At 42.6% G+C, this 69,712-nt stretch overlaps 6 protein-coding genes across 7 annotated transcripts; all 6 read right to left on the bottom strand.

The window, feature by feature from the left end:
• Nucleotides 1-16,070: 16,070 nt before the first annotated feature.
• Nucleotides 16,071-22,618, bottom strand: Krt39 (keratin 39). Its single transcript, XM_021177123.1, has 7 exons — nucleotides 22,166-22,618; nucleotides 21,236-21,318; nucleotides 20,453-20,609; nucleotides 19,667-19,828; nucleotides 19,437-19,562; nucleotides 17,936-18,156; nucleotides 16,071-16,317 (listed from the first exon to the last, which is right to left on the bottom strand). Exons 1-7 carry the CDS (start codon nucleotides 22,616-22,618, stop codon nucleotides 16,071-16,073), a joined length of 1,449 nt encoding a protein of 482 aa, XP_021032782.1.
• Nucleotides 22,619-39,140: 16,522 nt separating this feature from the next.
• Nucleotides 39,141-44,827, bottom strand: Krt40 (keratin 40). 2 transcript variants are annotated; one of them, XM_021177124.1, is made up of 7 exons: nucleotides 44,381-44,827; nucleotides 43,248-43,330; nucleotides 42,785-42,941; nucleotides 41,689-41,850; nucleotides 41,488-41,613; nucleotides 40,199-40,419; nucleotides 39,141-39,264 (listed from the first exon to the last, which is right to left on the bottom strand). In XM_021177124.1, exons 1-7 carry the CDS (start codon nucleotides 44,825-44,827, stop codon nucleotides 39,141-39,143), a joined length of 1,320 nt encoding a protein of 439 aa, XP_021032783.1. The 2 variants fall into 2 exon arrangements, with proteins under 2 accessions (XP_021032783.1, XP_021032784.1); XM_021177125.1 differs by lacking the exons at nucleotides 42,785-42,941; nucleotides 43,248-43,330.
• Nucleotides 44,828-52,061: 7,234 nt separating this feature from the next.
• LOC110306111 (keratin-associated protein 3-2) lies at nucleotides 52,062-52,361 on the bottom strand. The gene has a single exon (XM_021178303.2). It carries the CDS (start codon nucleotides 52,359-52,361, stop codon nucleotides 52,062-52,064), a length of 300 nt encoding a protein of 99 aa, XP_021033962.1.
• Nucleotides 52,362-57,114: 4,753 nt separating this feature from the next.
• On the bottom strand, nucleotides 57,115-57,414 carry LOC110306141 (keratin-associated protein 3-2). The gene has a single exon (XM_085829229.1). The coding sequence runs from the start codon at nucleotides 57,412-57,414 to the stop codon at nucleotides 57,115-57,117; it is 300 nt and encodes a 99-aa protein (XP_085685355.1).
• Nucleotides 57,415-59,747: 2,333 nt separating this feature from the next.
• On the bottom strand, nucleotides 59,748-60,047 carry LOC147001397 (keratin-associated protein 3-1-like). The gene has a single exon (XM_085829228.1). It carries the CDS (start codon nucleotides 60,045-60,047, stop codon nucleotides 59,748-59,750), a length of 300 nt encoding a protein of 99 aa, XP_085685354.1.
• A 5,687-nt stretch (nucleotides 60,048-65,734) lies between these two features.
• Nucleotides 65,735-66,031, bottom strand: LOC110306214 (keratin-associated protein 3-1). The gene has a single exon (XM_021178410.2). The coding sequence runs from the start codon at nucleotides 66,029-66,031 to the stop codon at nucleotides 65,735-65,737; it is 297 nt and encodes a 98-aa protein (XP_021034069.1).
• Nucleotides 66,032-69,712: the final 3,681 nt, after the last annotated feature.

The raw sequence follows: 69,712 nt of genomic DNA, 5'->3' as shown, positions 1-69,712 counted from the left end.
GATTGGTCTAGTCTACCTAGACAGTTGGCCTTAGAGATCTCTTGTCTTTGCCTCCCCGGTGCTGGGATAACAGACAGGCTTGTCATACACTTTTGTCATTTACATGGGTGCTGGGCATTGAACTTAGGTCTCCATGTAAGGACTTTATCCACTGAACCCTCTCTCCAACCCCTTTACTGCATCTTCAAAATCAAGAAATAGTTTGATATTTATTTATAGGACATTGATATTCATAGATTACAGAGGTGGACAGGGCCTTACAAATAAGCACCAGCAAATAGCATTTTGAATTTTATGAGAATAAATAAGAAATGGGAAGAGGCAGAGATACCAGAATTGAGGAAGAGAACATAAATCATTACACAGTGGGATCATATACATGGATTCCAGATCAGCAAGCATTAAGGCCCACATATGTGTTCTAGGCAATGTAGACTCATGAATACATGACTGAAAGGCATGTTTGCTGCACATGCCACATGGCAAACCGTGGCCTAGTTATCTCACCACTTAACTGTTGAAGTGCTTAAGGGCCAAGGCACTGCCTGACTCAGCTTTAATTCCCCAGCATTTCAACATGTGACAGGAATGATTGCTGAAGCTGGGATGGAGAAGGCTCCCAAGCAGAAGTTGGAATAAGTGGAGAAGCCTTTGCAAGACAAAATGAGCAGGAAAGGAAGCTGGTTATAGGCAAGGGAGGTTAAAAGTGTACACACTCTCTGATGGCCTAGTGAGAGACTGAGACCCAGCTGGGAAGGGGTAGGAAGTTCTGTCCAGAAAGAAGAGCTGGAAACACAATCCTGCCTAACCTCCCCAAATTTTGAATTAGAGGAGGTTTTAAACACGCGATCATCTGACCAATGTAGTTCTCGTAAGCTGGCGAATAGATGGTTTTAGCAGGTTTAGGTTTCACGTCTCTGGTGAGAATACCTCACAGAGAGTGCTGGGCACTTCCTGCTGTCTGCAGGGGGACAACACACCTATGCCACTTTCATGTGATCACTAACTACTTCAGTTCCTGTTCATTTATTTGGGGGATAAAAAAAATCCCAAGAGAAAAAAATTAATTTAGCTCTTTAGTGTTAAGCTGAGATTTAAAAAAAAAAAAACAACTCAGAGTTCAGCAGATTGATTATAAAAAGCTAGTAAAAATCTTGAAAAGTGTATGTAATTTTTTTCCCATTTTCTTCGCACCACCCTTTCCCATGGAGATTGAGTGTTCACTGACTTTTTTTCCCCTCTTTATTTATTTGAAACAAGGTCTCACTGTGTAACCCAGGCTGTCCTTGATCTCAGAAGTCCTCTTTCCTCAGACTCCCAGGGTCTGGGATCCCATCATGGGCAGGAAAAGATGCAGTGGAGAGTTTAGTGTCCACTGATGTAAAGCTTTTAGAGTTTTCTCCCGAAGCTCTTTAGTTGCCAACTCAATACCGAGGCTGTTAGGAACTCCATGTTTTATAGGAATACACTACTGGATGACTCGTCCACAGTTCATGCCCTCATTTTACAGCCAAATGAACCCTAACAAAAGGAGAGGAAGGACCTCTGGCGAGACAAGTTCACGGACGGGTGAGGGTGCTAGCTTTTAAATCACAACTAGATTCCTCCTTCCCACACATTTTTTCCTTCTCGTTTTGTGTTCTCCAGCGATCTGGCCTGCCACATAAAGGTCTCGGGTCCTGGGTGCTCAGCACTTTATCATTTATGATTCCAGTTTTCATGAAGACACAGCAATTTAGTGTCATCACCCCCACAAAAAGCCATCCTTTCTTGGTTGTCGAAGCCTTGTCACCTCATGAAGGCTCTGTCACCATCATCTGGGCCACATGTCTGTCATTCCATACATGGGTCCATGCCAAGGAGGAGTGGTCTGGCCTATCAGATGATACTAAGAATCACATGTTGTTCCTTTGTCCTTTTGGTCCACAAAAGAAGGCTTAGGCCACCCTTCTTCTCGGATGACACCAAACCTTTCTGAGACGCTAGGCAAAGGTCTCAGCTGTGTGAGTTCTTTGAGAGGAGTGCTGAGATGCTGTGATGTAAGCCTGGCTTTAGAGATATCAAGTCCTTTTGCGCTACTTTGACTTAGTGCCAGGCCTATTGAGGTGATTTTGTTCAGTGCAGGTGACGTAAAAACAATGGAAGTCCACCAGTGGGTGGGGTGTGCTCTCGCAAGACCGAAGTGATTTCACTCTTCTCTTTTCTCTTCATTAGCACCTTAATCCAGCAAGTACGGCAGCTAATCACCCAAATCTCTTCTAGAAAGGCGGCTGCCATTAATAATCCTTGAGCTTCAACACGTATTGGGTGTTACTTTCTTTTTCTATTGCCACATAAGGAGGCATTCTGAGCATCCACCGTGTTGGTTGGCTGAGGCATTACCTCATGCGATAGGCCTAAAATCTTGCTTTCATAGGTTTTTACCTTTAGCCCAGAAGTTCTTGTTGTGACAAGGCCAGTGGGAGCTGGGGAGAGTTTCTGCTTGTCTCCACATACCAGAATCCATCCCTAGTTGATAGTCTGGGGACTTGAAATGCAGTCATTTATTTGATTGACTCCACAAAACTTCACCACTTCTTCTCCGTCTCCTTCTCCTCCTTCTCCTCCATCTTCTTCTTCCTTTTCTGCTCCCTCTTCCTCCCATTCTGCTTCTTTCTTAAAATTTATTTATGTGTATGGGTATTTTGCCTGCATGCCGCTTCTTCCTCTTCCTCTTCTTCTCCTCTTCCTTCCATCCTTACATTTTTATTTATTATTTTTCATATGTATGGGTATTTTTCCTACATCTATGTCTGTGTATTTTGCGAATGCAGTGTCTCCAGAAGCCAGAAACAGGAGTTGGATTCCCTGGGACTGGAGTTACAGCTGGCTTGCTAGCCACCCAAGCTTCTTATCTTAAAAAAAAAGGATTCATTTACTCATTCATTCATTCATCCATTCATTCATCACCTATTCACTCATTCCACAAATGTTAACTGAATATCTGTGCTGAGTTACTAGAGCAGAGAGAACAGAGTGAGATGAAGCCAGGACTGCCTCCAGAAACTGCCTGTTGAGACCTTTGTGTTCACTGGAATTGGCAGAAAGTCGAAAAACACCCACAGTGGATGATCCCAGGTCTTCTAGTTCTGTGATGTGTTTTGCTCTTCAGCATCAGAGTCATGGAAATTCCTGGGCCTTGTGGGACGTAAACGAGAGCAGGGGTAAGCACACGGGGACATTAAGAAGGGTGTTTGGTGATCAGCTTGTGACCTTTGGTAGCAGAATGGTTTGGTGAAACCCACAGAGATGGTAGGGTGGCATCATAATGTCAACTTCTCTGCTATGAGAAAGAAGACATTAAAGTAAAATTCAGTATATGGTTTTTACAGTGCTTAGACCGCGCATGCTGAATTGTCTAGCGGGCATTATGCAATAAATATACTCATTATTCTAGCTGGACCATTCATTTTGATACATGAGCTAATCAGTATGCCTTTAATGGGAGTACCCATACAATTCCACTAAAGTATTCTTTTGTTTGAGGTTCTGGCCTTGTTTTATAGTAGACGAAAGAATTAAAATAGCGATAAGATAAAGCATTGCTTCAGATTGCCTTTTGAGGCAGTGGTGAAGGGACCAGAGCCTGCCTGACCACATGACCAAAGGCTTTGTACTTCATCCCTGTTTGTGGAGGACACACACATACACAGGAGCGCCCATGAGTGTACACACACACACACACACACACACACACACACACACACACACACGAACATGGAGCATGCATAAATCACACACACAGAAAAGAGAAAGTGGATGGAAATAGAGGCTTTTTTTTCTTAATCAACACCTAATACAGTGTATGTTGTGGGATACTGTGCAACATTTCCACACCTATGTGCCACGAGTGATGCCCAAAGAGAGCTACCAGAATTCCCAACTTCTTTGCTCATCCTTTCTTTTTGGAAACACCAAGCTGTTGTCTTTCCGTTTTCCTCGGATATACATTATTTTATCTGATCTGGGTCTTACTATGCAGATTCATTTCATTTCCAGGTGTCACACAGAGCCTTGTCATCTAAGTAGCTGTGGTCCCTCTGCTTTGCTGATGATAAACTGCCAACCACAGCTCGGCCTTTGGGCTCACTCTTTCCCTCCTTGTTCTTTTCTTTAGCTTTGGAAAGTTTGCTTTTATGCTCCCTTAGTTTCATTCCCACCTCCCCACTTCCCCTTAAAAAAATCACCTGTTGTGATACTGACAAGTAAATGAGATTGTGCCTGGGATTCACAGTTCCTATGCTGTTATTAAGCAACCTGGCAAAGTTGACCTCCCTGGTCTTAATGGGACCACCAATGACAGTCATGGTTGTTCACAAGGTTGTTGGGGTAGTGGATGAATTAATGCTTTGTAATATGTATGCTCTCTCTCTCTCTCTCTCTCTCTCTCTGTGTGTGTGTGTGTGTGTATACACATGACTTCATCACTGTGTACATCAATATCCAGGAATTTGCATCTTGGTGTTTTAGAGGTAATAATATGGGGCTTCTTCTTCTCCTTCCACACTTTCCTCAGTGTGTGTGTGTGTGTGTGTGTGTCTGTGAGTGTGTAGGAAACAAGTACACACATGAGCTTTTTAGTTTGCTGTGCACAAATTCAAGCAGATGGTGAGGGTGTTGTTGTTGCCATTGATGGTGATTTTAAATGCTCAGTCTTAGCCTGTAGTCATGACCCCACACAGCTGAACAGCAAGGAAACCAGTAGGTTGTAAGAAAGCCATGAAGGCTGGATTAAAAGTTCTAGTGTATTAAAAGTTCTAGTGATTAAAAGTTCTAGTGACTAGCTTGTAACTTATCCAATCCATTCCAACTATTCTATGTCTTCTGCATGGTTAGTTACCTCTCCTCAGCTTCATGCGTTCAGGTCTGAGTGAATCCTCTTTATTCTATCCTGAATTTAGCTACCTGCTGGTTTATGTCTGTCTTCTCAGTGTTCCCTGGCAAATCTCTTGAGTCTCTTCACTATTTCCCAGAATCCTCTCTCTTCCTGCCAGTGTCTCACCTCCTATTTCCTGCTTTAGTTCATTGGCCATAGGCTTTTTTATTGACAGGTGATGCTTATAAAAGCTCCCCTCTACAGGCCAGAGGCTCATGTCTTTCTCTGTAACACGTTATCTGAGTTTTCTGAGGCAAGGTCTCCCACTGAATCTGGAGCTCACGCTCCAGCAAGGTAGCTTCAGGGATCTGCCTGCCTGTTTCCTCACTGACCACACCACTGGGACTACAGATGTGTGTTTGACTTTTACATGGGTGCTAGTGATCCGAATTCATGTCCTCATGTTCATGGGACAAGCGTTTCATTGACTGGGTGATCTCTCCAGCTCCTGTGTTCTGCTTTGAATATAATTTGCAGGGAAGAAATATTTTCATAGTATGTTTTAAATATAGAGAATTCACTTCAATGACTTTGGTGCCTTTTGAGTTCTCTCTCTCTCTCTCTCTCTCTCTCTCTCTCTCTCTCTCTCTCTCTCTCCCCCTGATGTAGATATCTTACATACAGATCCCAAAGCTCCCAAGTTCTTTATTTTGATATATTTTATTCTCACCTTTATTGTGTTACCTGTTCAAAACTATAATTATATTTTGGGATAAGCACAATTTGCCTCTTTGAAAAAGCTACCAGAACATCCTATATGTTATGCTGTGTTACAACAGGTAGGGTGGTGCACAATAAACCAGTTTTACTGCTCTTCCTTGGGGACTTGGATTTTCCATGCTTTCTGAGCAAGTGACAGCCATTCCCACATTCCTCTCTTAGATCTATAGTTTCCTTCTAATCTCCGGTCTCTGTCATTCTTAAATGGTTATGACCTTTTCTTTTCTTTCTCTCCAAGAATTGTAAGAGAGGTCAGGGGATAACAGCCAAGACTGACCTTGGGATAAACTTCATTTAGCTAATTGTACCTTTTGTTTTGCTCCAAGATTACTTAGCAGTCAGTTATTTTGAAGTAGATATTGTGACCTAAAAGGAAGAGGCAGATTTTGCCCAATGCTTGGAAATGCACAGTTGGGAGACCCACAGTCCTGGGACTGAATTTGAGCTCAGCCACTATCTGAATGACCCGGATGAGTTAGGAGCCACTACTGCCTCGTGCTCTTTGTAAAATGAGACGCTGTTAGAAAAAAACACATGGAGAACACTTAGCCTTTTGGCACATTGTAAATGCTCAATAAAGGTTAATTGTTGTTGTTGTTGCTATAAAAAGATGATCTCTAAAGGCTGTGGAATATGTTTACACCTGCAAACTATTAGTTATGATGTGGCCTTAAGCATGCTTTATCCTTGTATTAGCTGTGGTCCCTGGGGCTTGAAGGATTGCATGGAAACATGATTGGTCAGAGGGTTCACGCACACATGTCTTCATTACTATACATAACAGTATTCAGTTTGAGGGCTGGTGTTTTAGAGAGGTAACAATGGGGTCTTGACTTCTTCCTTCCCTTCCCTTCCCTTCCCTTCCCTTCCCTTCCCTTCCCTTCCCTTCCCTTCCCTTCCCTTCCCTTCCCTTCCCTTCCCTTCCCTTCCCTTCCCTTCCCTTCCCTTCCCTTCCCTTCCCTTCCCTTCCCTTCCCTTCCCTTCCCTTCCCTTCCCTTCCCTTCCCTTCCCTTCCCTTCCCTCCCCTCCCCTCCCCTCCCCTCCCCTCCCCTCCCCTCCCCTCCCCTCCCCTCCCCTCCCCTCCCCTCCCCTCCCCTCCCCTCCCCTCCCCTCCCCTCCCCTCCCCTCCCCTCCCCTCCCCTCCCCTCCCCTCCCCTCCCCTCCCCTCCCCTCCCCTCCCCTCCCCTCCCCTCCCCTCCCCTCCCCTCCCCTCCCCTCCCCTCCTCTCTTTTTCTCTCCCCTTCTTTCCCTTCACCCCTCTCCTCTTCTCTCCATTCGTCTACTCTCATCCTCTTTCCCTTCCCCTCATTTGGTTTATTATAAGCAAGTGTAAGTGCTGGAGGCAGACTCCTACCCACTCCCAGCTGTCCACATTATAATACCCAGAGCCTGTAACTGGGATGTATTAGGTGGCAAAGGGGGATTAGAGTTTTAGATAGAATTAAGGTTCATAATCAACTGGCCTTAGAATTAGATTATCCTCGGTCATTCAGATGGGCCAGCATCATCTCTAATGTTGAAGGGGGGAAGGAAGAGTCACTCAGTGTTGGAGATGGAGATGAGAGGACCGCAGTGTTTAGAGCCCTGCGTCCCCTCGCTTTGACTGTGGAAGGACATCACAAGTCAAGAATGGCACGCAGCAACTGGAAGGTGGAAAAGATAAAGGACTGTAGGGTCCTTCAGGAAGGAACATAGCAGTGCTGGTACCTTGGTATTAGTGCCTGGAGGCCCATGCTGGGCTTAAAACAGACAACTGGAAGGTGATATGTGTTCGAGTTTGAACCATTTAAGCCTATGGTAACTTGTTACAGTCTCAGCAGAGACTACAGTGTGTGAATGTATGTGCATATATGTGTGTTTGTGTGTGTGTGTGCGTGCACATGTGCACATATAAAAGGAACTCTAGTGATTATTTTTTTCTGAGGAGTCAGAAACATTAGAAACATTTCACTAGATGTGTTGAGTAGGACTTTGTTGGCATAACAGCACAGACAACTGTAGCTGCTTTATGTCCCAAATCTGAACTTACCCAGTTTATAGGTGTTTTTAAAACAATGAGAACATATATTTCTGCAAGACTTCACACAGCTGTGGACTTTCAAGTCACATTTAATTCATTCTTACAGGAAAGGTTAAAATGACACAGAATCACAGCTGTTTCTGAACATCTAGTCCCCTCAGGCCCCACAATTAGGACTTAAAGTGAATATGTTATCTTTTCATTATGACTCAAGCTAGTCTCCTCCCAGAGTCATCCTTTGTCCACAGCTCTCAACATCCTTTATGGACCTTCTTCTCAGGCAGGGCCACCCGGGCACAGGGTTTCTTCACCACTAATTGCTGTTTACCACACAGGCTTAACATTGCTATGAAGAGATGGGATTGTAATTGAGACAATGGATGTGGTCTTGGTGACCTAGAGCCACTGGACATTCTGTCCTGCTTGGGTGAGCTCCAGATGACTCCTTGGCTCTCCTCACTTTCTGATCACAGCGCAAACAATTTTGTCTTTCCTCATTGTCATACCCCTCCTGTCCCTGACAGCCAATTTGTCCCTTTCTTGAAGAGATCCTGGGAATAGACCCTGAAGATCACATCTGATTACCCCGTATCCTGTTAATTGTAAGATAGGTCTGAACCAACAAGTCCTCTGCAGCTCTTACAACCCACAATTGCTGATGAAACCACAAGTGGAGTGTTGGAAACATGGATGTCTGGAAGCTATTGTTTTAACACTATACTCATCATGAACGAGATTGAAAATGAGGCTTCCCTCATTCCTGCTTGTTCCTCCAGTTAAGACCTCTTAGTTTTGCAGCTGGTAGGGAAGAACCAGTATTTGATAAATAAACTCACGTGAACCCAACAACTGGACTTGTGCATTGAGAATGTGGTGGGATGAATGCTGTGTAGCACAGTCTTCTGGTCTCCAGGTCTCCACAGCACAGCCTGTACTTATTTACAATAACCTGTATCTGTTCTCAGACTGGTGAATTCAGAGTACTATTTATCTCAGTGCCCAAGAACCAAAGAGATTCTCAAGAGCCAACTCACAGTTGCACCTTTTAAATGCCGTGTGAACTAGAATTCAAGCTCACCAACACCCAGAGGCAAAGCATCTGCAGCCTAGTTTCCGTCGGAAACTGGGAGCACCTTGTTCATCACAGTTCAGAGTAGATACATTAATTAATTGGCAGCGATGGAGCCATAGGAGAGACCAGCTGCCTTGTCTGACCTCAGTATGAGAGGATGTGTCTAGTCTCCCAGAGACTTGATGTGCCAGGGTGGAGGAATACGGTAGAGGGGTTGGGGTGGGGGAACTCAGAGTAGAAGGGGAGGGGCTGGGATGAAGGATTATGGGAGGGGCTGACAGGGAGGGGATTAGTGAGTGGGATGTAAAGTGAATAAGTAGAGAGAGACAGACAGACAGACACACACACACAGACAGAGAGAGAGACACAGAGAGAGACACATAGAGAGAGAGAAAAAAATGCTGATTTTATATAACTGGAACCTCCATGCCTTTGATTAATCTACAACTATTATAGTAGCAAGCTTTAATAATCATGGAAATCATTTGATGCTATGACCTACACAGGCATGGAACTGACCTGACTAGGGTTATAGGGAAATGAAGAAATGTCACACATACAAAAGAGCTGAGATCAGGTGGGTCGTGTGCTCTGATGAAGGCACACACTGAACATATTTATTACGTAGGGCTGAACAAAGAGGAGGCTCAGCTAATCTCGGAAGAGAAGGAATTCTTTGTAGAGAAGCAGCCTCAGGCTTCAGTCATTCAGGAGGAGGAAGCTTTCTGCCCAAACTGTCAAGATTCTTCCCTGGACCAAGGCCTTGTCATTCCCATGGGTCTGAGACACTGGGGTTTCTAATGTGGTTGTGCTCTTGTCAGCAATACCCATTCACTCAGCATTTCATCCACTCCTTTACACAAGGTCATTTGGAGTATAGAATTTGTTTAAATTTTGGTCTTGCCTTGTACTAATCGCAAGGCATTGAGAAGGTTAGTTGACTTCTCAAAGCCTTGGTTCAGTTGGTAGCTGTGTAAATAATGACAGCATTACAGGGGAATCTTGAGAGGTAAGTGAGATCATCCGTGGGACGTTCCGCAGGATCCCTCCTATTGATTTCTCTATAACCTGGTTTCAATGAACACCGAGACCAGGAAGAACAAAGACACCAGATACTGTGCTGGGGGGAAGGGCAGCCTCACAGACCCATCTGAGCTGCCCTGCTCTTTCTCATTTCCACAATACTGATTGTGTATGTGCAGGACTGACTTCAAGCTTGTCCCTCTCTTTTGAGAGGGCATCTTCTTCCTGTTGATTGCAGGAAATCCAAAGGTTAGTTATTTGGAGCAAGACCTTTCCAAAAGAATTCCATGACGTTCTGAAAGAGAGAGAGAGAGAGAGAGAGAGAGAGAGAGAGAGAGAGAGAGAGAGAGAGAGAGAGAGAGACACCCGTGCTCCATTTTCCTTTGGGCCATTCCATGGTTCCACTTTCTAGTGGAATGAAGTCGTTAGGATGACTTTGGCTGACTGTTGTGTTGTCAATTAGCTTAAGTGAAATAACTTGTAAGGGTTAGTGTGTTTGCTTTACCAATGGAATGTAAGTTCCTCAAAACATCAAAAGGACACCTTCCTAATAATGTTATGGGGTGTCTGACATGCTCTAAGTGCTTTGTATACATTAATTAATGTCGTCACCCCAACACTATGAAGTATGTGCTATTAATAGCCCCATTATACAGGAAGTAGAGTGGAGAAGTTAAGTAACTCCCATAGGATCTCACAGCTGGGGAAACAAACCCAGCTTGTCTAAATTCAAATATTTGTTCTCTGTCGTTTGGTTCTTGAGACAGGGTCTCACTCTGTAGACCAGGCTGGTCTTGAACTCACAGAGATCCTTCTGCCTCTGCCTCCTGAGCACAGGGATCAAAGGCATGGACCACCATATCTGATGAGTATTTGTTCTTAATCAGTGCATGATTCAGCTTCTTGACCAGATATGGGCATGTTCTCTTCTAGCTATTGCTAATGTCTCACTTCTAGGGTTTTCTAGAGTGCTTCTTCTGGAACTTAGTCTCCTTAGTCTTAGTCTCCTTCTCCTATTCAGGTTTCAGATTCCTCCTGAGTAGGCTGTAGCTTTATTTGCCTTCCACCTTGTGACTTCTCTCTTCAATCAAGGTCACACTGCAGTGCAGGGCAGGTGTTTCTCAGGCAGTGACAGTGAAGTAGGACAGTGAAGTTCTTTTTTTCTGGTTGGTCAGTGGAAACACAAACCCATCAACAATCCCCACTCATGTTCAGACAAGACCCTTGTACTGTTATCTACAGTTGGAGATAGATAGTTGTCTATGACCAAACACAGCTTCAGAGAAATGCCGTCTCTTCCTGACTCTTCTGGGTCAGTAGGTTAAGTGGCTTAACCTCCAAGTTAAGAGTATCATCAGTGGTACTCTCCAAGTACCTCTGATACCAAATGAAGTAAAGCCATCTCCAGCATGACTCTGAAGCACCTGATGGTCCCATTGGGTCACCATCAGGAGCTATGATAGCAGACTTTTGCTTTAGAAGGAAGGTCGACTTGATTATTTTTTCCTTATGACAAGGACACAGGGAAAGGAGCTTAGTTTCTTCAGGAAATACCAGTATGTCTTCTCCGCTGTTGCATCATGCAAGACAGAGAAGGGGGAGAAGGTTAGGGAGTGGATCGGATGGAGAGAGAAAAGGCAAGGGAACAGATTCTGAGAAAGGACGACACAGAGAACTTTTCCAGGAACTTTGCTTCTGTGATGCCTTTATTGAGATGTCTTAGAAAACTGGCATTTTTCTATGTTGTTTTTCTGTGCCTGGAAATGGTGACCTATAGCTTGAAGGCATGGCCTAAGAAAAACTCTCCGAGCATGATGCTCAACCTGAAAGGATCATTCCAACTAAAACAAACCTTCCTGCTGTTGCCAAACACAGTTGCTCCCCTCTGCCTGCATGCGTGGGTAGTTCCCATGAAGCTGTGAATCCTGCATGAACACATTGACCAGGTATTTCCAGCCAGTCAAATAGGGGAAGGATTCATTTCCTATAAAAGACATTTGATTACAGTGTTGAAGCAATGAGCACATTCCAGACTTGTCTGTGCTGATGCTAACCCAGGGCTCTGTAGTTTGGATGCTCATTCTTTTTGCCCATGACTTCTTCCTAAAATGAGCATTTTTCTTTTGTGTGTGTGACACACTTCACTTTGTTTCTGAACCTTATTCTCCTTTTCACTTCCTCTTATCTGAAGAGGACATTTGCCTTTAAAATGCTTTTTCATTAGAGAATACTTTCCTTTTAAATAAAATGGGAAGATTAGGATAAACTTAGCCAAGAAATAGGCTCATTTCTTCCTAGCGTAAGATACATTTCCCATTGCTAGCTACATGGGAATCAGGGAGTTATAGTAAGACACTATCATATCTAGTTGCTAAAAATCATATAGAGATCACCGACAGCATTTATAGCCTTTAAAAGAAGAGGAGTTTGAGGTTGTTATTTCTGGCATCACCTCCTGTTTATAGATATAGATGACTAGACACAACAGGGTGAGTCAAATCACATCTGTGTTTATAAGAGAAGCCAAGGACATTTGATTTGAAGAGTTTATGATGAACACTCTAGAACATACGGAGAGAAGGCAAGTGATGCCTCTGGGACTGAACCAGAGACCAGTGTCTTGTAGTTGGCTCCGGGTTGACTCCATTAGACCCTCCTGTTTGGTTTTTACTGTTGTCTAGTGTGGATGTGTTGGGATGTGAAGTAAAAGAAAGACTTGGATTTTCTCATTGTCTAGTAGCCTTTTTCTCTGGGTCCTCAATTCTCTGTGACACGAAGAAGCCAACTAGCTGCTATCAAAACCCCTTTCTAATGTTAAAGCTCACCCAGCCCATGAACTTGGAAAGAGGACTGTGGGTGCTAATGACACAAGGTTCACTTTTGGTTTCTCATTAGCAACATTGAGTGGGAATGGAACTTTGAAGAGCTGAAAAACAAAACAAAAACAAAACAAAAAACAAACAAAAAAGCCACCCACCAAAGCTAATGCAGATTTCTGCTAGAGGAGACTGCATACTATATCATACAAGAAGGGAATTTAAAGCACCTAGACTTCATCACTCATTATCGTGCAACCCTGAGTGCTAACATCTGTAACCAGTGGTTTCTCCAACGGTTCAATGAGATTATTGGTAGTAGCTACATTATGATGGCTGTGTGATCATCAAATGAGTTAAAAAACTTTGCTAATGTATTATTATTGACTTACCCCATTTTAGAGTCATGTAGATAGACATGGAGAAGAGGAGCTGTCTGGGGGGGGCATCGATAAGGCTAATGTCAGAGTTTACAAGAAAGGGCTAAAAGGCAGGGGGGCATGTATGGAGATGATCAGTGATGCTACCTGCATATGTAGACAGATCACAGTGGATCCTCATTAATGCACAGTTACTGTGTTAACTTAAAAAGATGGACAAGAAGTCATAGAGATTGTGTGTGTGTGTGTGTGTGTGTGCTCTCAGGCCTGAGAGGAGCAGTGGTTGATGTCAGCTGTCTTCTTTTACCACTCTTTATTTTATTTCTTAAAGACTGGCTCTCACTGAACCTATAGTGATTTGGAGTCTGGTTAGCCAGAAGCTCCATCAATCCTCCTCGCTGCCTCTCCAGCATCTACGTCTAGCTTTGTTATGTTGGTTCTGTGGATCCAAACTCAGGTTCTCATATTGCTGACCTGTTACTGAAGCAGGTAGAACCAAACAATGGGCAAACAAACAAGCCCCTTACTCCCCACCCCCACCCTCCCGCGACCCCCGTGGCTGTATAGGATGCTTATTCAGTTTTCTAGAAAAATCTAGACTTGATACTGCTTTGATTTATTTTATGTTTTTGGCCAGAGGCAAAGAAAATCCTGAAGATATAGTTTTACATGCTCATATACAAAGGAAATAGGAATAGGTCTGAGAGGTGCCTGGTTCTGTTTTTATTATGCAGATCATAATATTTTATTTTTTTGCACGGGGTGGCATGGGGGATATTTTGATCAGAGTAGGAGAAAGGTGTCTTCTTTTGGGGCATAAATGGAGAATGTCATTGTTGCATCTGCCCAAGGTTAGAGGTTCCTAAATCATCCTAGGTTCAGATGGAATCAAGAGAGCAAGGTGAGTACCTCTCACCTCTTAGCAAACAACTTCTTAGTTAGTGTTGATGGTGTATAGCAGGCAGGATCTACCTGGCCTAGCACTGAATCAAACCGAAAGGAAACAACTATGGATTAAGATGACACCTGTCTAGTGCCTAATTTAAGGACCAAGAACTTATTTCTGCCTAGCACTCGGCATCATTTACAAAGTCTTCATTAGCCCATTGAACCCTTCCATTATATGCCAGGCAAGGCCAATGCTGTTAAATCATTTTTACTCAAGGTCACACACACACACTGGGTGGAAGCTGTTCATGGTTTCTGAGCACCGTGTCTTTACTCTGTCCATAGTGCCATCTTGCAGACTGAGCCAATACATAGTGAGGGGCTGACAGGAGCGGCTCTGCTTATGTCATTGAGAAACTGACAACAGAAGAGACTCTTCCTGGAGGCTTGCATCCCATCTGCTTTGTGTAAGCCACTGTTCTTCTGGAGGAAGCATTCGGCTGAGCTGTGAGTCCAGCACGGCAAATGTCTTTGATGTGAGCATCAACTGGTATCTGACACACACTCTAAGAATTCAGAGATGCTTTATTTAGTGTAATTATGAGTATAATCACAGAAGATGTTCTATTTTTGCACCTCCCCCCGCCATTGCAGAACATTGTTAAAAACTTTTGAATCATGACTAAATAACTAAATTCGCAGAGAAAGAATTTTAAAATGAAGTAATGATAAAAGAAAATTAAGTCTAGCTAATTAGCTAATGACAAAACATACACAAGGATCAGGTACAGAATGGGTTTCAAGTGCTCTCAACGACAGCCCTTTGAAGCAGGTGTGACCCTCAGTGAGTAAATAAGGATATCAGTGTGAGGAAGGCTGGACGTTTTATGCAGTCATGATAGGAGATTGGCAAGTTTAAGAATCAGGTCTTGGAACTCTACAATTTGTGTTTGAGTTAGACTTTTTTTTTAAAGCTGACACCTCTGAAAAGGTCCAATATATATTTTTTTAAAGAATGACTCCCCTGCTCTGTGGACCTGCTCTAAAAGTTGTGATACAGGCTGGAACCGAATGGTGGCTGCTGGCATTTGCAGCAGCCTCTTACTGCCAAGCAGAAATTACTCACTAATGCTCTTTTGGAAAGTTTGGGGCTCTTAATTCCATCCCTCTCTGATGGAAGGATTGATGCAGGCATCTAAGCTATTTTGTTCTTGTTACCCATCAGGTCTTATGTCTTGAGAAATCCAGCTCTATGCCCATTGTCAAACAAGCAGATCAAACTCCCATACCCTAAGGGATAGGAAGAGAAACAGCCAACCTTTAATGAGTGGATCCAGGCTATTGCTTCAACATGATCCTAAAGAGAGACCCTTGGATTCATACTACACAACTAATCTTCATTCTTAAAGAAAATATTTGGAGAAGAGCCTTGTGGTTCCTCAAGTTTCAGAGACTGTGGACATCTGCCTTATGTAATGGCCCCAGTAGGCCTCCGATCCCACATACTTAGGAGGATGAGGCAGGGGACCACAGGTTTATGTCCCAGCTGGGATACAGAGTGAGTTCAAGGTCAGCCTTGGCTATTTAATAAGACCCAGCCTGAAAATAAAAGATGAAAATCAGAATGGGGGAAGAATCTAGAGCATGCAGAAAGCTCCCCCCCAAGTTCTGTTTTGGTGACAGGAAAATATACTAGTACAGAGAGTCAATTGGTTGAGGTGGCGAAGGTCAGCAGGATCCAGGCATGTCATTGTTTCATTCCTGGGGACTAGTCATCTGGGTCTTCCTTATTTATTCTGTTCCTGTGTCGGCTTCATTCTACATCCAAAGAAGGAATTCAGAAGGCAAGGCTGTGGCTTTTTACGTTTCACGTGCCAACTGCCAAAACCAACCCCAGAACTTGTCTGACTGGCTCTACAGAGGTACAGAGATAAACAAGGCTTGAATAAACAAAAGGAAAACCTGCCTGTCTGACACCTGACTAGGCAAGCCATATAGGCACTAGCTAACCAGTTCCCATCCCTGCGACAATACAAAATGTCCTTCCAGAGAAATGTGACTTATTATCATGTTGGTAGCAGTGACTTAGGGAAGGAGAAGAACAACACATGGGAGCCCACTGTAGTAGTAAGAAACTAGGTACCTTAAGGGACTGGGGGTTTCTTAAGCCTTTCTGGCAGGAGCATGCACTGGCCTCTCTTTCATGAATGAAGGTCATTCTTATCACCTTGAGATGCTAGACTTTGGTAGCTCTGGTGATGTAGCAAGGCTGCACATGCTCGTAAGAAGAAATGACCTTCCCATCCTTGATCTCCTTGGTGATGGTGCATATCTTAACCAGTATCCGGGATGGGGGTCCAGAGGCACGGCAGGGCTTGTGAATCCCAGGGAGTGATGAAGATGTATAAACTGGGGTAAAACACTCCATAGCTCTGGCCTGGCAGGATGGCTCCCACTTAGTGGCACATGGGTTACAGGGAAGCCTAAGTAGAAACAATGAGAACAGCAACAACAATAGCAGCAGCAATAACAACAAGAGCAGCAATAGAATTTTAGTGATCGAGGAAGGGCAATGATCGCTATGGAGAAGATGGGAGTGGCTAAGTCTTCAATACTTGTCACTCAAACACAATCACCACTCAATGCTCATTCATTCATTTTGTGCTGTGGTTAGCACAAAAGAATGGAGAATTAGAGCAGATCCATTGGAAGATAGCTTCCTGGCTTGAGAAGTATTACCTGGGTTAAACTGCTATTCTAGCTCCATGGGAAACAAACTGCACCAGCAATCAAAGACAGGGGCAGGGCCCAGCTCTCTTGTTTGCTAGTGGGTGACCTTGGCTGAAGCAGTCAAGCCCTCCTGAACTTTAGTTTTGTGTGGTCAGAATGGACACAATGGGGACTTAACTCCCATAAAGGGTATGCAGAGAGTGGAGGGGCTTTCTCTCTGGGGAATGGAGATGAGTTAGGTGATTTTCTGCTGTGGGGGGAGTTTGTCATACAATTAGAGGTGGTCTGAACCCTACTTACAGAGGAATCTTTAGCATATCACCAGGAAGTGTCAAAGTGCCCCTTGTGAATGTCTGTATGTTTTATATATATATATATATATATATATATATATATATATATATATATATATATATATATATAGTTGGAGTAGCCAATAGTTTGCACTAAACATTCCTTTTACAATACATGATTTTTATTGGGTAACTGGTGGTCTTTGCTATGCTATAGTTCTTTAAAGGAATAGTGCCCCTTAATACTTGTGCTGTGCACACAAGAGAATGCAGTGAACCAAGGTGACTGATTACTGTGGCACAGTTGGTGTCCTTTGCAGTTTCAATGAGGTTTTTGTGGGGTTAGTTTGGCCTGAGTTGCTTCAACAAACTCATGATTAGTTGAATTCTGGATGGGTTGGCTGGCTTATTATCACTAAAAACGTACAGAGTTTTAATTTGTAAATGAAAGGATGTGGAAGCCCTTATCAGCATGCTGCTGTTGGGGTGAAGGGCCACATCTGGACAGGGTTGGGGGTTTCAGCCTGAGCACGCATTGTGTGCTTCTACTGGACCAGGGTTGTCCTTTCTTACATCAGCAAAGTCCCATGTTCAACGTAGGTCACGTTTCCCAACCTTCCTAGTGCTCTGACCCTTTAATACAGTTCCTCATGTTGTGGTGACCCCAACCATAAAGTTATTTTTGTTGCTACTTCATAATTCTGCTACTGTTATGGATCATACTGTAAACATTTAATATTTCCTATGGTCTTAGGTGTCCGCTGTTGAAAGGGTTGTTTGACCTCAAAGGGGACGTGGCCCACAGGTTGAGAACGCATGTCTTAGTGAGATGCAACCTAGGAGGGACTGATTTGGTATGCATCTCTTCAAACCGATTTAGTTCCACACACATCTCAAGTTAGGACTATGTTACAATTGAAGGTCTTTAGAGAATATTTGATAATCTCCATCCAGATGTCCCCCTTATTGTCAAGAAAGTCGAAGCATAGTTCTCGAATGGATGCCCTATTTCCCATGTGTGTGTGTGTGTTTGTGACACACACATTTCTTTCCTTTATGTTGCTTTAATTTTACATACCTGCTATCTAAGCTCTCAAGAAGGCTTCGGTATGTGGCTATCTCACACTCCAGCCGGGACTTGACGTCTAGCAGAACTTCATATTCCTGGTTCTGTCTTTGCAGGGCACTGCGGATATCTGCCACCTGAGCCTCCAGGTTGTGGATCAGACTCTGGATTTGGGCCAGCAGGGCTGTGTAGCGGGCCTCCGTCTCCGTCAGGATGCATTCCTGGGACTCTCTCTATGGAAGAGGAGGCATACAGACTCTAATGACTCCTGTAAACGTCCCAGAAGGTCATGGTTAAAGCCATTCTAAACAATAGCTTCTCTGTGACAGTACTAAGCGTTCTCTAAGTCCTTTATTACTTCCTAACCAAATAAATCCAAACAAAAATGTTGCTTTCCTTTATTCCTTCTCTTTCTTATTTCTCTGGTTTATTTCTCTTTGTCTTTTTTTTTTTAAACCACTTAGTCTCCTTTCCTCTGGCTCATGAGAGAGAAAAAAAAAACCCACCTCACTTCACTGAAGGCTCAGGCATTAAAATCATACCAGGACACCTCATTCAGCCCGCGTTTGAGCCTTTGAAAGGAAGTGAGCAATGTTTAACTAGAAGCATTCACCTCAGTGTGTCAATTCCTTTATAAGTAAAATATGAGTGTTGAAACTGGAATGGGTCAAGTTCTTTCTTGTTCTATCATTTTGTAAGTCTACAGATAATGGTGGGGTTTTAGGTTTTAATAACCTCGGTTATTCACGTGGTTATCTCAACTTTTACAGATGAGAAAAATGAGGTTCAGTGAATTGCCCAACATCTCGTGAGAAGCAGCTGATGTAACCTGGAGAAGGCTTTGCTAATGCCTGCCACTCCTAGCAGGACATTTGAGTACTGTCCTATTTCTGAGTCGCAGTCTCAAGAAGCAGAGATGCTGGCAGTGGAATCTGATCCTGACTCATTTCTTTGGTGACTTTGGGAAGGTCACTCATAGCTTTGGGACCTCAGTGTCTCCATCTGTGAGCAGGGTGTGATGGCTCGTATTGTGGTTCTGGCTTGGGAAAACCACCCTGGTTCTTAGAATGTCGTCAGTAAAGTTGGTGAATGGTTTTACGTCACCTCTTTCAGAATGTTGTGTCATAATCCCAATGTGAGAGTTTACGATAATGCTTTGCATAAGAGAAATCTAATGCTTTCCTGGTGATTCCAAAAGTGTTTTCCATGGGTCATGGGCACTGTGACATACTCTGGGGAGGGGAGGGAAAGCATCCATAATCAAATAAGTTTTGGAATGCTGAGTCCTGCACACCTCCTTGGAGATCCATGGCACATGCCACTTTGTAGGCTAGCTTGGAGAAAGGCTAGCCTTTGTGAAATCCAACATTTCCAAGACTTACTTGACCATGAAGTTCTTTTCTAGTCACAGACTCTTTAACTAATAGACACGGTTTGGGAAACAGCGTAACACTCAGTCATCAGGGACTGTTGCCACCAGTGTAAGGTTAGGCTTGGTCAGCCTGTTGGGTACCATTCTGTGCTGGGCCTGCAGCTCAACCTCGAGGGCACTTATGGTCCGTCTCAGCTCTATGATGTCCTTCTGGCAGCACTGCTGCTGCTGAGAGCTGCTCACTACTTGTTGATTCAGTTCCTCCATCTGAAACACAGAGATTCCAGGTATTTTGCAAGGAAGCATAACATATCTAAGGACTCGTAGACATATGGAGCTTATGGATTTTTTGACTTGTTGGCTCTCCCAACCTGTGTATTGAACCATTCTTCTACGTCTTTACGGTTTGTCTCCATGATGGACTCGTACCGGCATCTCATTTCTTGTAGGATTCGATTTAGGTCAACAGAAGGGACAGCTGTTACTTCAATGTTGATTCTGTCCCCTAGTTGGCACTGTAAGGAATTAACTTCCTGTGGAAAAGGAAAGAATGTGAAGTTGTTTAGTGAACAGATGACCATTTCCTACTGTGTTCTTGTTTCAATCTAACAGAAATAATTTAGTTTAATTGTGTCTGGGATACAGTACACAACAGAGGGGCACATGACTTGTAGGTGTGATTGGGATGCCCTATGGTGACTGAAGGGGATTTCAGGTATGGGTGTGCTCGAACATGTGGAAAAAGAAGAGGGAATGACTAACAATATTGACTGATAGTATCAGAATTCCAGAAATTTTAAGACCATTTATAGAATGAAAAAATGGAGGCAGTATCACAGAAGTGGGATTTTATGGAACGACTACCTACCATCTCTAGGCTGCTCATATCAGAATTGGCTTTTTTTCCCATTAGGATGTGGCAGAATCTGTTCAAGGATGTCTATACCAATGAATATGACAAAATTGGGACCATGGAGAATATTGTACCTAATATGGCATTAGGTGTTACATAGTAAATAACATAGTATGGGCGGTTGCAGTATGACCAGAGCTATGGCGAAGTGTCTAGTGGGAATATACTTTGCTATGTACAACTCAAAGGAACCAATGCTAATGTTCGGGGTTCAGCCTGTACTGACTCTTGGTCTCTTTCTTACTTCCTCATGATTCGTTTTGAGGCACAGAAGTTCCTCCGTCAGAGACTGGACTCGGGCCTCCAGGTCAGCCTTGCTCAGAGTGAGTGAATCTAGGATCTGCTTCAGGCCGTTGGCATCGGCTTCCACAAGCTGGCGCAGGGACAACTCAGCTTCATAGCTTTAAATGCCAGAAAGGGGAAAGAACAAGGCATTAGAATGTAGATGCACATGGTGGGCTCTGTAGAACTTCCTGCTTCTTTCTCCTCTGGGTCTCTCTCTGTGTTTCTATGGAAGACGTTATTCTTTGTAGCAGTGAAGCTGTATCATGGCTTGGTTGTTAGTCTACCTGCACGATGCCACCTTGGTGTCTTTTGAGAGGAAGGAATTCATTTTTCCATCTTTGCTCCTAAAGGCAACACGTGTAAGAAAACCATTGGGTTTGGGCTCAGGAAGTGTGGGTCTGCATTTTGGCTCTCACTTGTATCACACACACACACTTTAGTGTAAGTTTTTTTTTTTCTTCTCATTTTACCAAGGTTTTCTGGCCTGGAGCAAGGTTACAAGATATTGACCCTTCTTATCTCACTAGGGGGCAATCATATGAGTCCTTTTGTCATCCCGGAGGTGCTGTGTGCAGGTTAGGGCTATTAATCTTAATCACATTGAATCTGAATGTCTTTTCTGGGTTACTTTTGATAGGCTATGGAGTGGGAGGCTTAGTGCATGTGGGGACAGTCTCCCTGGGAATATTTAAATCAGACTCAGACGAAGTCTATCACCAGTGACAGTGCTGGGCAGGCTTACTTGGCTCTCAAGTCATCTGCAGCCAGTTTGGTGTTGTCAATTTGTGAGACCAGTCTGGAATTTTCAGCCTTGGTACACAAGATCTAGAATTAAGAGATTGCACACACAAATGAGACAAACACCAGGATCCTGTACTTTAAGAACCAAAGGACCGTGTGTTCTAGTTAGCAGAAGACTGGTTAGGATTTTCCTGACTCTTCAGAGCCATGCTTAAGAAACATGGGGGAACATTGGACAATCAGAGTTCTTGTTAGTTTTCTAAGAGATTATAAAAAACCATGCAAATAAAAACCATTTCTGTATGTTTTCCTATTAAAATATAGCATGTCTTATCTACATTTTCCCAAATTTACCTTGGCATTCTAAAATGCAATTTTGAGGCCAGACATATTTTTTTCTCATAGCCTAGAATGGTGGCTGGAACATTTTCGTTGTTGCTTAGTAAATATTTGTGGAAAAAATAAAAATTAAGTAAGCCCAGGAAGGCATCAGAGAATGATTAGACCGGAAACAGGTTTGGAATAGAGACATACTATTTAAATACTGTCACAATGACAGCATGGGTATGAAAGGCACTAGTTGTTGTAACATGGATAAACACTAAAACTATTTAGAGACTTTTTAAAAATCAAAATAGCTTCTCAGAACCTTGTTCTCTCTCTCTCTCTCTCTCTCTCTCTAATCTGTGGCAGCGACTCATTAGGTGTCAGTCCCGAATTATTTGGTTATAAAATGGCAGAACATACTCTTGATAAGCCAAAGGAGCTATAGAACTTTGTGTACCATCTCAAGTTTTCTTTTCTTTCTTCTTCTTTTTTTTTTTTAAACATAGCAGCACAGAAGGTTCTAGAATGAATAAAATTAAACAGATAACCACTGTGTGGAGAGCATCCATCCACAGTTTAATTCAGCATCTTGCTGAGCTCTTACCTTCTGCTGCAGCTCCTCGATGGTGGTGTAGTAGGACAGGTAGTCAGGACACAGGATGGGGAGTGCCTTGCTGCATGCCTCCTGGATTTTATCCTCTAGGTCCGCGTTCTCTCCTTCCAGCATCCGCACCTTTTCCAGATAGTTTGCAAGGCGTTCGTTCAAAATCTGCATGGTCTCCTTCTCATGAGTGTTAATGCCTTCAGTGCACCTGCTGCCGTCATCCAGACAAGGATGGAAGCTGTAGGTTCTTATCAAGTAATGAGGGCAGCGATAAAGGCAAGGGCTGGATCCACAGCCCTGACCCTGGGGAGTTTGTAGAGCGCAGCCAGTTGACTGGCCATCATGACAACAGCTCTTGTTAGAAGAAGAGTTCGTCCTAAAATTTGTATTCCCAGAGCAGTTTTGGGGTGGGGTTGAAGAAGAAATCGTCACTGTAGAGCCCTTGGTATCCATGGTGTGTGTCCAGCTTCACGTTGTCTGCGAGTCTGAGGTCACCACCCGAAGCACCCTTAACCAAGCCTAAATGCGGAGCCTGTGGCTTTTCTCCTTTGAAGTGCTTATATAGCCTTCCTTCCAGCTGGTGACACAGAGGTGGGATGTTTTCCTTTCTCATGTTTATATCGAATCCCACAGGAACTCCTCATTAATCTGCCCGAGAAGAGTTACTTGTCTCATAAAAATGTGCATTTAGGCGGTTACTAAGTTATTACCCGTCGCAACTGCTACTTGTCATCCGGTCCAGAGCTTCACACTGGGTCTTCAAAAGGAACTCCCGCCACACTCTTAACAGCACCCATCATTAAGCAGGTGTGAGGGTGTTTCGACCTTTAAATCCTTGCCGACCTTTCCGGCTGACATTTAACTTGACCTGGAATGAGTCCAACCTTCTTTTTCCTTTCTTCTCTAGAAAAGGGAAACTCTTAATATCTGGTAATTACTGGAGAACTTAGAAATCAGCATTTTATTTTGACTTTGATCTGACCAGCTCATTTCTCCATTTCCACCACTTGGAGATGGTGAATATGGATGAAAATATTTAAACAGAGTTTGACCAATCCAATTGCTGGGATCATGTTTGAGCTTTTCTGATAGGATTTGACTGCTAATAGAACATTCCCTGGGAAAGACGCTGATTACTTTCTGATGGCCCACAGTCTGTATTTGATAGCATTCATATTGCCCAGTGTTTGTGTGGTACATGAACCTGTTGGGCTTGATTTGATGTTGAAAGGCAGGCATGTTATTTCTGAGGGAAACAGCTTTTCACCTTCTTCTTCTTCTTCTTCTTCTTCTTCTTCTTCTTCTTCTTCTTCTTCTTCTTCTTCTTCTTCTTCTTCTTCTTCTTCTTCTTCTTCCTCTTCTTTTAATAAGTTACTTGGTTTTGATTCTTCATACAGCCTCCAAGAGAGAATGACTTTTCTCACTTTTCTCAGCTTCTAGAGGTGACCCACATGTATGCTTGGATAGATGTCACTTAAAGGCCCATGTGTCATTGGTTTGGTCAATCAGTGTGGTTGCCATGGTGAGATGGTAGGATCTTTAGGAGGCAGGGAGAATTTTAGATCAGTGGGGGTATGTCCATGAGGGAGATATTGGGACCCCAGTGCCTTTCCATCTATCCTAGTTTGTTTCCTGTAGCTGTGGTAAACACCACGACCAAAAGCAAGTTGAGGGAGAAAGGGTCCATCTTACATCTTATAGTCTGTCATGAAAGGAAGTCGGGACAAAGAACTCAAGCACAAACTGAAACGGAGGCCATGGAGGAGATGAGATGTGCTTATTGGCTTGTTCTTCATGCTCACACTCAGCTACTTTTCTTACATCTCCCAGATCCACCTGTCAACAGAAGGATGACACTTCCATCTCAACCATTTATCTGCAAAGTGCCCCACAGACACACCTACAGGCCGACCCGACAGAGGTGCCTTCTCTGTTGAGGTTCTCTCTTTCTGGATGCTAATAGTGGTTAGGCTAACACACACCAGCACACTCTCTCTGCCTCCTGGATGCCAAGGAGAAAGCAGCTTTCCCAACCACTCAGGTCTATTGTGATGTGCTGCTCTCTCTTCAGAGGCCATGGAAACAACTCACCATAGACCTCTGCGAGGATGAGCCAGAATAAACCTCCCCTCCTTCAAGGTGGTTCATATGAGTATCCCACCCCACTGAGATGGAAACCTATGCGATCTTCTTACATCTTCCAAACCCAAAGGGTGCCCTTGAGTTTCGCTAATATTCTAGCCACTCTTACACAGCTTCTGCCTCTTTAAGGACTGCTGTGATTACATTGGATCTACACAAATAACCCAGCATAACCAGGTAATTAGCATCTTTATGTCCCCTTGGCAGTGTAGCATGACATATCAACAGGCATGACCATATTTGCAAGGAATCACACAATTCATAATAGTGGCAACAAACATAAAGTTATAGGAATAAATTTTGTTTAAAAAGATACATTTGCATGAAAAAAATTTTAGTTACACTCAAAGACAGAAAACCAGGATAAACAGAAGGGCGTGCCGTGCTCTTGTATGGAAACACAGTTTACATTATTAAATAAAATCTCAATTGTATCTATGTTAATTTAATTTATATCCCAATGATGTGTTGAGATCCTCTCAAAAATATATTTTCCTCCAGCTAGATATGATACTTTAATGTTTTATGAGAGAAATTAGTCAGGAAAGCAGAAGTAGCCCTTTCAAGATTATTATAACAAAATGCAAGACTTTAGTAATTAAAATAGTTATTATTGTGTTATTGATGCGTGAGTGGTCAGACTAATAGAATAGATTGAATAGCCTTTGGAGAGAGTCCTAAACAGATTTGGATCTAGTGTATGATAAACAGGATGTTTAAAACCAAATGCGGGAAGTGTAGGCTGTCAGCTGCACCATGGGGACAATTCTGCATCACCACGTGGAGATGGTGAATACAGTCTTCTCCAGAGTAGATGAGAATCACATGGATGAGGGGAGATGGTGGAAACTCTTAAAAATAAAAGTGCAGTGGATGCCAGGCAGTGGTGGCACACATCTTTAATCCTAGCACTCGAGAGGAGAGACAGGCAGCTATGTAAGGTCAAGACCAGCCTGGTCTACAGAGAGAGTTCCAGGAAAGCTGGGGCCACATAGAGAAAGCCTGTCCCAAACAAAACAACAAAACAAAACCCCAAACCAACCAACCAGCCAACCAACCAACCAACCAGCCAGCCAACCAACCAACCAACCAACCAACCAACCAACCAACCAGCCAACCAACCAGGCAACCAACCAACCAAAAAGTCCAGTGGAAGGACTAGGCAGGGAGAGTATAGGAGACAGCTGAGGATACAACTTGGGTAGGATGAGGGGGAGTTACAGGACAGGTTGTCTAGGGTCAGGCTGTACAGACAATCATTGCTAGGCAACTAAGAACCTGAGCTTGTTTCATAGGAAGCATTAAGAAGTTTTGTACAGGGGCTGGTGAGATGGCTCAGTGGATAAGAGCACCCCACTGCTCTTCCGAAGGTCCAGAGTTCAAATCCCAGCAACCACATGGTGGCTCACAACCATCCGTAACGAGATCTGGTGCGCCCTCTTCTGGAGTGTCTGAAGACAGCTACAGTGTACTTACATATAATAAATAAATAAATCTTTTTTAAAAAAAAGAAGTTTTGTACACTAAACTAATATGCTTGTTGATTAAGATTCCTATAACTTTTATGTTTGTTGACTAGCTCAAGAAGGCCAAAGAAGCACGTCAAGGTGGATTATGTAGAACAGCCATGGCATAGCCAGAATGCTGAAAGTGAACAGAGGCTCTAGCTGGTGATGGAAAATGGTGATGACAAATCCCCACTGCTCTATAACAACAAAAAGAGGGAGGACAATGCCTTCATGGAAGAAGAGCCTCTCGACTACAGGGAAGAGAGATTTTATGGATGGGAAACAAACATGCTTACAGGGAAAGGAAAATTGACCACATAGTAAAGGAGACACAGAAGAGGCCAGAAGAAGAAGTTAATGGATGGATTGTGGTTTTGCAGGAATCAAAGGCGAATCAGTTCAATAGTACAACACGAGGAAGTGACTCATGGGAAAAATGACTTAAAGGACGGAAGCAGAGAGAAACACAAATCCCAGGCTTGACTTTCTTGGCCCTGAATTTATATAAAAGTGCGCCAAAAAAAAAAGATAGTTATCAAGGACCCTGATATAGCTGTCTCGTGTGAGGCTATGCCAGTGCCTGGCAAATACAGAAGTGGATGCTTACAGTCATCTATTGGATGGAACACAGGGCTCCCAGTGGAGGAGCTAAAGAAAGTACTTAATGAGCTGAAGGGGTCTGCAACCCTATAGGTGGAACAACAATATGAACTAACCAGTACTTCCAGAGCTCTGTCTCTAGCTGCATATGTAGCAGAAGATGGCCTAGTTGGCCATCATTGAGAAGAGAGGCCTCCTGGTCTTGCAAACTTTATATGCCCCAGTATAGGGGAGCACCAGGGCCAAGAAATGGGAGTGGGTGGGTAGGGGAGCAGGGCAGGGGGAGGGTATAGGGAACTTTCAGGATAGCATTTGAAATGTAAATGAAAAAAATATCTAATTAAAAATGGGAAAAAGATAGTTATAGCGAAGAGTTACAAATTGCAAAAGAATGTGACCCTCAGTACTGTTAAATGTCTCCTTCTAGCTTTCTTTATACAGCTATGAGATTAGAAATTGTCTCAAGCATTGTAGTGACCCCTATCAGTATTTTACAGATTCGTAATTTTGAGTTGCTGTCACAAAGTTCTTCCACGTTTCTGAAGTTGTAAAATAGATTCTACATGTCCTTTTTAGCATGTTTGCGATTTACATTTTATTTTTGAGAGCTTGATCTATTTGGAATTTCTTTGGAATTTGATCTATTTGGAAGGTTCTTGTGTACAGTTGTAGCACATCTTAATTTCTAATTTTAACTGTGTTCTCTTAGAGCTCAATTTATAATGAAATACATCCATTGAAAATATGCAGCCTCTGGAGGTTTGAAAACACACACACACACACACACACGCACACACACACGCACACACACACTCATCACCCAGATTTAGATATATAAAGAATATCAGAACCAGCCCTGTAACTGCCCTCATGTTCTTTCCAGCAGAATCACCCTCCTTGTAGTGTCCACCACTTCTATATGTATGTATGTATGTATGTATGTATGTATGTATGTATGTATGTATGTGACTACACTGTTGCTGTTTTCAGAAACACCAGAAGAAAGCACCAGATCCCTTTGCAGATGGTTGTCAGCTACCATGTGGTTGCTGGGATTTGAACTCAGGACCTCTGGAATTGCAGCCAGTGCTCTTAACTGAACCATCTCTCCAGCCCCAGAAGCATATATAAATATAATCATATTGTTTATATTTCCTTGTCCCTGACCCCTTCATCTCATCAGGTATCTGAGATTCACCCACACTCTGATAACTAGTAGCTCATTATTGCTGCTGGGTACTATACCATTACGTATTATGCCTCAGTTTATTGAAACACACACACACACACACACACACACAGAGGCACACGCGTGTGTGTGTGTGTGTGTGTGTGTGTGTATCATGTATGTGCCTAGTACCCACAGAGTGCAGCAGAGGGCATCAGATCCCCCTGGAACGGAGTTACAAATGATTGGAAGCCACTATGTAGGTCCTGGGAATCAAGACCCCCGCCTTGGCAAGAGTTACAAGTGCTCTTAACCACTGAGTCATCTCTCTGGATCTGAAGCCCTTGATTTCTGACTCAAGATTCTGGGACAGGGAATGCTGAAGTGGTGTATGTTATGAGTACAGGACTTATATGTGTTTTCTCTTCGTTTGGTCATGCCATTTTGGGATTTCTGAGTAGTAAAAGTGTATGTTCAACTTCTCTCCTGTAAGATTAAATCTGAGAGAAACGACAGGCATTATCCCCACAGATTTTTTCTAGGTAGAACCTTCTGGGCAGAGGAGAGGGGAAGGTGACTTAGCAGCCAGTCTGTGGTGAATAGCTGAGGGCTATTCAGGGTCTAGCTCCTTCTGTAGAGCCAGTAAAGGTTCCTTGAATTGTAAACACAATCATGTCTTATATAAAAATATTATCAATCAACAACAGACACTTTAGATCACGGTGGGATCATAGTAAATTGGAACTGAAAAATTTATCACTCAGTGACACCGTGGCCACGGTGATGTCCTATGAAGTGCTTGTTCTGATGCTACTAGCTGCATACACTCTATAGCATGCTCAATGATATGTCAGGTATGATAATAAACTATCCACTGGTTAAGGGATTTACTATGATATACCTTTAATGATCATTTTAGAGTACATTCTTTCTATTTATAAAACAGCTTACTATTATGCTCACAAGGAATGACAGTGCATGTTTGTAATTCCATCACTTGGGTGGCTAAGGTAGGAGGATTCTGAGTGTGAGGAGAGCCTAGGCTACATGCCTATACCCTGTCTCAAGGACAAAACAAAGGCAAACCCCCAATAAAGCAGTATTGGAAGCCACTATGTAGGTCCTGGGAATCAAGACCCCCGCCTTGGCAAGAGTTACAAGTGCTCTTAACCACTGAGTCATCTCTCTGGATCTGAAGCCCTTGATTTCTGACTCAAGATTCTGGGACAGGGAATGCTGAAGTGGTGTATGTTATGAGTACAGGTATGAGTACTGCTGTGCTTCCACCACAGCAGCCTCACATACCTTATATTTTTCATATTTTTTAATTGCATCAAGAAGTCTGACCAACTACTATACTTGCTTCATAACTACACTCTGACATTCACAAAATGAAAAATATTGCCTAGTAACATATAATTCAAACATAATCCTGTTGTGAAGAAAGACCTGACTGTCCTAAATGCATACTGTGAGGAGTAGGAGCCCCACAAGTTATGAACACTGAGTCCTTCTGGAATGCTGTCTTCAGACCCTAGAATTCAAGTCTCTCTCTCTCTCTCTCTCTCTCTCTCTCTCTCTCTCTCTCTCTCTCTCTCTCTCTCTCTCTCTCTCTGCACTTATAGATGAGAGGTCATCATAATTTTTCTCTAACATCAAGTGTTAAAATTAAAGGCATCCTATCAAGGGAATTACTAATCCCATGAAAACATCATATTCTTAACCAAAAATTAGGAACCTTCTACATTTTACTGGGTGAATTTCTATTATTTAGTTCAGAAGCAAATTGCGATTTAAATGCTTGACAAGCCAGAAGAATACACACTGTGTGTGTGCATGTGTCCAGTACTTCAACGAATGCGGAGAAAGGCCTGTCAGCACTGTTTTGCGATGTCAAGCTTCCCATAACTGACAGCCCTGCCCTTTGTATATAATTTGCTCTTGGTTTATCATCATCATTATCACTGTCATCAGCATCAGCATCGTCATCAGCATCAGCATCATTGGCATCAATTAATTTGTTGTAGGGTGTTGGGTGAACTGTAGAGTACGTAGTGATCTAGATTCATATCAGTCATAATATTGGCTTATAATCTTCCAGTCTTAAGAAAACATATTTGAGTTGCTATGCAAATGTACTATACCTCAGTGAAGTAAGGGAAAAAAAATCTGTGCAATGGTCTTGCAGTTTTAGAGGTTTTAAAGTCATTATTGGAAGACAGAAAGGTATGGCCATTTGGCTGGTACAAGTGGACTGTAGTCAAAAGTCTTGTTTTTCCAACAACCCTAATACCACTGAGAATAAGATGGGTAATCGAAGAGCAGGTTAGACTTGGAATTAACCTGTACCATTAGAATAATATCAGTTCAACACTATGCAAAGGACTGTGAAGGGTTCAAGGTAACTGGGGGTCCCCCAAGTGGCCACCCATGATAAAGATTTTTCTACTTTGATTGTCCTGTGCTTTGCAGGAGCCCAGGCTATAAACAGCCCCTATTTTTCCAAAGACAAATAGATTTACTGAGCAGACAAATTGTCCGACTTGGTGGGAGGCAGCTATGACTATCTTTTCTGATAGGAAACATGGATATAGTTCACTGAGAAGTGTTTACGGGTACTGAAAAATTGTTGAAAAAGAATAGATGCATACATACATATGTGTGTATATTTATACATATTTATAATATATAAATAAAATGTAAATATAATACATTGTAAATAATTACATATAAATGATATAATAATATTTTATAATCTTTTTTATCTTTCATGTGTTTTATTAAGACCAAACAGGAGGGAGACACAGAGACAGAAATGTCCATTTACAAGAATAAGGCTAGTAGACAGTATAGACTTCTTGGTAATTAGATATTTCCACTAGCTTCTCTGCTTGCACATAGGTTGACAGGTTTGTGTCAAAACCAGAGGCTACAATCCAGTGTGCTAGATAAATGAAAAGTGTGCACCTGACCACACACACGCCTCAGGTTTTGATTTATGTCTGTGCTGTGCTTTTGGAGTTGGAAATGGGACTGGAGTTTTCAGAATACCGCTAGCAAGGTTATTTCAGATCTGGAAGTCGGTCCTGGTCTTTTATGCTCATTCTGGGCTGTTATCCTAATTAGTCAAATGTTGTGTGGAAGGGGTCCATTTAATGAACATGGTGCTTGAGTTCATCTTCTACAGCTGTAACAAAAAAACCTGGGCTGTGTACTCTATAAAGGAAAAAAAAAAAACCCTTTTATTTGACTCACAGTCAAGATTTAAGAGATGGTAACATCACCTGCTTAGCTTTAATAAAGTTTTTTTTTTTTCAGATGGCATCAAAAGGATGAGATTGTGTGTGAGGGAACTTCATGGGGAGGACAGAAAAAGACACAGAGGAGGTGCCCAGCCTGCTTATAACTGTGGCAGTGCCGCAGACGAACCTTACTTGGGTCCTTGATCCACGGGCGAAACTCGGGGTTCTGCTTACAGGTGGGCAAGGTGTAGGCGAGAAGGGAGTGACAAACAGATACGACACAAGGGAGTGTGGATCTGAATGTATTTTGTCTCAAAGTGAGCACATGTCTTATAAGTGACTTTTACACAAAACAGAAGAAAGCCTACAAAGGACTGGCAGAAAGCAACTGGGATAAAAATCAATGTTAACAACTGGGATCAAAAGCAGCCCCACCTAAGGTCAGCTTAATCTTAGAAGTCAGGGGCAAGGGCTTTTTGCCCTTGCCATAGTTCCTATTCTAGTCTATTGTATAGTCCACCTCCCCACTAGGCCATAGGAAATTCCTGTGTATGGGTGTAACTCAGCTATCTATAGTTCTAAGTATCTACTCTGGTTCCTCCTTAGATCACAAACTTCCTTCTTCCTAGAAAATGGTAAATTACTGCATTTGGGAGTAGCATGCCCTGAGATTTCTTTTTTTTCTGTTTTTTTTTTTTTTTTTTAATTTGAGAAAATTGGATTTATTTTCTCTTTTCCAAGATTCCTTTTTTTAAATTTTTTTAAAATTAGGTATTTATTTCATTTACATTTCGAATGCTATCCCAAAAGCCCCCCACCCACTCCCCCACCCACTCTCCCACCCACCCACTCCCACTTCTTGGCCCTTGCATTCCCAAGGCCATCAGTGGAAAGAGAGGCCCATTGGTCATGCAAACTTTATCTGCCCTGAGATTTCTAACTCTATGTAGTAGATAGTAATGCCCGATTTCTTTCACTATCTCTCTTACAATACTAGAGGCAAATCTGAATGTCACTGAATAGGCAACATTCTTATTGAATTCAAAGCCCATGGTCAGCTCAAGGACTGCCTAGGACTGGTGAGTAATCTAACTTAGCTATATGTTAAAAATCAATCCTTAGACGCACTTATAATAAAGCAATATTATGGGAAAGCACACAGATCTGTTTACCAACCAAAGCAAGGACATTGGAGCATTCATTACACAGAATGCCATGGTTCCAGGAGACTAAGTTTCCATGAACTTTTCGCCTCAGGACCACGTCCAGGCTTTTTGGCTTGTCAGGCAGGTCACTACTGGAGTGGATGTAGCATGGCAGGATCTAATTTCATATCACTTCATACATTTTTTCCGGACAGTGTCACTTTGTTCACAAAGCTAGATTTAGGTCGGACTCCATCCCAGCAGGTCCCGCCCCTTAATGTCCCCACCACCTCAGGCAAGGTGTGATGGTAGATGCCTATAATACCAGCTACTTGGGAAGCTTTTGTCAGAAGATGGAGATTTCAAAGCTATTGTGTGAAAATCAGTGGAGCGCCAGTGGCACAATTGATTAGCACACTGTGTGTGTGTGTGTGTGTGTGTGTTACTCTAATAGTTAGAAGACTAACATGAAGTACAAGCTGCACGTCTGCTACATATGCATAAAGCACCCAGGTCCAGCCCATGCATGCTCTTTGGTTGGTGGCTCAGTCTCTGTGAGCTCCCATAGACCCAGGTTAGTTTACTCTGTAGGCCTTTTTGTTGGGTGCCCTTGATCACTCTGGCTCCCTCATTCCTTCTCCCTACTCTTCCACAAGACTCCTCAAGCTCCACCTTTTGTTTGGCTGTGGATCTTTGCATCTGTTTCCATCAGCTGCTGGATGATGCGCCTTGGATGATAGTTAGGCTTGGGCTCCTATCTGCAAGCATAGCAGAGTATCATTAACAATCTCAGGGTTGGCCCCCCTCCCATGGGATGGGTCTCACTTTGGAAATCAATCTGGCAGTTTCTCAAAATATTGGGAATGATTTTACCTCAAGACCCAGCTATGCCACTTCTGGGCATATACCCAAAAGATGCCCCACAATCCCACAAGGATACTTATTTCACTAGATGCATAGCAGCACTATTCATAATAGCCAGGAACTGGAAACAACCTAGACATCCCTCAACCAAAGAATGAACAAAGAAAATGTGGCATGTTTATAACACAATGGAATACTACTCAGCTATTAAAAATAAGGACATCAAGAAATTTGCAGGCAAATGGATGAATATATGTATAAATATAATATATATAATATATAATATATATGAATATATATATAAGTATATATACTTTTTTCTTGCATGGTATTCTTGTGTTTCTCGAAATTTTAGCATCAGAGCAATACTGGAGCTGCGATGATACCCCATGTGTTAATTCATCTGGAAGACTTTTCACTTTAAATATTTTCAAAACCTTTTTAATTGTTAGAGGAAGAGCCATGTTGTGTAAACACATTTTATATAAATGGTATAAAGTTTTAGGTCTGAAATTTGATGTATCCTTAAACCCTCATGAACTACAATTGGCATAATTTTTTATGAACATTCAAAGGAGAAATAGAAATCAATGGGGAACTATCCTCTAGTTGTCTGTTGAGTTTCTCTGAAAGTTTTAGATTTTGAAATAATTACATACACACAGCAAGTTATAAGCAAGGCATACCAGGGACCTGAGACTCCTGCCTCCCCTGGTTTTTACATCTGATTTAATTAGACTACAGATGCAAAATCAGGAAATTTCCATCCAAACATTGGGTCATTTTTGTTCTGAGTGATCTTCTAAATGTTGTCATTTGCAGGAAACTAGGTGGAGTTAGAGATCATCATGTTAAGCAAAATAAGCCAGACTCAGGTGTGTGTGTGTGTGTGCCACACTTCTCTCATATGTAGATGAAACCCAAAATAATTATACATGGAAATAGAAGGAGAGCTGTCAGGGAAGAGGAGAGGGGTCTGGGGGGAGGGGAGTAAGGGGGAGTAAGGATATCAAATGTGATCAAAGTACATGTGTGAAAATGTTCCAATGAGATCCACTAATTTGTACGCTTAAAGTAAATTAACAAGCTAGGTTTTGTTGCTGTTGTTTTTGAGATAGGAGTGGATATATCGTAGGCTGACCTCATTCTTGCCATGTAGTTATGGTTGATGTGAGCTCCTGATCCCTCTTTTGTTCACCTCCAGAGTGCCAGGATTATAGGCTTGCACCACCACGCCCAGCGCTGTCATCAAATCCAGAGGTTTGAGTATGCAAGGCAAATGCTCTGTCAACTGTGCTACATGTGCAGTCTCCAAAGTGGTCATCTTGGGAGTGGACAGAGAAGCACATACACATAAGAAATGCCTATGTGTCGATGATGATTTCTTTTAGCATTTGAAAGTTGCCACTTCCTACTGGTGTCATGGTTGTAGTGGTTTGAATATGCAGTGTCCCCCAGTCTGACCTTTGTAAGATGTTAAAGGCTTGGACCCCATGTGGTCTCGAGATTTTTGAGAAGTGGGGCAAGTTTGAAGAGGCAGGTAAGGTCTGGTTACAGGAAGTCTCTGGCAATGCTGTGCTTTTGAAAGGTATCTTGTCCTTGGCATCTTCCTGTTTGTCTGTCTCTCCACTTCCTGGTCTCTATGAGTTGACCATCCTCTACTGCATACTCATCCCATGGTATCCTGCCTTACTGGCCCAAAGCAACGGAATCAACTGACCATGGCCTGAAAACTCTGCACCTGGGATCAGAAACTAATCTTTCCTACTTTAAACTGTACCTCTCAGGCATTTGCCTCCATGACAAGTCCAGTGGCTTATGGTGTCAAACCGGTCGTTGTTTAAACAGTTTTTCTTCAATAGGTAAAGTTTTATTCTCTCTAGGTTCTTTCATTTTAATGTTTGCTCTTTGGTTTTCAGAGGTCTCTCATCTATCTATCTATCTATCTATCTATCTATCTATCTATCTATCTATCTATCTATCTATCTATCTATCCATCCATCCATCCATCCATCCATCCATCCATCCATCTATCTATCTATCTATCTATCTATCTATCTATCTATCTATCTATCTATCTATCTATCATCTATTACCTGTACACACACACACACACACACACACACACACACACACACACACACACACACATCCTGTGTGGATTCTGATTTTTAAATTTATCCTTTTGGATGTCAGCTTGTCTTCTTGAATCTATCAGTTTGACCTTTGTAAGATGTGGAAATTTTTAACTTTTATTTCTTTAAATACAGTTGGCCAAGCACTTTCCACTCCTTCCATGATATGAAGCTTAAATCTTCTGATATGGTCCCTGTTAGCATTTCTTCTAGGCTCTGCCCCACAGTTACCTGGCAACAGCCAGGTATGCCTGAATCACTATAAAAGGGGCTGCTTGCCCCATCCTCATTCTCTCTCTTGCTCTCTTCCCCTATTCCCCCACTATCCCTTCTCTCTCATTCTCCTCCTGCCTCCATATGTTCATGGCTGGCCTCTATTCCTTCTCTCTCTCTCTCTCTCTTTCTCTCTCTGATTTTCTCTGTCTCTATTACCCCCCTCAACTCCCCTTCCCATGCCCTAAATAAACTTTACTCTATACCATACTCTTATGTGGCCCTTGTACTATACTTTTGTGTGGCCCTCATGTGGCTCATATCTCAGGGGAAGGGATGCCTCAGCATGGGTCCCCAGAGGCACCCCCTTCCCCTGCACCATCCTATGTCTCCACCAAACACATCTGTGGCTTGGCTTCTTTATCTTTTTTATAAAACAAAGTGGTTCTAAAGTTCTCCAGAATGCTCCAGGGCTTCTGGATTATTTTCTGTTTGTTGTTCAGGCTGGGTGACATTTTTTTTCTGCCCTGTGATCAGATTTTCTGCTCTTTCTTCAGCACATCAAGGTCTTTGACTCTATCCACTGAGATTCACATTTTGGGTTAATGCTTTTTTGTTTTTTCAGTTCTGGAAATTTCCCTGGGCTCATCCTGCTGTCTTCTTTACTGAGACATCCCTGTGCTTTTTGTTAGCTGAAAGAGCCAATCAGATCACGGTCACAGGAGCTTTTCTGTGACAACTTCTTTTGGATCCCTCACCAGGTTATTGTAGCACCCTCATGGGCGCCTTGGAATCTGTTGTTTGTTCTTTTTCATTAGACTTGATGTTTTTCTGGTTTCTGAAAGGACACGTGAATTCTGATAGACAGTGGAACATTGGTATATTATATTCGGAGACTCTGGCTGTCATTTCAATCTGGTTCAAACATGTTTCCCTGACATTATTTGGGAAGGGAAGGGAAGGGAGATGCTACCTCATGCTGCCAAAGAGGAGTGGAGACCCAGGCTCCCCACTTCCTGTTTTAACAGCTAAAGGGAGGTCTCTTCCTTAGTGCCAGAAGGCTGAGATTTGGCTCCTTCCCTGGGTACTACTTGGCTATGTGGGTAGCGTCTTGTTACTACTGTCTTCTATGTGCCTTTGTTATTGTTTTCCTCTAGGCTTCCTTGGAGACCAACCCTTAAGAGGATTTCTCACAGCTAGAATGAGGTATTAAGTGCAAACTCACTTCATAGTCTTCACTGCAGTAGGGGAGGTCTCAGTATTACCCAGGGAAAATGAAAGTCCTGAGACCCCCTCCTCAGCCTTCTCTGTCTTGACTCCCAGGGGGAAGTTTATGGCCTGGAAAGATGGGAAGGTCTGTCCTGGTAGGCGTGGTAACAAACATAATGATCTTTTACCCCTGTAGCATTTGCTTGGGTTGAGTGGCTAGTGTCCAAAGGTTTTCTGTCTTTCTAGGTGGTCCCCTTTCTGGTTCTTTATCTAGAGAGACCAAGTTTTTTCCCTGAGACATCTTTTTCTGGTTTGTGCTTGTTGATGCTACAGGGATATTGATCTCTTCAGCTCCTGCTTTGGGATATGAGAGGAGAAAAGGAAACCCAAGGGTCCCACCACAATGCCATTCATTGAGACTCCAATCTCCAGCTGGTCCTGGCTTCCTCTGCCTTTCAGGGTATTATATTTGTTTCATGTCAACTTCCAGGATTTCCCTAGAACTTGATGATATGAGTCTGTCACCAGACTACAGAGATGGCTCAGAGGTTAAGATCACTGGTTGTTTTTCCAGAGGCCCTGAGTTCAATTCCTATCATCCATAGGGTGGTGCACAACCATCTATAATGGGATTTGATGCTTTCTTCTGAAATGCAGGCATTCAGATAGAGCATTCACACATTAAAAAAACACATAAGTAAATAAAAAAAAAAAAAAGAAGCCGGGTGTGGTGGCGCACACCTTTAATCCCAGTACTTGGGAGACAGAGGAAGGTGGATTTCTGAGTTCGAGGCCAGCCTGGTCTACAGAGTGAGTTTCAGGACAGCCAGGGCTATACAGAGAAACCCTGTCTCAAAAATCCAAGAAAAAAAAAGATTCTATTGCCAAAGACACTAGACATTGCTCTCGGGTCATAGACAAATCATGTTGGTACTGACCAGAAGCTCCACCCTTGCTGGCTAGTTTGAATAGCTACCGCTGTCATTTTGCTAAGTGGATATAGTATTAAGCCAGCCTCTTGATTCGTGTTTGTATACCCACTGACAAGTGCCACTACCAGAGCTCATAGAGAAGTTTCTTTGTGCAGTGTATGTAGAGGTTAACTCAGAAACATGCACCTTGTCAAAGTGCAGAGGATACATCTCAGAGGGATGTTCAGCTGCAAATGAGATGTCTACAACATGCATTTGTCCCCAAGACTCAGGGACTATTGTGAAAGAGAGGCCAAAAAGATTGCAAGAACCAGAGGTCCAGGGCAGATGGTGTTTTCTGAGCACAAAAGGACTGCTGTACTTGAGAACTGGAATCAACTGCAGATGCCACACAAGATCACGCTAGTCAACAGTTCGTCATGGAGTGAGGAGGGACTCACAGGCCACCACCCACAGCCGAAAAGCTATGGACTTATTCAGGAGGGAGAGTCAGTTTCCTTTAAGAGCCACCACCCACAGCCGAAAAGCTTTGGACTTATTCAGGAGGGAGAGTCAGTTTCCTTTAAGGGTATAGTTGTTGGTAGATAGACTATGCTCCAGTAGATGGCCCCATGCTGGAGAATATATGGATAATATGAATTGGATTAAGTGGGTTAAAAAAAAGAGAGAGAAAACATCAAGGTGGGAAGGGTCTGCATGGAGTTAGGGGGACACATATCAAAACACATGTATGAAATTCTCAAAATTAATATATTATATTAACTTAATTGATATATTAACAATATTATATTAATTATATATTAATATAATCTACGTGTATTTAGTCTTTTTATGAGTTCCCTTCTCTTTATTAAACCACAGTCTCTAACCTTGAAGCTCCCTGTATAGCCTGAAAGCCCACGGTGGACATAAGATTCAGGTTTTCACTATGCAAACCTGGTCTTGAACTTGTTTTTCTCTTTTGAGGGCTAAAATTACAGCTGCTAATGATGGCATCTACGTGAGAGTAATTATTTTTATAACCTAGGTGTACTTTATGATATATTAAATAATGCAACCACTAAAATGTTGAACACAGAAAATGTTTTCTTTTAAGTTGGGATTAAAGTGCTTTGGTAACATAAGTGAAAAGAATATGAAACTGTATAAATTGTTTAGTATAATTATCCCTACGTAGAAAACCAATTATAAGAATGAAAACTAGAAGTACCTTCTAAATATTGGCCATTTGTGGGCCTGAACTGTATATTTCCCTTTAATATGCAAAAGTTAAAAATAGGAGAACCTTATTCATCGAGAATTAAACATAAAATACATGTTAATTTATTTCTGAGAAAGATACAGTCATCCATCATTTTATATATGCAACATTTCTCATGGATTATTTAATCTGTTTGAGGAGTAAAGATATTTTCAGACTGGGTTTAGGCAAATTGAAACTACAGTCCTGGGTTTAGACAACTTCTCTTCTGTTAAATGCCTATTATAGCCAAGGCCATTGACCACTAAACTGCATTTACCACCCTAAAGAAGTGAAACAAGTTTTATTTGGAGATTAGCAAGAAGGCTTCATGGGCTTCCAGAATACCAAAAGCAAGCTTAAGGCAGAAGCTATGATCAACAGACCCGGGATGCTTAGTGCAGATTTTCAGGATCTGAAATCCCAGTAGATCTCTGTTTCTGCACTGGGTGGAGCATGTTTGAGGTCCTGACTCCGGGACAGATCTGTGTCTCAAGGTTGGGTGTAGCCAGGATCAGGTCTCGACTTCTTTCTTGAGCAGTTTTGATTTTCATCCACCGTGCTGGAGATTTAATTGTCATGCACAGCAGTTTTCAACTGTGCAAATCACATAGGCTGAACACGGCTCACACGTGCTGTTTGAACAAGGCTCACACGTGCTGTTCGGCATGGGTGCTCTGGAGCCTGGATTGCAGGGGAGTCTGGGGGAAACCAATTCAAACCAAGTTTAGTAAGAGAATGCTGGTTAGCAAGTCATCTCAGAAACATCAGAGACTGCCTTCCCAATTGTCCTCAGCGGAGGCTTTGCATTTGACTCTAGCCCATTCCATCTTTGGCCCCAGAACAGCCCCGCCCATGGCTGCTTCAGTTCACTGCAGCAGACATTGCTGCACAACTCCTTCTTTTTAGCTTGTGAATTGTTATCTCACGTGTGCTCCTGATTTCCCTCTTGCGGAAAGGTGATCTATGAAAACCATTCTGTTTCAGAATTTGAGGATATTTTAGAACATTTTTCATAACTTAGCCTCAGCTATTCACTTAATTTTCTTTTTATACTGTGTGTGTGTGTGTCAGAGGAGACCCTCTAGAGTCTTTTCTTCCACCAAGTAGGTTCCAGGGATTGATTTCCATCATAAGGCTCTGCAAGAAATACCTTTACCCACAGTGGTAGTTTGAATGAGAAATCTCCTCCCCCCCACCCCCCATAGGCTCAGCTATTTGAGCATTTAGTTCTTGGTTGGCAGAACTGTTTGGGGCAGCAGTGCAGCCTTGCTGGAGGAAGTACGTGACTGGGGGTGGGTTTTCAGTTCACTCTTCTTGCATCCGTGTTGCAGTTGGAGATGTGATGGCTAAACTTCCTGTTATCTCTAAACTTCCTGCTGTCAGGCCTGATGCTGGCTGCCATGCTGCGCAGGCATGACATACTCTTGCCCATCTGCAAGCCTCTCTCTTCCTCAAGTTGTCTTTGGCCATGTTCACAGAAACAAAGACGTAACTGACATACCCACTGAGCTACCTAGCCACGCCTTTCTTTCACTGTTTGAAAAGGAACACCCCGAAACATGGAATTGGCCTTGGTCAGGCCTTGAGGAAACAGGGTTCTCCTGGGGGACTCTGGGGGTCTGTGTAACTTGCCTGCTGTCCTCCTTCTCCAGCAGGCCCCTGTACGTGTTGATCTCACACTCCAGCCGGGCCTTGGTGTCCAGCAGCACCTGATACTCCTGGTTCTGACGCTCCAGGTCACAGCGGATCTCAGCCAGCTGGTGCTCCACACTGTCAATTAGGCACTGCATTTGGGCCAGTTGCGTGCTGTACTGGGCCTCGGTTTCTGCCACAGTGCACTCCAGAGACTCCGTCTGCAAGAGGAGAACCTTCTCAGAAGGATCCTATGACAGACCCTTGATGTACCTCTTTCCAGCTCTGAGACCTCAGGGCCAGTTACTTAGCTTCTCTGAGCCTGTTTTATTCTAGAGTCAATGGAGAATGCAAAGTACCTATGTCATGGGGAGGCTGGGGAGGTGAAATGAGCTGACACTTGGGGAGGATTTGGAACAGTGCCTAGAAGCAACTCAAGGCCTTTAAATGTGTCGCTTCTATCATTAGAACAATTGTCACCCAGAACTTTTTTGGGTAGCTCAAGGAGGGTTGTCATCATTTGGGAAGAAACCCTTGAGTCTGAGCATTTGCGCAGTGTTGGTACAAAGATCAGGGTTCAACCACCAGGAGGATTCTGTTTCTACTGAGAACTGTAGCACATTCTGGCACTTACTTCCTTTGACCCTAGCTTTCCCCCACCTGTTCACTTGGGCTAGTGAAGGTGTCTGCCATAGATTACACCATGCCTCTCCTAGATGGATGCTCAGGTGACGTTCATATAGGTAAACTCCTTGGAGGAAGCTCAACTGGTACCACAGTGCCTAATGGGACCTGGTATACATGACTTTTACTGCATGGTGTTCTTGTGTGGGTGGGGAGGGCTATGGTGATATACAGGTCTTAGCTGTTATATGACCACTTGAAACTTGATGTGTTTTTTGTTTTAGACACTATGGTGAACCTGGAAAACTGTTCATCGATTAGAGGAAAGGAAAATCTGTTGCTAAGCTTAAGGGCCTTTGGCTCAGCTCTCCCTGTCCCACTGTGTTCTGAGACTTTTCTTGTCTCTAGCTGATGGTATTGGGGACATGCTTAGGCTTAGGAGGGCCAGGGAGGCACCCTGGTGAGACGACAAAGCCTGTTGATCTGTCATTCTGTTTCTACTGTGGACAAGTAACATATGTGAAGAAAGGGAGGGAAATGCCAGCTAGGCTAATTGAATACCCAGACCTGCTGCTGGACTGTGAGCATCTCCCTGGACTTCTGTCAAAGAGCATAGCATCTCTGGGATGCTGCTGACAAAGGCTGGCACTGTTCATCCCACGCACCAGGGTTTGCTGCGCCTGGAGCTCAATTTCCAGAGTGTTGGCCTTGCGCTTCAACTCCAACATCTCAGTCTGGCAGCCCTCCAACTGCTCCACGCTGGACTTTTGCTGCTGGTTCAGCTCTTCTGTCTGAAACAAAGGCCCCATTAGCGAGCTCAGGCAGGGCACCCTCCCGGAAGCCAGTCCTTTACCGAGATCACTGACCTGAGCAGCAAACCACTCCTCTGCATCCCTGCGGTTGTCGGCCAGCACCCTCTCATATTGACATCGCATCTCATCCAGGACCTTGTTGAGGTCCACAGTGGGGGCAGTGTCCAGCTCCACGCTGAGCCGATCGCCAAGCTGCTCACGAAGCAGGTTGACCTCCTGTGGGTGGAAATGGAGTGAAGAATGTCAGAGTGCTGTGTGTGTGTGTGATGTTAATGTGATGAAAAAAGCATTGCATTTTGATTTTTGGCACATTGGGTAAAAGTTCAGGTTCTCTTGGTTAGATCTCTTCTCATTACTTCTGTTTAAGAAAGATTTTAAAAATTTACATTTAAGTGTGTCTGTATGCCACATGGAGCTACAGTTAGGGACAGTTGTGAGCTCCTTGAGATGGGTACGAGAAACTGAACTTGGGTCCTTTGGAAGAACAATCGGCACTCTTAATTGCTGAGTCATTTTCCCATCCCCTCTTTCCATTAGGTTTAAATGTCTCAGCTTCTTCATCTGCAAAATGGGTGTAATATTGTGTACCCTTTCCTAGAGGGTTATTGTGAGACAGGGAAGAGTTACTACACACACAATGAATCTATAAAATTGATGACCCACGCTAAGGTATCCATAATTGCCAGCTATTGTTACCATCAAAATATTCAGAGTAAAGTTTGTTTTACTTTGTTACATCATTCTGTATTTCATAGTTTATGATACAAACACGATTATAAATGCCCAATACCTGAAAACATGATCCCAAATATTGCATGATTATTTACCCCTCTTTTGGAATAGGATACACAGCCTGTTTAATCAGCTCAATTTTCTTCTTATACAATAGAGCTTATGGAGAAAACCACGAGTCGAATTACTTCTTCACCCAAGCAATGGCAGGAGAAAGAGTGGCCTCACCTCCCTGGCACTGCTGGGGGTTATCTTACATAATGATACATGCTGTGCACCACATCTACCTTGAAAGACGCTGGGGCAATGAGCCCGTCTTTAGGTCTGTTCCAGCTTAGGCAGTATTTGTCCCTGTTCAGTTTATACACATGAGATCTCTCAGCAGAGCTCTTCCTATAGTCTTTGGCCCAGCGCTCACCTCTTCATGGCCTTTTTTAAGGCAAATCAGATCATCTTTCATAGACTCCACGTGGGCCTCTAGATCTGACTTGCACAGGGTCAGCTCACCCAGGATTCCACGAAGGCCAGTGATGTCGTTCTCCACCAGCTGGCGCAGGGACAGTTCACTCTCATATCTTTCAGACAGGAGAAAGGGAAGGGAGGGGCTTAGTTGGCTAAAAGTGTTGGGGTGCAGGGGAAGATGACACGTGGACTCCAGGGAGCCATGTGCCTCAATTTCCCTTGCATTCCAAATGCTGGTGAGCTCAAGGTTCAATCATTCTCAGTTAAAAAATATATTATGCAGAGAATATTTTCTCTCTCACTGGAAGCCATTAATTATTATTAATTATAATTTTATAAATTATTTTCTAATTAAATTTAAAATTTAGCATGTAGATTGTATACAATGTGGCTTAAAAAATAAGCATAATTTGACTTACTTTGACCTGAAATCATCGGCAGCCAGTTTGCAGTTGTCCACCTGAACGGCAAGTCTAGAATTCTCTGCCTTTGTGCACAATATCTACGAGGTAAGTCACCATTTAATGAACAACTCTTTAGGAGAAACCCACATATCTGTTTTAATAGCCACACCATTCACTAGTTTATGGAAGTCTTTCCAAGTTAACATAACATCTCTTTCAACCCAGGTTTTCTATTAACTACACCACTACATGAAGAAAAGAAAAACATTCAGTGCCAACCTAGAAACAAAATACAGAAATAAAAGAGGTTCTCTTCGTAAAAGGAAAGATTTTATTTTGTTTTTCTTATTATGTGCAGATGTGTGTGTGTGTGTGTGTGAGAGAGAGAGAGAGAGAGAGAGAGAGAGAGAGAGAGGGTCTGTGTGTGTATTTGAGACTGTATGTGCATGTGAGCATGTGTGTATGTGAGTGTGTGTAAGTGTATGTGAGTGTGTGTGAGTGTGTGAGAGAGAGAGAGAGAGTTTGTATGTGTATTTGAGACTGTATGTGCATGTGAGCATGTGTGTATGTGAGTGTGTGAGAGTGTATGTGTATGAGCATGTGAGCGTATGTGTGTGAGTGTGTGTTGGTAAGAGTGTAGGCTTGTGCAGTAAGAAGAGGGCATTGGCTCCTCTAGAGATGATGTTTTAAGTGGTTGCAAGCTGCCATACCTGAGTGTTAGGATCTGAACTCAGGTGCTCATGTGTGGTGTAATGCTGTTAACCCCTGCAGAGCCATCTGTGTGGCTCTACGTTTCCTTTGTAAGTGCTGTAGGGCATTTTGCCATCAACAAACAGAGAACGATTACTAGGTGAACTCAAATGGATGGTATTCAATACCTGTCTGGTAAAGAATATAAATATGCAATGATACATGCAGAACAGATTTTAGAAGATATCATAATTCAATTTCCCTCACACTGTAGACAAAGTCTATAGCAAGGTGACATTTCTATAGTCACCCAGTAATTCTCAGAGAATGAGACTGATTATTTGACCTAGCTCTGGGAATCCCTCTTTCCTTTGTTTTACATCCACAAAGCAACCTGCCCCCATATAGCTATGAGAGAAATCAGAAATGGGAAACATTAAGGCAGTGAGACACCCGACCTTTTGTTGGAGCTCTTCAATAGTGTCGAAGTACCGCTGATAATCGGGGCAGACCAGAGGGGCATTGGGCTCGCATTGCTCTCGGATCCTGCACTCCAGCTCTGCGTTGTTCTCTTCCAGGCTTCTCACCCTCTCCAGATAGCTGGCCAGGCGGTCATTCAGGAACTGCATGGTCTCCTTCTCATTACTGTTGAACGATCCTTCCTCACACCATGCACAGCTCCCCACCAGGCAAGGACTGTTACAGCCACCAGCCAAGTAGCATGGTGAGAGGCAACAGGCTGGGAGGGAAGCCCTGCAGAGGAAGCTCGGGGTTTGACATCTGGATGTGGAACAGGTGTTGGGGAGGCAAGTTGTGTTAGTGGGGCAGAATGAGGCAGTTGCGCAGCCGGAAGTCCCTGCACAGGGCTCAGAAGAGCAGCAGCTAGGGGAGCCATCGGAAGCCATCTTCTGAGAAGGAACAGACTGGATGTAGTATTGCTTAGGTCTCGCCTAGTCTCCAAAGGTCTAGGACTTTTGGCCTCCTGAGACTTTTATATCTCCCTTCAAATGGGTATTTACAGGACACACCGATGTTTTCTCTAGCGCTACAGGTGCCAGTTTTCCTACAAACATCTCATTAGTGTTGATTATTTATGGAGGAAGTTTTATGCCTCGTAAAAGGAGGATAACTTCAGGTTACTAAATCAGGACTAACGCCATTTCCACATGCTGCTTGGATAAAAATTCTTATTTCAGCAAATGGCCATAGTAAGCATTATCCTTTTGAATGAATAAGGAACCAAAGAGAAGAATCGAACCATCAGTAATTATAGGTAGAGGTCATTAGAGATATTAATATTCCCATAGGGTTTTATTTTGAAAATTGATTGCTCTGGTCTACCTTACAAATGGACATCACAGCTTATTAAATTGCATGTATTTGTTTGTGCTACCAACTACTGTGAAAATGGTCATTGTGGTTAACAATCTTGAAGTGGTTTTTTAAATTTAATTTAATTTAATTTAATTTTGTGAGCTTGAAGCATATGCTTGCATGGCATAGGGAAAGGTATATGCTGAATGTAAAGTGTGTGCATTCATTTTTAGACTGATGAGAATAATTGAGCCAAAATATGAACTGGTTATCAAGATCTGAATTGTGATCTTTGGTCATCCAGAATTTGCGGTCTGTAGCCAAGCACTAACCATGCCTCACCCTGCTTAGTTGGTGAGATTGGATATGTATGCTCTGAGTGGATAGTCAGATACATAAGCTTTGCTTTCTCATTTACACTTTAGATGCATTTTAAAAAGCTGTCCTTCCTTCCTTCCTTCCTTCCTTCCTTCCTTCCTTCCTTCCTTCCTTCCTGCCTGCCTGCCTGCCTGCCTGCCTGCCTGCCTTCCTGCCTTCCTGCCTTCCTGCCTTCCTGCCTTCCTGCCTTCCTGCCTTCCTGCCTTCCTGCCTTCCTGCCTTCCTGCAAAGTTGGAGATCAATTATAAGATATTGTTCATGGTACATAAATGATGTACCCCAACCTACAACCCCAGTCCTTACCTATATTAAGGAGAGCAGAGAGAGAAATGAGGGTGTGGCTGTAATGTTTCAGTCCCCTGGGAAACCTCACCCATTATACTTCGGAGTAGAGCCAAGGAAAGTGCAAAAATCTTACTTTCGGTTATATGGATTCTGTATCCTCTTGTTAATTTAGGAAAGTCTCAATTTCATGAAAATTAAAAGTTTTGGCACCTGGGGAATATGATTCTGTGATGTCTGTTTCAACCACAGTCCCTCTGAGTAAAAACCTCTGGTACAGAACTAGATAGATGAGCATTTGAGACAGAACTTCTTTAAATTGGCTCTAGGGATTTCATCTCTACTGTAAACTGGAATTTCATGTTGTCTGACTTTTCATAGTTTCTATTTCACTTTCAAAATTACACTGAGAAAATTGCTTTCAGCATCAATAAGAGCTCAACCTGTGTGTATGTATGTGTGTGTGTGCATGTGACAAATATGTGTATGTGGAAGCTACACGTAATTTTGAGTGTCTTAAATTGCCCTTTACCACCTTCTTCTTCTTCTTCTTCTTCTTCTTCTTCTTCTTCTTCTTCTTCTTCTTCTTCTTCTTCTTCTTCTTCTTCTTCTTCTTCTTCTTCTTCTTCTTCTCTTAATTTGGAGATAGTGTTTACAGGACACAGCAGGGCAGAGCACAGAGGAACTCACAGTGGCTGTGACAGCAAGCTCAGCTCATGCAAGCTCAGCTCATGCAAGTTCAACTCATGCAAGCTCAACTCATGCAAGTTCAACTCTTGCAAGCTCAACTAATGCAAGTGCAAACCAGACCATATAGAGAGGTGAGCACAAGGTTCCACCTATAGTTGAGGAACTATTGGCAATTGGTAGCTTCTGGGAGAGTTGATCTTTAAGAGTATCATCCATGGGCATCATCCTGAGTGAGGAAACCCAATCACAAAAGAACTCACATGATATGTACTCACTGATAAGTGGATATTAGCCCAGAAACTTAGAATACCCAAGATATAACATACAATTTGCAAAACACATGAAACTTAAGAAGAACAAAGACCAAAGTGTGGACACGTTGCCCCTTCTTAGAATTGGGAACAAAACACCCATGGAAGAAGTTACAGAGACAAAGGTTGGAGCTGAGACAAAAGGATGGACCATCTAGAGACTGCCATACCTGGGGATCCATCCCATAATCAGCCTCCAAACGCTGACACCATTGCATATACTAGCAAGATTTTGCTGAAAGGACCCAGATATAGTTGTCTCTTGTGAGGCTATGCTGGGGCCTAGCAAACACAGAAGTGGAGGCTCACAGTCAGCTATTGGATGGATCACAGGGCCCCCAATGGAGGAGCTAGAGAAAGTACCCAAGGAGCTAAAGGGATCTGCAACCCTATAGGTGGAACAACAATATGAACTAACCAGTACCCCCCGGAGCTCGAGTCTCTAGCTGCATATGTATCAGAAGATGGCCTGATCGGCCATCAGTGGAAAGAGAGGCCCATTGGTTGTACAAACTTTATATGCCTCAGTACAGGGGAATGCCAGGGCCAAGAAGTGGGAGTGGGTGGGTAGGGGAGTGTGGGGGGGGAGGGTATGGGGGACTTTTGGGATAGCATTGGAAATGTAAATGAAGAAAATACCTAATTAAAAAAAAGAGTATCATCCATGATAGGTTGAATACATTCCAATGGAAGACCACATATGCAAGGATATATGGGCAGCACAATCTGGACTTGCTTTTAAAAGCAAACAATAAAAAGAGAGGACACAAAGTTGGGTGAGCTGGAAAGTAGGGATAGATCTGGGTGGAGTTGGGAGAGGGCATGAATAGGATCATAAGACCTTGTGTGAAATCCTCAAAGAAAAAAATCACAAAGGACAGTGGTGGTGCATGTCTTTAATTCCAGCACGTGGGAGGCAGAGGCAGGCAGATTTTTGAATCTACAGAGTGAGCTCCAGGTCAGCCAGGGCTATACAGAGAAACCCTGTCAAAAAAAAAAAAAAAAAAAAAAAAAAAAAAAAAAAAAAAAAAAGAAAGAAAGAAAAGAGAAACCACACACACAAGTTCATATATGATTTTCTTTTGTAGCTTTATTAGTCTTTTTTGGACAGAGTCTCTTAAGACATAGTATGTGTTATGTGTAGTTTTGTGCTACCTGCCTTTAGCCCACAGAGGAGACAGAGCTATCAGCCCCCGCCCAGCTTCCCTTGAATCTGTGGGTAAAACACACACACACACACACACACACACACACACACACACACACACACACACCCATACACACACACACACACACACACACACACACACACACACACACACACACAGAGTTGTTCCTTTTTTTAACTTGCCTTTTTGGCACAATTGCTGGGTGCTACTATCTCCCGCCTGGAAAAGCCTGCCCTTATCAGTTTCTTATCTCTGTCTCTCCCACCTGCCCTAACCTTCAGTTGCTAAACTCCCCTGACCACCTGCCTGTAGGAGTGGCTTGTGACTTATGTGGCTGTTCTGTTTTGAGATCTCACATGGCTGCCCAGTTCTCATCTCTCCAAAGCATGGTGAACCTCATTCTTCTTCCTTGCATCTCCCTGCCTCCCCCTCCAGGGTCCTGGAAGTCCCGATTGTCCCTTCCACCCAGAAATTGGCCCATGGCTTTCTTCTCTGACAGATCAAGAACCAATTGGGGAACAGGACCTTAGCATCAGAGCCTCTCCCTACAAGTATGTCTTATCTGTGGTCTTTAGCATGTAGGAGGTCATTAGTAAATGTTTGCTAAAGATAAATCCACTTATCTTAATAGGGACTTCTCTTTTGATACATAATTCTTTACAAAAATTAATATTGAAGACAAGGAGAATTGGTGGAGGATGACGAATCCTCGCCTTGTGGTCCCATTTCCATGTAACTTGCTTAGATGTACATTTGGGCGTAACATTCTTATTCACTAGCCGTATTTTTTTTTCTAGGAATGGAATCCCTTTGGGTCTTACTTGTGTTTTCTACTGTATGGCCGACAAACAATAAACAAGAAAATATAGAATACTTTATAAAAGCTAGTAGTGCTAAATGGGGCATTTTGGCCCCCAGTGACTGCATAGTTATTAACATGTTCACTTTCTTTCTTCAATTATTAATTTATTAAGAAAATGTTATATATGGCTAGCCATCATATTGACCAAGACATCACATTGGGATGTTATTTTGTGCCCCTTTTTTCTTGGCTCCAAAGGTAGATATTATAGTGATTCCAATGACCATGGATTACTATTCAGGATTATTGAATTTTATGAAGTCACATAGTGTACTTAATTTTACTTCTGATTTCTTCCAGTTACTGTTATAGCTTTTAGCTTTCTGGTGTTACATCAGTATTTTGTCATTCTGGGGAATTTTTAAAAATCTCTTCTATGGATGAATGTTATAAATAAAACTTTTATCACATTTATGTGCAAATATTTTTGTATATGTACTTTTTCTCTTCTCTCAGGTCAATATTAAGGGCAAAAGTATCGAGCTGTGAGTAGATGTATATTTCTATATTTCTCTTTGTAAGAGAGATCAGAGACTGGAGAGAAAATTCAGCAGTGAAGGTCACTTCCTGACCTTTGTTCTTTTGCTATAGTTATGGGGAACTAATATAACTCATTTGCGGGGAAGACCAGACGTTTATGTTTTGAGATTACTTTTATTCACTTTTAGAAATATTTTTACTTTCATTATGTGTATTGTATCTATTTGTGTGTGTATGAGTGTAGGTGCCTGCAGATGCCAGTAGAGGGTGTCAGGGCCACTGAAACTAGAATAAGCCTTCTTGCAAGTGCTGGCAACTAAACTCAGGAGTCAGAATATAGATTAGAATTAACTATTTTAAGTTATGAGCTAGTCAGAGAAGAGCCTAGCTATATGGCCAAGGTATTTGTAAATATATTTGAGTCTGAGTCTTGTTTCTGGGAGCCTGGGGCTGGCAGGAAGAACCAGACCTAACCTGTATAAAGGATCCTACTTCTGTCTATTAGCCATTCTTCCTAAAGTTTCTGTGTCCCCCAACATTGCTGTCAACTGGGGACTGAACCTTCAACACCTAAGTTTGGGGGACACTTAATATTCATACCATATTGGGGTCTTATAACACCTGCTGTCATCAATAATGGATAAGCTGCCTGGTCAACCCAAGTCTTCTCCAGTTGGTCATGCCAGACGCTACAGTTTTAGACACTTTGCCCTTTGTAAATGTTGAGGTTTGGTTTACATTTCCCTAGTAATTAACTATATGGAACAATTTTTCATGTGTTTTCTTTAGCTGTTCATCTACTGATAGTTATCTAGGAAGGTTCTATTTCCTGGGTATGGCGACTAGCTCAGCAGTAAAGAGGGGTTTGGGCAGACAATTCAGGGATGCCTAGCTTCATATACACATATGTACTGAACTCTCCCATGCTGGGTGTCACTTTTCTGGTGTGGTGATAGAATACACTGACAAAAAGCAAATTTGGGAAGAAAGGATTTTTTTATTTTTCTTTGGCTCACAGTTCCAGAGACATATAATCCATAAATCCATAATGGGGAAGACATGGTAACCAGGGTATAAGTTCAGCCTGGCAGTCAGGAAGCAGAGCGATGAGAGAGAGAGAGAGAGAGAGAGAGAGAGAGAGAGAGAGAGAGAGAGACTGAGAGACTGAGAGACTGAGAGACAGAGACTGAGAGACAGAGATAGATAGAGAAACAGAGAGACAGACACAGAGACAGAAACATAGAGACAGAGAAACAGAGAGAGACAGAGACAGAGAGACAGAAACGGAGAGGAAGAGACAAAAACAGAGACAGAGACAGAAACAGAGAGACAGGGAGATAGCTAGAGACAGACAGAGACAGAGAGACAGAAACAGACAGTGAGACAAAGACAGCGAGAGACAGACAGAAACAGAGAGACAGACAAATAGGGACAGAAAGAGATAGACAGAGAGACACAGAGAGACAAAGAAAAGTAGTTACAGAGTGATAGAGACAGAGAGACACAGAGAGACAGACAGAGATAGGGACAGAAAGAGACAGACAGACAGACAGACAGACAGACAGACAGACAGAGAGAACAGAAATGGGGCAAGGCAGCCCAAAGTGATGTACTTTCTCTATCTCCTAAAGGTTCTATAGTCTTCTCACTCAGTGCCACCATGTGGGGGCCATGTTCAGAACCTATAGAAAGCATTTCTTATTCAAATCAACATACCGGGTGTCCTGGTTGGTATTTTTAAAAATCAATTTGACACAAGCTAGAGGCATCTGAGATGAAAGGATCTTAATTAAATAAATGCCTCCATAAGCCTGGCCCATAGACAAGTCTGTAAGGTACTGTTTTGAATAATGATTGATGTGGGAGAGACCAGCCATGGTGGGTGGGGCCACCCCTGGGAGGTTGGTCCTGAATTCTATAAGAAAACAGGCTGAACAAGCCATGAGGAGCAAGCCAATAAACAGCCTTCTTCGTGGGTTCTGCTTCAGTTTCTGCCTCCAGGTTCCTGCCCAGATCTCTTTGATCATGGACTATGATAGGACGTGGAAGCCAAATAAGTTCTTTTCTCCCCAAGTTGCTTACGGTCATGGTGTTTTACCACAGCAATAGAAACCCCAACTATGATACCAGACAATGAGGTTTCCCTAGAACAGCAAGAGCAACAAAACCAGTAAGTCTTGCTTTGCTGCCACTATATTTTCATGGCTCTCAGTTTTTCTTAAAACGACATCAGGAGTTAAGAAACACATTTAACAAAGTCATAGAAATAAACAAAAATTATAGACATTTGTGCTATGGCACAGACACAAAATTTATTAGGAAGATCATGAGAAAATTCCTTGATTTGCAGAAAGATACCCCCCAAGACTGAAAACAGAAACCCCAAACACCCAAAGAAAGGCACACATTAAGATGAAGGAGTCAACATCTTCAGACATCTTGAAGCATCAATAGTCCAAACTGCACACGGTAAATGTTGCATTACCAAAGACTCTGGTTTCTTTTTGTTGAGGTGGGAGAGGCCATTGTCATGACAATGTCAACTCAACTCCAACTTCTAAATCAGAATAAGCTAATTGCAGGTTCTGCCAGGTAGCCTAGAGCTCCCAGGTTGACTCTTTCGAAGACTGGTGCCAAGAAAGGGAGCCACAGGTCAGCAGCACTTTGGGACACAGGGATCCTCACAGCCTGGCTGCACATAGGTGGTGAGGTTGACAGTCAGCAGGTCTGGGGTTGGGTGGCAGGAGTTGAGCAGGAAGCAGGTGGGCACACAGGGCTGAGGGATGTGGCAGGGTGGGGGGCAGTTGTCACAGCAGGTGGGCTCCAGCTGCCAAATGGTGTGTGGGCAGGTGCTGGGCAGGCAGACTCCACAGCGGCAGGACTTGTCTGAGGAGCAGATGGTGGTGGCAGGGCCTGTGGGGACACTGCAGCAGCGGGCGACACAGCAAGCCATGGTGCTGGAGTCTGGTTGGCTTTGGTCTCTTCAAAGATGAAGTTTCTGAGGTTCAAATGTCTCCTCTTGCTCTGGGGTTCTTATATACCCTCCCCAGTGGGCGTTGACCCTACCAATGGGCTTCTTTTCCTGGTTCTCGTGTTCCCATTATCCTGTAATTGGCCTGCCATTTAGATGCCTGTAAAGAGTCCCTATTCTGCTAATTACCTTTTATTTGAATTCATTGCCAAATCTTCACTGATTACACTGGCTGTTTGTCACTAGGACACAAGCTTTATGATGTACCACAAAAGGCTTCTACAATTACAGTGTCACTACCAGGCTCTAGGGGACCACAGGGGCATGACAGTAATCTGCAGAGTGCTGCTCTCCTTGCTGCTGCTAACAACCTTTTAGTCTCTTTGCCCTTTCTCTATCAGCCTGATGAACTGTTTATGTTTTGAAGAGATGGACTGCATTTTAGTTACTGTCTCTGAGCACTGAGGCACTTGCAGCTTAACATTACACTAAAGTAGTTTGATGAGAAATATGGACGAACTTTGCAAATAGTTATTATTTCTATACAAAATATTACATAGTTATTAAAAATTGAAATATAAAAAGCATAACGATATCATCTGGAAATATCTATTGATATTACACAGCACATTGCTCAGGTCCTGGGCATTTGCCTGCTATCATGAGTTAGCCCGGATTCTGCACTGTTGCTTCATTTCTTTGGCTGTTCAATGTGGAACAGAACAGTTGACTTCTTAATCTTTATGTAGAATAAAAATGAAACACTAAATGAAATAATAAGTTGAGACTACAAATTTAGAATTCATGTAAAGCTGATTGATCACAATAGAAAGCAAACTTATGGGCCTCAACAAGATGGATTTTAATTTCTTGTCCTGTTGTCTGAAAGACCCAAGTCTCCTTCCAGAGTGCCATTTAGACTTCAGATACACTTCAGTGCTTAAGAGCAAGTACTCGGTGTGTTCCTGGGCAGGATCACGCTTGTAGCTTAGAGTATTTCTGCTTAGCTTAGACTCTTGCAGCCTTTAAGTCTCATACTCTTCTCCCCTCCCCCACTCTAAGGCTACCTGTCTGTCAGTCTATGATGATAGGTGTGTTTGTATATTTGGAAAACAGGCATATAGAATCAAGAGACCATGTTCGGCGGCAGAGGAGCTCTATTATTGGTCCGAGGAGTACTGGTTACCTCTCTTGCTATTGTAGGCAGTTCACTTTTGGGAGACTTGCCCTTTTGTGCAAAGGAGGGGCAGTAACATGCACACTCTCTTACTTGAAGGACCATTGTGAGCCTCACATGAGATGAAAAGAGCTTAAAATCCATGGTATGCAAAGATGAGCACCACGATAATTGAAATAAGGTGCAGATCACACAAGGCAAAGTAAAGATAAAAGAAACAGTCACAGAAGGAGGAGGAGAAGAGAAACACAAGTAAGAGAGACACCTCAGGAGAGACAGTGGGCCTGATCTCAGAGTTCATGCTAGCTAAGTAAGTCAACAAAATAAAAATAAGTGTTAACACCTGAGAGCAGAGAAAATGGTTGGCATATACACTAAGTTACTCTCAAGAATCTTCAGAGATTTATTACTGAATGAATAGCTGCTGCATTGTACATTGGCTTGCTTAGGGAAATAATATTTCATGTGTGTGAGTATGTGTGTGTATGTGCGCGTGCACGTGTGTGCGCGCACACATGTGTACCTGTATTTGGATTTATGTCTCCAAGTGCATGTGGAGGCCAGAGGGCAAATCACATTGTTTTTCCTTACACACCATTTATCCTTTCTTCTCTTTTCTCCGTTCTTTTCTCTTCTTTCCTTTCCTTTCCTTTCCTTTCCTTTCCTTTCCTTTCCTTTCCTTTCCTTTCCTTTCCTTTCCTTTCCTTTCCTTTCCTTTCATCTTTTCTTTTCTTTTCTTTTCTTTTCTTTTCTTTTCTTTTCTTTTCTTTTCTTTTCTTTTCTTTTCTTTTCTTTTCTTTCTTTTCTTTCCTTTCCTTTCCTTTCCTTTTCTCTTTTCTTTTCTTTTCTTTTCTTTTCTTTTCTTTTCTTTTCTTTTCTTTTCTTTTCTTTTCTTTCCTTTCCTTTCCTTTCCTTTCCTTTCCTTTCCTTTCCTTTCCTTTCCTTTCCTTTCCTTTCCTTTCCTTTTCTTCTCTCTCTTTCTTTATCTCTTTTTCTTTCTTTCTTTTTTTTTAAAAATTATTATTTTAATTTTTATGTGCATGGATATTTTGTCCATCTGTATGCATGTGCACCATGTGTATGTTTGGTGCTCACAGAGTCTAGAAGAGGGCATCAGACAGCTGGAACTTGAAGTACAGCTGGTCTTGTGAGTGAGCTGTCATGTGCATCCAAGAACAGCATGTTCACTTAAATTCTGAGCCATCTTTCCAAGCTTCTACCTTTTCGTTTTGAGACAGAGTCTCTGGAACTACTCGAGGAGGAGACCTGGTTGGTTAGTGAGCTTCAAGGATGCCCCTGTCTCCACCTCTTCAGCACTGTGATTACAAGTATGTGCCACAACACCAAGTTGAATTCTAGCAATCATATTCAAGTTCTTGCATTTACAAGGCAAATACTTTACCAACTAAGCTATCTCCTCAGCTCCATCTCATTCATTAAAAAAATTAATGACGTAGTTAATCATTTATTGAAGAGTAATGCCAGGCTCAGTGAGCAAAATAAACTTTATCTCTGTCCTTGTGCAATTTACAGTCTGTTGGAAAGGTTTATGACACATATATTATAAATTGCTGGTATTATAAATCATAATGGGGAAGGAAAGATTATGTTCTAAGAGCAAATAACAAAGGACAGGATGTTACTCTGACATTTTCTGCAGACAGAAAAAAAATGCTGTGCAGGCCATCAGATTTTCATGGCCGAAAAATGCCAATCTCTTATTCAGAGTGTATTGTTACTTTGTATCTACAATAAAAGACTTATTATTGAATATGTAGGACTTCATGCCTCTCTAGTCATAAATGAGATTTAAAGACTAAACATAGGATCCAGTGGCAACGAGCTACCATTTCTGTCAAATTTTATTTATAAAAACAAAGGATTTTTTTTCTCACACATTCTTTTGGCTTTGTCTCGGAGCTTTTTCAGATTTGACTTTTGACTTTCATTTCCGTTTTCTTTCTTTTTTTATTAAATTTTATTTAGTTAGCTTATGAGTACTGGTGTTTTGCCTGTGAGTTACAGATGGCATCACATGTGAGTCACAGATGGCATCACATGTGAGTCACAGATGGTTGCAAGCTGCCATGTGGTTGCTGGGAATCAAACTTGGGTAACCTGGAAGAGCACTAAGCCATTTCTGCAGCTGACGTCTCTCTTTCTATACGAGTTGTTTGTCTGTATGTGTATGTGTCTTATATAGTATAACTTTACACATCCAATACACATATTCTTTGTAGGCCCAGAAAAGGGTTTTCTCTATCACATAAATTTATGTATGTTCATAAAATCAGCTAATGGATTTAACTAGTCAATATCTATCCTTCCTTCCTTCCTTCTTTCCTCTCTCTCTCTCTCCCTCCTTCTCTTTTTCTTTCTTCTTCAGACAGACTCTCACCTGGCCTTGACCTCTCTATCCTCCTGCCTCATCCTCTTGATCTTTGGAGGTACAGGCACACTGTGCCCTGCTTTGATGAAAGTTTTACCTTTAGCTCTCAATCTGTCATCCCAGAGCATCTGATATCTTATTGACTACTGGACTATCACCTCTGTGATAACAGGGGGCAAACAAAGCATGTGTTTGTGTCCTGATGCTAGAGTTGACCATTCTGAGTTCTGTAAGCAAAAATAAGATTGAAGTGACCCAGCTCTTACAGCTGAATATTTGTCAATTTTGATTAGAGCCAATTTACCCCCTTTCAGTCAAAATTGGACATCATGATTTTGTTGAGGAATCTTACATTTTTTTCATTTAAAATTTTTTTTCAGGTATGTTTTGAATCTGTGTCAAAGCTGCTGACTAAGTTTCTTCTTTCTTTGTATTTGAGGCTTTATGATGTGGGGAAGAATTGGTCTTTTGAGTCATACATGCCAGGGGTTAAATTCTGCTTGCCTTAGTAATTAACTCTATAATTTTGAGAACATTTAATAACAAATCGACAACGTATCCCATATCATTATATAGTGTTGTTTTGAGGATTTGATGAGTTTGAGAGAAAGGAGAGAAGATGGACAGTAAAGACTGATAATAAATCAGGAAGGCGCGCCAGCAAGCTCGCTCTGGTGCTGCTTTCATTTTGAACCTTTAATTAATAATAATAATAATAATAATAATAATAATAATAATAATAATAAAGATAATCTATTAAACACAAGAAATGTGTCCCAAATACTAACATAAATAAAGAACACTTATGGCCAGGGAAATACAATTTATTAGAAAACCCATTAGGAGATTATTTTGCCTCTGAAAATGCTCAATACAGAAAATGAGATCCCAGAAGCAACATGGCCCAAACCCCCATAGTTTGAAATCTTAAAGATTTCAATAGCACTTTCATAATGGAAGATGTTCACCTGTTGAAATCAGTCAAATGGCTATTCATCCGGATCACATAAGCAAAACCTTGATTTCTTGCCCTTAAAAACAAAAGTAGGGTTTCCATGGCTTAGGTCATCTGCCTATTTTAACATTGTGATAACTATTGAGATAAGCAGGTGGTGGTTGGGCAGTTCCTGGGGTTTTCAGTATGAGGCGTCAAGCAAGGGAGCCACAGGTCAGCAGCACTTTGGAACACAGGGATCCTCACAGCCTGGCTGCACATAGGTGGTGAGGTTGACGGTCAGCAGGTCTGGGGTTGGGTGGCAGGAGTTGAGCAGGAAGCAGGTGGGCACACAGGGCTGAGGGATGTGGCAGGGTGGGGGGCAGTTGTCACAGCAGGTGGGCTCCAGCTGCCAAATGGTGTGTGGGCAGGTGCTGGGCAGGCAGACTCCACAGCGGCAGGACTTGTCTGAGGAGCAGATGGTGGTGGCAGGGCCTGTGGGGACACTGCAGCAGCGGGCGACACAGCAAGCCATGGTGCTGGAGTCTGGTTGGCTTTGGTCTCTTCAAAGATGAAGTTTCTGAGGTTCAAATGTGTCCTGTCAGTCTGGACTGTTTTATACCTTCCTCAGTGGGTGTGAGTCCAATCAGAAGGCTTCCCTCCTGTCCTGTTTTGTTTGTGACACCCCTTTCCACTGAGATTATCTAATCAGTTTGGCATTTTCTTGTCTATTAAAACTACCTGCCCTTATTAATTCAGTTGGAGTTTTGACTCATGGACCTGCCATTTTGTCATAAGACCATCACAGTTTACCTTTACAGAATTCTGGGCATGCCTAAACTTGTATGAGTTACGTGTCATTTGCTCAAGTGACAACTCATGGGCACTTTTAGGGTTTAAAATTTCTCAGTTCCTCTTAGTTTTCAATAGTATGCATTGTGTGATGTCACATGTATTGACAAGTTCTAGAGAAATTAGCTCAAATGATCAATTGGATACCTTTCCACTCAATGAAACCATCAAGAACATGGCCACTTATCTATAACTATCTCACTGACAATGTACACTTCCACAATTTCCTTTATTTATTGATAATGGAATTCAGGCTCTCCTGAGCAAGCAATGGGGTAGAATGTTGTGGTGCTAGTTTTTTTTTAATTGTTTAATAAATCTATCGTATGTGCTTTTGTTTTGTTGTTTGTCTGGAGACCTTTCAAAGGTGGTGTTATATTTTATCTTCCCACAGCTTCACTATTCTTAAAGATGAGTCAAAGTATAAAAATCATTGGAAAGAGTAAAAAAAAAAAAAATCCACGGCTTTCCTTGATCCTACGTCATGAAAAGAAAACTAACCTGGTCGTCATTCATCATGTCATTCATCATTCATTTTCATGTGAGTGACACAGACACTTACTCTTCACAGAGTCAGCGGCGGGTTTTAGATGGCAGTGCAAGGTAGAATGAGGGACTTCATTCAAAAAATCATGTTAGTGACTTTCATCTGCATATGTGTTTGTACTCCCCCCTTGGAGCTTTGGCTGATAGTATATTCCATTGAGAGGCCTTCTACAAGATCCCTCACTTCAGCTGGCCTTGGTTTGTGTTTCCTGTAGGCTGAAGGAGAGCCACAACAATGCCTACTGTGCAACGGTTCTGACATCTTCACATATCTCTTCAGCATAAACCCCTCAGCCAGTGGAATTGAAAGCTCAGATTTTTCTTTCTTTTTAAACATTTGGATGGCATCATTTTTGGTTGAGTGCAGAGTATAGATTCCTTGGCCTTGGTGGGATATTGTTTCATCCAACAGGACATGTTTAAAAGAAGAAGGATAACCGAGAGAGCATTAGAACTCGATGCCACTGTGAAGTGCCATGCTTGACCTGTAGGAAGAGCAGCCGGCTTGCCTAATGTTTGGATACCGAGCTTTTTCTGTGAAGAAAGATGTGTGGTGTGTCATCCCACTCGGATTCTTGCTTTATCTGTGAATGTTCTGTCTTCATTCTCTGCTTTTCAAACCTACTCATTTTCTAGGTTCTGGCTCACATCCCTTCTTTATAAATCAATTCACCAAGGTGTTTCCATAGTTTTCCATACTGTCCCTCAAGTTGACCTGCCTCATTCTGCCACATATTGCCATTTCCCTTATATCTCTTTCTCATGCCTTTTTTTTTTTTTTAAGTTTTTTGAGACACGGTTTCTCTGTGGCCCTTCCATGCTGGGAAATGTGTCCTTAGTCTTGTTTATCTCTTTCAAACCCTTGAGAAGATACTTGGGCATCAGAGGCATCTGAGACATGCTTGGAATGTGAGTGTGTGCATGTCTAATGATCAGCTTGACTGTGCCTTCAAGGACACATTTGAGTTTGTTTAAATATTCAGGGAAAACAAAAGTTAAAGGTAGGTGCTGATCTTGGAATTTAAAAACAATTCTAAGCTCAGTCTGAATGTGTTTTATGAGTCAGGCAGTCTTCTGCATGTATCTGCGTATCCTAGTATGACTTCCTTTCAGCTCTGGAGATTTATGTTGGTGTCATCAGAAAGCATAACTCTGCTGTACACATTTATAGCTTCATGATGCTTGTGTCAAGAGTCCTTGTGTAATTATAGCATCAGACACGGAGACAACACCAGATTTGGGGAGTAGAGGTGTTTATTTACTTTTAAAACATGGGGATCTAGGAGAACAATTTTTTCATTTACCTGAAATCATTGCTCAAAACACAGAAAGAATACTTCTGTAAAAATGAAGTCTCGGGGTCAAAACATAGTCCAAAGTGCCTCCCTAAAGCCATTTGTTATGCAGCCATCAGTGGCAAACTTTGTAGATCCTTAAGGCAAGGTAGGGAAGCTTTTTAAGGGCTTTCATTTAGCAGCAAGAGGGGTCACACTCACAAGGTTCAACACAGGTGGAAACAGAGATCCCTTTCAGGTTTGGGGCAGGGTAGCCTTTGTTGATCAGCCAACACGATGACACATAGGAATCAGGCACACAGCAGGATGGGAGGCAAGTGTCACAGCAGCTGGGGTGAAGGAGGCTGATCTTGTGGGGACAGGTACTAGGCAGGCAGACTCCACATGGACAGTATATGTCAGAGGAGCGGAGGGTGGTGGCTGGGCCAATGGGGACGATACGGCATCCTTGCAGATAGGAATTGCAGCCAGTCATGGTGACAGTGAACCAGGTTTTGTTGCTGAGGAAGGGCGTTCTTCCACAAAGTTGCCCTTGGAGGGCTTTTTATACCTACCTATTTCAGGGACCATGGCCTCAGTCTTCAGTCTGCTTCCTTGTTGGTGTTTGCACAACTCCACACAAATAACGCAATGCCTTCTTTATCAGCCACGGGACACACACTCCTCAAGTTTTATTTGTCTGTGTTGCTTTACCCAAACTTGCTTCCTGCTGCAGTTTTTTTACTTCTTTCTTCTTCTTTTCTTTCTACCAGACACATGGTGGTGTCTTTGATGGATCAGAGGGAATAAATGAATATTGAAGACACACAACATGATTGTGCTTGGAGACAGCAGAGCTTGTTAGATGATTCTCCATCTATTACCCCAACATCATCTGGACATGGAAGCAAATATGAAAATGAATTAGTCTCTAGTTTTATAAGGTGCTGGTTATTTTAACTACAGATTGAAATGAATTAAAATACAGGTTTTTTTTTTTTTTTGGATAATGTGCCCTTGCATTTCTTTGCAAACCAGCACGAAAATTTTTTGCTTTTCACAAAAGCGAACCTACTGACCCATCTCTTCCATTGTTCAAAGCTAGGTTTAGTGCTGCCAACCATCATTCAGTCAGATCCACACCTTTTTGCAAGTGCCTTGCACTGTAATTCTGCTAGAGCTTTAATACTTCATGGTTTTAGTTAGTCTGTGACCACAGTAAAGGCCATTGGTTAGCAACTCCATTCACTGGAAGTCACGCACTCACTGAATCTCTAGTATGTTCTGTAAAAGCATTTAAAAAAAATGATAATCTTTTCTCTATTCTGGCTAGCTCCCAAATGAATGAGACAGACTATAAGATTTATTTGATAAGCTTTACAACACAGTAGCTGAGCAGTCATTAATCTATTCTATTCCTCTAAGATAATCTGGCTACCTTCCAGGCAAAATCCTTGAGATACTTGCATTTTAGTATGGGTCTGGCTCTCTCTGCCTCAGGTATGTTCCCATGGAGTCTCTCTGACCCTCTCCTTGTAGCAAATTCTCCCTCTCTTTCTCTCTCCACATCCCCTGACTGGGATTGGAAGTCAGCCCTATTCTCTCTTCTGCTCAGCCATTGGCTGGTCAGATTTTATTGACATGTTAGAGAATAAATGGAGAGCAATCTTTACACAACATTCAGGCAGGAGATCCTTAGGGTAAGCATTACAATGCTATGTCTGGACTGCAACCAGATATGGGAGCAGAGAAATCAGCATTTGAGTAATACAAGGATAATCTCTACATAGTACACAATAACATTATGTCTACAATGTCCTAAAGGGTGAGGAGGAGTCAGAAAAATAGAAGATACAGATGGTCTCTGTCCTTATACGGAACATGATCTGATGGATGCCACTAGTAATATTTTACCATATGATTCTAAAGACACTTAATTAAGAACTTGGTAAAACTATGGGGTTTCAGAGCAAGTGAAGAGAAAGTTTTAGAGCTCATTACATTATAACTTATGAGTTGTCAGGCCTACATAAAGTTATTTAATTTACTTGTACTTCAGTTTTTCAACTGCATGTCTGGAAAATATAGTAACTACCCACTATAGTCTTATTACTATGATAAAAAGTCTCTAGCATTGTGTGTGGCAAGAAATAAAGATGATTCAAGGCATGGCAGATGCTCCTGAAGCTGCTATGAGAAGTCCCATAGGTGAAAACTCTATGGTGGAGGGCTGGCGTGACCGAAGAAGCTTTGGTGGAGGAGCTGGGCTAAGGCCTTTTATCAGAAGTATTTAGAAAGACATGCATTTCCTGAAAGAAAAGGCAATGGCTTCCCCATCAAAACTGCCCTGCCCTACCCCCAGCCATCACTAAATTGGTCAGTCCTACTCTTGTGCCTCTGTTGAATGCCATATCTACCCATAGTGCTTTGCCGTCTAGTTTGGTTCACAATCATTCCCCGCTAGGTTACAATCCCTTTCAAAACAAGGACATCTTATTCATTTTGTTATCTCCAGTCCTAGCTGAGTGGTGAGGTGATGGGTTGGGTTGTAGAGGCTGGAACATGTGAGTAAATAGTAAAGGCAGGGAGGTATCAAGCAGTGGTGAGTAGCAGCTGTTGTGTGGCGATTGTCTTTGTTTTGAAAGGTGAGAAAAATTGTGAAACAAACTATACAGCAAAGCACTATGGGTAGATATGGCATTCAACGGAGGCACAAGAGTAGGAGTGAGCAATTTAGTGAGGGTTGAGGGCTGAAGGTATCACCTTAAGTGGCAGCTATTGTGTGGCGATTGTGTATCACCTTGACTCAGGAAGCAAGCAAAGGTTCAGCCTCATACGAGGTACTTTAAAAGGGAGAGTTTTAATTTAGAATGTTTGCTAAGTGTCTATCAAAGCATCGAAACACTCAAAGAGGGGAGAAGTTGGGGTTATACAAGAAACAGCCACCAGCTCTGAGTCTGGAGTAGGGGTGACATTATTGTTATTTGGACAGAGATTAGAGGGTTGAGCCTCAGAACAGAGCTTTGCCTTCTGGGTGCTGAATTCTTATAACCATGGACGTTCTGATCCTGGGGTCCTTGACAAAACCACTAAACCTTAGGCAGTGACGGTGAGGAGAGAGCCTTACCAATCACAAGCTTGTAAGTTGAAAGACAGGAAATTTTGTCCTAGAAAGGCTATTGTCCTAGAGTGGTGGTTCTATGGAACACATGGCTGTGACCCTTATGTTGTGGTGACCTCCAAACATAAAATCATTTCACTGCTACTTCATAACTGTAATTTTGCTACTGTTATGAATCGTAATTTAAATATCCGTGTTTACCTACCGATGGCCTTGGGCCACTCCTGAAAAAAGTCAATTAACTCCAAAGGGGTCGAGACCCACAGGTTGAGAACCACTGTTCTGGGGTTTTCAGGAGGAAGGCTTTTATGAGGAGTTGTGGGGATGTATATCCAATTGACAAGCATCAGAGTATTTATAATTTTTGAGTTATCTGCTTTATTAACACTTATACTGACTGCTGTCATCTATAGGTCACTAGATGTGGAGTTACTAGAAATCCACATGACTAGGGCTGTGGAGATGGTTCAGTCAGTAGAGTCCACATCAGATCTGTGAGAATGATTGCACTGGCTATGGAGGGTCCTGCCTGTCTCTCTGAAGAGCTGAGTCATCACAGGGTCTTGTTTGTCTCCCCAGAGAACTGAGTCATGGTTCAGTAAAAATAGAAATCTTGAGTCAACCCAGTATTTTGAGTAATTCAGTGGAAATAATATTTGAAAGAGCAAGCAGGGTCACACGGTAAAGGTACAGTTTTTATGGGGAGGAGCACTGAATATGTAAATCAAGGTTAGTTGGGGCACTGTGGTGGAATGGTGTCTAGGTTAGTGTTGAATCAGTGAGAATGGAAGGAAAACTTGGGTGCTGGGGACAATCTGAAGAAGAAATACAATTCCTTGGCTCTTTATTCTGTTGGCAACAACACATAATTACTTAATTTAAGGGCAGTTTGTTTTGCTTTGCTGTGGGTCCTTGAAACTCAAGAAAATTGCTATCGCATTTGCCAAATAGTCCACATTTTAACTCAAGCTGAATGGCTAGACAGCGAAACGGTACTGATAATGCCAGCCAGTCCTTAAGTCCAACTGAAAGACAAACGTTTTGCTCTTATTTTAGAAACATTTTTTTTCTTATATTTTCTACATACTCTTGTTTTGTCTTACCCTATACTCACCCATGAAGAACTTTGAAAAGCTTTGACATTATATAGCCAAGTTTATAATCTCAAGGGATTGTAGAGTTGTGTACCGAGTGGTATGTATATATGCTCTGCCAAATAAGGGGCCATGTACAAGAACATTTTCTTCCTATCTGGAAAGGAGGCAGGTAGATTTAGCATGGTAGAAAAGGAAGAAATTTGGGGTTCTGGTAGTTTTGGGATTTAAATATGTCTTTGTCATTAGTGAGTTTTGCAACCTTTGGAAGTTGCTTAGTCTTTCTCAGCTTCTGTTTTTCCCATCTATAAACTGGAGGAGGGCAATGATTGCTATCCCTTAGAGATTTTTTTTTAAAATGAGTTATTTATTTTTTATGTATATGAGTACACTGTAGCTGTATAGATGGTTGTGAGCCTTCATGTGGTTGTTAGGAATTGAATTTAGGACCTCTGCTTGCTCTAGTCAACCCCACTCACTGTTTGGCCCTGCTTGCTCAGTCCCTGCTTGCTCTGGCCCAAAGATTTATTTATTATTATAAATAAGTACACTATAGCTGTCTTCTGACACACCGTAAGAGGGCATCAGATCTCATTACAGATGGTTGTGAGCTACCATGTGGTTGCTGGGAATTGAACTCAGGACCTTCAGAAGAGCAGTCGGTGCTCTTAACCGCTGAGCCATCTCACCAGCCACCTTAGAGATTTTTTTAAAGACAAATAAGATCTGGCAAAGATCTACCTGCTAGAGCATCCAGGACAATCACCAAACCTTAGTTACCACAGCTGAAAGCAGTAAAGGCAGCCAGGCGGGGTGGGGATGACAAGGGTTATAGACAGTGGGCTGTTTTTTCCCTTGTTTGGATAAACACCCAACAAAAGCAACTTAAGAAAGTGTGTGGGGGTTACTTTGGCTCACAGTTTTGAGAATACAGTCCGTCATGGTGGGGACAGTGTGGTGTCAGATATGTGGGGTAGCTGTCAGGAAACACACACACACTGAGAGAGAGAGAGAGAGAGAGAGAGAGAGAGAGAGAGAGAGAGAGAGAGAGAGAGAGAGAGAGAGAGAGAGAGAGACTGATGTTCCAGCTGACTTTTGTCTTCACTGAGTCCAGGACCTGAGCCCATGGAATAATAATAACGCTGCCTATGTTTAGGCTAGAACTTTCCTATTCTGTTAACCCAATCTAGAAGTTTACTTATGACATGCTCAGAAAGTTGTCTCCTGGGTGAAGTTAGCAATCCTTCAAGGATGGGAATTCTTGCTTGTCTCTTTTTGCAATAAATACCAGAGCAATGAGTGTTTGGCTGATGTAAATTACAGCCAAGGGAGCTCAAATCATAAGACACCATGGGAAAGAAAAGAAAAGAAAAAAACCTAAAAATGAAAGCAATTTCATGTCAGGTGTCTTGATCTCCAGTATTATTGACTTAAATGCCTTTGGTCTCTGATTCCTCCATGTTTTATGCTATGTAATTTCTACTGATTTAGACCTTTAAGCTTTTCCAGGCAAGCTAGTTCTAAATGCTAAAGCTTTTACACATCTACTATTTTCCCACTCCAAAGAGGGAACTGTTCACACATAAGACTTCTCACTGTGCTGGGATGGATATTGGGTTGTATAAGAACCTGCTGTCAACCAGAGCTAGGCATTCCGCTTTCCCTAAGAGGAAACACAGACATAAACAGCTACGAGGCCATGGATGCTAAGCCAGAATGAAGTTTATTAATAAGTAGTCCAAATGGTTATCTCTCAAAAAAAGCAGGGATAGAGCTTAAAAGAGAGACATCATTCATCTATTCCTAAAGGAATAAAGCATTAAGAATTTAAACATGTCCATGGGCCCCTCTTCCTGGGCATTGGGGTTGATTGAGCTTTGATGCAAGCAGAAGCAGTTATTGAAGGGCAGGTGATAGAGAGGATGCTGAGCAGCCAGGCCCCTGAACCTGGGAAGATGAGTTGACTGCTTAACAGCAGGGCTCACAGGGACTCTCACAGCCGGGCTGCACGTAGGTGGTCAGGTTGATGCCACTCAGGCCGGGAGTTGGGTGGCAAGAGTTGAGCAGCCAGCAGGTTGGCACGTACACTTCAGGCTGGCAGCAGGGTGGGGGGCAGGGGTCACAGCAAGTGGGCTGCAGGAGGCTGATCTCATGTGGGCAGGTGCTGGGCAGGCAGACTCCACAGCGGCAGGACTTGTCTGAGGAACAGATGGTGGTGGCAGGGCCGGTGGGGACACTGCAGCAGCGAGCAACACAGCAAGCCATGGCTTTGGGAGTTGGGTTGTGGTAAGGTTGAGAGGAGAAGTCAGTTGATGTCTGAATGCTCTGTTGTCTGCCCTGGCTTTTATATACCCGCCTCCCTGGGCGTCAACTTATGGCCAAGATATTTTCCCCATGTTTCAGTTTATGGCTGCTTCCATAAAATCCTTCTAATTACTTAAGTGTTTATTACCTAAGACACATTCTTTACCTCATAAAAGGGATTCAGGTTGTTTTGTCGTCAAGTAAGGACTCTTCACATTGGTCAGTTGTCATTGCACAGAGAGCTTCATCATTTTGGTCTTCAAAGGCTTTGAGCCATTATCTTCTAATCATTCCACATCACTAATAGTGGCTTGGAATGGCAGGTATGGGCAGCTCTTCCCTGTGCTCCATGACTACTTTACAGACGAAGACTCCGGAGGCATTTTGCATTTCTCTTCTTCCAGCAACCATGGTTTTTCTATGAGATAGTATAGACTCTCTAATTTAAAAAAGTGAGAAAAAAATTAGATTTATGTCTGGTGGTGCCAAGGCATTGACTTGAAAAGGAGTAGATAGAGTTAGAGAGAGCAGGTTGGGCAATGGGCAAAGAAGTACTTTTCTATAGAATTCTAGAAAAATCTCTCATTTTCTGTCCTTTGTACATGCTTTGAATGATGACTCCGGAGGGGCATGTGGATGGCCATCAAGAGCTCTATGGGTGACAAGGGCCAGTGCCTTTAGAACTTCATCTGATTGCACCATGCACTTAGATTATTTATCACTCAAAGATGAGTTGTGTTAGGACTTAAGAATGAAAGGGTACAGTGTTTCTAGACTGAGGTCCTCGAACCGCTGCTCTAGGAGACACAAAATGAGGCTCTTGAGGTAACATGGGGAATACTGACTTCCCGACTGGAGGGTTTCTCAGAGCCTCCAACATGCTAAGAGGCTTTGGATGCTTTCAGTAAGGTGATATAACGTATATCTCCCTCAAACCTCCTTGACCATACCACTATGTTTAGTTTGTTTATCTTCATAGATTTGCTTGCTAGGTCAGTCTTCTCTGGAGCACACTGGTATTTGAAGTCAACTGTGTGTTTCCACATTCCATGTTCTTTACTACTTTACATGTCCTCCTGCTGTGGGGGTGGTGCTCCTGCCAGAAAGAGGAAGGCTTTCAATATGCAAATGTAGATAGGAAATGTTAGTCCAGGTTGTCAAAGAGTCCTGGGGCCGTAAGAGAAGGTTGACTTTACAGACTAGTTTCTTAATCAAAATTCTATGCTATACAAACAAGATGATTTGAAGGTAGGGGAAGTGACTGGGTTGGTAGTGGTGAAATGGAGGGGTGTGAGAAGGGAAGTTTGGCATAGTTGTATGGGTGTCTCAGTCAGCTTTCTAGAGCTGTGATAAAGACTAGGACCAAGAACAACTTGGGGAGGTAAGAGTTTTCTGGCCTTACATAGCCCATGGCACAAATCACTGAGGAAATCCAAGGAAGGAATTCAAAGGCAGGATACTGGAGGCAGCAAATGAAGCAGAGGTCATGGAGGAATGCTGCTTACTGGCTTGCTTCCCATAGCTTGTTGATGTTGTTTTCTTATAGGACTGAGGACCACCTGCCCAGGGGTAACACCACACAGAGGGATCTGGGCCTTCCTACATCAGTCATTAATCAAGAGAATGACCCACAGACTTGTATGTGGGACAATACAATGGAGACATTTTCTCAGTTAAAGCTCCCTGTTCCCAGATGTGCCCAGCTTGTGTCAAGTTGACAAGCAAACAAACACTGACCTGGACAAAGGGGATGGATAGGAAAACATAACCTAGGATTTCTCATCACATTGTTCAGTTTGGGAGAACCATTTTCTAGGTGGCAATCAGTTCTTATGGTTTATATTCATATGTTTAAGATAACTGCAACACTGATCCTCCACTAAAACTTATGTATTTGGTGTCTCAGGCATAATACTAAGTATTTAATATGTGTTTTCTTTCTATATCCTGTAAGACCAAACTATGCCCACTTTCTTGGTGATAAAAAGAGCAAAGATATTATATTATTGAGTATGGAGTTGCATAGCTAATGAAAAATGACTTAGCTGACACCATAGCTCATGGAAGTGTATACACACACATGTACACACATACACATACACACACACACACACACACACACACACAGATACACACATACCCATTCTGAGGAATTGAACATAGGGTCTTGCTAGTGCTCTACCCTTGAGCTATATCTTAAGTCCTAAATTTTATATAATTATAGTTATATATTTTTCATTTACTAACCCATTAAAAAATAACCCGTGCTATGTTTGGTAGTAAGAGTGCACCAGTAACCATTCAGATTGTCTCCTTGTTACAGTGTCTATCGTGGTAACGTCAACCTGATGGTCATGAAATAAACTATCGAACACCTAAGAACTTTCGACAGTGACAGGTGCTAGAAGGAAAGAAAGCACACTGACACATGGAGTGACAGGGAGGTAGCAATGGAGGGTGGCCCCTGTGGTTAGGGAAGTCAGAGGTCTTCTTAGCCAGGGCTGCTGAAGAACTGTGATAGGAGACCGTATCAAAGCAGTCAGTCAGCAGTTGGTCAGGCTCGGTTTTCAAGGATAGCTTACAGAGTTTAGATTTTATTCTAAGGATGTTGAAAACTTCACTGGGCGATTTACATGTTTTGAATTTATTTTCAGTTGGCTTGTACCAAGTATGTGTCTATGGGTTACTCGGTATCATTTTAATACATGCTTTCAATGTATAATAGCCAGACCAGGGTAATTCACATGTCTAGGATCTTGGACATGATATTTCTTTATGTCTGAAACTTTCAAACTCACCTCTGATAGGTATTTATCCTACTGGACCATAAAAATTTAGAAGTTATTTATTCTACTCGGTTGATTTAGAGCAGAGAATGATAGGTTTCATGTTTGAAGGAGAATGATCTGCCCAGGGCAGGCATGACAGTAGGCTGAAGTATAGAGGCTCGGCAAGAGGGTAGACACTGAGCAACTGATCCGAGAAGGCAGAGTTTGGGTGACATTAGAAGGGAGGGGTGAGGTGTTTTGTTGACTGAGAGGCTGTATACGGAGAGAGGTCAGGAATCCTATCCATCCAGGTCTCAGATCTACTCATAGGAAGGGGTCCTGAGCAAAAGCTGCCTGGGTGGTAGGAAAGCGATCAATGTTGCCTTCAGTTTGGGGCCAACAGGGCCAAGCCCACGTGACCAAGTAGGGCTAGCGTGAAGGGCTGGAGGCTCCAGCACGCAGATGGACATTCTGCTTACTACCTTCCAAACGGAGGCTCGTGACGCTTTTTATATGTGTTAGTCACACTTTGTTGTGAGCCTCCCGGTGCCTAACCAACAGCACCGTGGATTTCCGGGTTGATCTTGGGTGAACCCTCCCAGTCGGGCATCTCCTGATTCAGCTGCTGTGCTCAGCAGCTTCCCACTCGTGGGTCACTCAGTACTTCCGAAAATGTTTGGAGGAGGAGTTTATCTCTTCATCATTGTAGAAATCTTTGAGGTTTCTCACTCTAATAAAAGTGGCTGTGAGCAAGAACATTTAGGTAGGTCTGTCTTACACAACCTTCCTGGTTTCTGATATTTTACTTTATAAAGAAGATGGAAGGGAAATGTGGTCGTCACCAGGGCTGCTGGGAATATTGATCCTCGCACTG

The sequence above is a fragment of the Mus caroli genome, unplaced genomic scaffold (assembly GCF_978045245.1).
Source record: "Mus caroli unplaced genomic scaffold, Mus_caroli_1 scaffold_13, whole genome shotgun sequence".
Lineage (NCBI taxonomy): Eukaryota > Metazoa > Chordata > Mammalia > Rodentia > Muridae > Mus > Mus caroli.
Note: the sequence above shows the minus strand (reverse complement) of the source record. Positions and strands in the feature narration are given on the sequence as shown.

Excerpts from the sequence above, each read along its gene's own strand:
- LOC110306141 (XM_085829229.1), bottom strand. The coding sequence starts at position 57,414 with ATGGCTTGCTGTGTCGCCCGCTGCTGCAGTGTCCCCACAGGCCCTGCC.
- Krt40 (XM_021177124.1), bottom strand. The coding sequence starts at position 44,827 with ATGGCTTCCGATGGCTCCCCTAGCTGCTGCTCTTCTGAGCCCTGTGCA. Across the intron at positions 41,851-42,784 it reads TTAAAAAAGGCCATGAAGAG|GAGGTCAACCTGCTTCGTGA; the intron begins GTGAGCGCTGGG and ends TTCCACCCACAG. Across the intron at positions 39,265-40,198 it reads CTGGAGAAGGAGGACAGCAG|ACTCCCCTGCAATCCAGGCT; the intron begins GCAAGTTACACA and ends GGTTTCCCCCAG.
- LOC110306214 (XM_021178410.2), bottom strand. The coding sequence starts at position 66,031 with ATGGCTTGCTGTGTTGCTCGCTGCTGCAGTGTCCCCACCGGCCCTGCC.
- LOC147001397 (XM_085829228.1), bottom strand. The coding sequence starts at position 60,047 with ATGACTGGCTGCAATTCCTATCTGCAAGGATGCCGTATCGTCCCCATT.
- LOC110306111 (XM_021178303.2), bottom strand. The coding sequence starts at position 52,361 with ATGGCTTGCTGTGTCGCCCGCTGCTGCAGTGTCCCCACAGGCCCTGCC.
- Krt39 (XM_021177123.1), bottom strand. The coding sequence starts at position 22,618 with ATGGATACCAAGGGCTCTACAGTGACGATTTCTTCTTCAACCCCACCC. Across the intron at positions 19,829-20,452 it reads TCAAAACGAATCATGAGGAA|GAAGTTAATTCCTTACAGTG; the intron begins GTAAGAAAGAGA and ends CCTTTTCCACAG. Across the intron at positions 19,563-19,666 it reads AAGAATGGTTCAATACACAG|ATGGAGGAACTGAATCAACA; the intron begins GTTGGGAGAGCC and ends TCTGTGTTTCAG.